The 72089-nt window shown below is 44.4% G+C and overlaps 1 protein-coding gene across 3 annotated transcripts; it reads right to left on the bottom strand.

The window, feature by feature from the left end:
- Positions 1 to 5842: 5842 nt before the first annotated feature.
- LOC129831018 (septin-7-like) lies at positions 5843 to 56664 on the bottom strand. 3 transcript variants are annotated; one of them, XM_055893995.1, is made up of 14 exons: positions 56435 to 56664; positions 54935 to 54936; positions 47812 to 47914; positions 36197 to 36303; positions 21461 to 21561; positions 21212 to 21346; positions 19783 to 19900; positions 16742 to 16834; positions 14369 to 14465; positions 11421 to 11472; positions 10954 to 11079; positions 9870 to 10005; positions 8689 to 8834; positions 5843 to 6982 (listed from the first exon to the last, which is right to left on the bottom strand). In XM_055893995.1, the coding sequence occupies exons 1-14, from the start codon at positions 56487 to 56489 to the stop codon at positions 6946 to 6948; spliced, it is 1308 nt and encodes a 435-aa protein (XP_055749970.1). In that variant the 5' UTR covers positions 56490 to 56664; the 3' UTR covers positions 5843 to 6945. The 3 variants fall into 3 exon arrangements, with proteins under 3 accessions (XP_055749970.1, XP_055749968.1, XP_055749969.1); XM_055893993.1 differs by lacking the exons at positions 47812 to 47914; positions 54935 to 54936 and adding an exon at positions 10561 to 10581; XM_055893994.1 differs by lacking the exons at positions 47812 to 47914; positions 54935 to 54936 and having other exon boundaries at positions 56435 to 56663.
- Between the last annotated feature and the right edge of the window lie 15425 nt (positions 56665 to 72089).

The following is a 72089-nucleotide window of genomic DNA, read 5'->3' on the forward strand; positions in this document are numbered from 1 at the left end:
ATTTAGATATGAACAAAAGTTATTTTGCATTAACTTTACATTGTTCAGTCAGAAAGTAACAGCAAATACACAACAGAATATACTTTACAGAACAGAGTTATAATCGTCAGGGGTATCAGTTAAATTTTTCTTTGCGGCAGACAATTTTGGGAGACAGTCCAATGCATGGCCTACATCCCTGTCTCCACAAATGGTCAGTCAATACAACGCTATGTGGACTGAAACATTGGACCTTTAGACTGGTCTGTTCAGATTGGTCAAGGCACCAATCACCTGGATGACCAGGTAAAGCCCTTGACCAATCAGCAAGTAGAAAGGTGGGCAAACATAGCCGGCTGACAGAGGGGCTATGGCGTGATTCTAGAGTGGCTGGGGCAGTGTGTGTGAGTTCCAAAGGGACCCTTTTTGTTTGAGTAACACGGAAAGAAAAAAGTACAAACAAAAAAAAGTTAACTATACTGTGTTCTTTGGACACTGTATTAACTAACCTCCAGACGAGCTTCAATGCCATACTACTCTCCTTCCGTGGCCTCCAACTGCTCTTAAATGCAAGTAAAACTAAATGCATGCTATTCAACAGATTGCTGCCCACCCGTCCAGCATCACCACTCTGGACGGTTCTGGACAATTACAAATACCTAGGTATCTGGTTAGACTGTAAACTCTCCTTCCAGACTCACAATAAGCATCTTCAATCCAAAATTAAATCTAGAATCGGCTGCCTATGTCGCAACAAAGCATCCTTCACAAAACTGACCATCCTACCGATCCTCGACTTCGGCGATGTCATTTACAAAATAGCCTCCAACACTCTACTCAGCAAATTGGATGCAGTCTATCACAGTGCCATCCGTTTTATCACCAAAGCTCCATATACTACCCACCACTGTGACCTGTATGCTCTCGTTGGCTGGCCCTCGCTTCATATTCGTCGCCAAACCCACTGGCTCCAGGTCATCTATAAGTCTTTGCTAGGTAAAGCCCTGCCTTTTCTCAGTTCACTGGCAGCACGCACTCGTAGCACGCGCTCCAGCAAGTATATTTCACTGGTCACCCCCAAAGCCAATTCCTCCTTTGGCTGCCTTTCCTTCCAGTTCTCTGCTGCCAAAGACTCGAACGAATTGCAAAAATCACTGAAGCTGGAGACATATCTCCCTCACTAACTTTAAGCATCAGCTGTCAGAGCAGCTCACAGATCATTGCACCTGTACATAACCCATCCAACTAACTACCTCATCCCCATATTGTTATTTTTTTCACCTTTGCACCCCAGTATCTCTACTTGCACATCTATCACTCCAGTGTTTAATTGCTAAATTGTAATTACTTCACCTCCCTAATCTTACCTCATTTGCACACACTGTATATAGATTTTTTCTATTGTGTTATTGACTTTACATTTGTTTATTCCATGTGTAACTCTGTTGTTGTTTATGTTATCTTGGCCATGTCACAATTGTAAATGAGAACTTGTTCTCAACTGGCCTACCTGGTTAAATAAAGGTGAAATTAAAAAAATACAAAAATAAATAGTAATCTGAACAATGAGAAAAGAAAATAGTCCAAGTCAACTTATTTCAGCTTGTTGGTCAATTTGTATTTGTGCTAACTAAGCACTATATTTCCTCAACCAAGGAATTCCTGTTTGCCACTTACATTAAACGAGAGACTATCTACTTTTACCTTTAGTCTCTTTCACCTGATGTGGGTAAAAGTCAAACATAAATCAGCGATCTCCCCAATTGACTCATGCAAAATCTGAGTGCATTTCTCTAGTGAGCAGGATTCAGGTTTGGAGTACACCATGATGAGATGATCAGGTACTCAAGTCTAAAGAGCAGAATGTTCAAGGACACAGAGAGAAAGTGTGTGATGAGTGATCAAGCATAGCCTGGAAACCCTGAGATATGACCTATGACTGTATGGCAGGGTTCCCCAACTGGACATAAAAGACTGTTGAAATCAGCTCCAAGTGATTACAACTTTGGAAATCTGTTCAGTATTCTCACGCATAATAGAGATATCACGTTTCAGGTATGACCCAGATGCAGACAGTGTCTAGGAAACAAACATTTATTTCTAATACAGGGGCAGGCAAAAGACAGGTCAAAGGCAGGCAGGGGTCAGTAATCCATAGAAGGTGCAAAGGGTCCAGAATGGCAGGCAGTCTCAGGGTCAGGGCAGGCAGGGGTCAATAATCTAATGAGGTGGGGCAAGGAGACAAAGGGCTGTGAGACATGGGTTTAACTCTGGGCACATGAAAGGTGGGATGTATACGAAGGGTACGGGGCAATAAACCGGGGGGAGAGTTTGCGGGATTCCACCCGGAAGGGCAGATCCCAGGTGGACAGCCATACCTTCTGCCCAAGATGATACCGGGGAGCCAGGGTTCGGTGGCGATCTGCTTGTCGTCGATACCTGGAGGTGGTCTTGAGGAGGGCTTACCGGGCTCTCCTCCAGGTATGACGACAGCGGCGAACAAACATCTGGGCAGAAGGTATGCCGACCTCTTCTTCCTGCTCAGGAAAGAGTAGGGGCTGATACCCCAGTAAATACTCAAAATGTGATAGGCCCGTGGCAGAGCAGGGAAGGATGTTGCTGACGTATTCAAACCACACAAGCTATTGGCTCCAGGGGGGGGGGGGGGGGGGGGGGGTGAATCCGTGACAAAGTCCAGGGAAATGTGAGACCACGGACAGTGAGGGACAGGCAGCAGTTGGAGACCAGCCAGAGCTTGCCGAGGAGTCTTGTTCTGTGCACAGACCGTGCAAGCGGAGACAAACGCGGAGACGTCAGGAACCAAGGTAGGCCACTACAAGTGTTGTCACACAAAAGCCAGGGGCCAACGGGAGCCCGGGTGCCAGGCAAGCCAGGAGGAGTGGGCCCACGGACCGCGCCAGGCACGAACATCCGGTTAGCTGGACCCCCCCCCCCCGGGTTTGGCTGGGAACCCTGTGCCTCCTGAACCTGCTTCTCTATTCCCCAGCTGAGTTCCGTCGCCAGGCATGAGGTGGGAAGGATGGTCTCAGGTTCTGGGATAGTAGTCGTGGGGCTATAGCACCATGACAGCGCATCCAGCTTCACATTCTTGGATCCCGGCCGGTAAGAGAGGGAGAAATTGAACCGGGTGAACAGTCGGGCCCACCTAGCCTGCCTGGAATTGAGGTGCTTGGCGGTGCGGAGATATTCCAGGTTCTTGTGGTTGGTCCACACAATGAATGCCAGTGCCTCCACTCCTCTAGCTTTACTGCGAGAAGCTCCCGATTCCCGACATTGTAGGTCCTCTCTGTGGCGTTGAGGCGCATCTGAAGCATCGGCCTCCACCACGAACTGGCGGGACGGTCAGGATGAAACAAGATGGGAGCTGTTTGAAGCGGTGTTTGAGATCCCTGAACACCTGGTCAGCAGCTGGGGACCACGTGAATGGAACCTTGGGAGAGGTGAAGGCAGACAGGGGGGAAAGCCAGGCGATAAAAGTTGCCGAAACCCAGGAAACGCTGCAGCTGTACTCTGGACGTAGGCTGGGGCCAATCCACTATCGCTCTCACCTTCCCGAGATCCATCTGTACGCTCCCTGCAGCGATGATGTAATCCAGAAAGGGGATGGTGGAGCAATGGAATTCGCACTTCTCTGCTTTTTCAAAAGCTGGTTCTCCAGGAAGTGTTGGAGAACCTGTGGAGATGTAGAGCACGTATTTTTGGGTAGGGCAGGAGAAGATGAGGATGTCATCGAGGTTGGCGAAGACGAATCGTTTCAACATGTCACGGAGAACATCATTAACCAGAGCTTGAAACACAGTAGGGGCGTTGGTAAGGTCAAAGGGCATGACCAGGTACTTGTAGTGGCTGCTGGCCGTGTTGAAGGCAGTCTTCCACTCGTCCACTTCCCATATCCGCACCAGGTGGTAGGCGTTCCGTAAGTCCAGCTTGGAGAACACGGTGGCCCCCTGGAGCGGCTCGAAGGCAGAGGAGATGAGGTAGCGGGTAGCGGTTCTTCACCGTGATGTCGTTGAGACCTCAGTAGTCGATAGACGAGCACTGAGTTTTGTCCTTCTCCACAAAAAAGAACCCTGCGCCGGCAGGGGAGGCAGAAGGACAGATGAACCCAGCAGCTAGGGAGTCCTCAATGTAGGTCTCCATAGCCTTGGTCTCCGGACCCGACAGAGAGTACAGTCGTCCTCGGGGTGTAGTGGTACCTGGGAGAAGATCAATCCTGCAGTCATAAGGTCGGTGTGGTGGCAGCAAAGAGGCCCGGGCCTTACTGAGCACCTCCCAGAGGTCCTGGTACTCCGCGGGAATGGTGGAGCATACGGCCGACTGTTGTTCCCATATTGCCGTAGCCCATGCGAGAGCCCTCCCGGACATCAATGTGATGAGGTAGGCTATCTTAGAGCAGTCTGCGGGGAAGAGGAGGGCTGTAGCTCGATGATGAGTGAATACTGAGCGAGAAACACCCAACAGGTGCCCGACTCTCCATCAAAGTACTCAGGTGAAGGTAAGCGGGGTTCCCGGGAAACCGGGGTGACGGCGCACTAACAGCTGGGTTACTGAGGGGCTAGGAGGTTACCGTCGTGGTAGGGTGCATAGTAGACAACCCACGGATTTGCTCCAGAAATGTGTTCAATGCTTGGTCGTGGCGTTCGGCCAAGGTCTGGAACCCCTCCATAAGACCACGAAGCAACTCCTCGTGCCTTCCAATGGAGGCTCCTTTGGAGGAGATGGCGTTACGGAGAGAGTCCAAGTCTACTGGGTCAGTCATGGCCAGTTCGTACTATCAGGTTTCAGGTATGACCCAGATGCAGACAGTGTCAAAGAAACAAAAGTGTATTTCTAATACAGGGCCAGGCAAACGACAGGTCAAAGGCGGGCAGGGGTCAGTAATCCAGAGAATGTGCAAAGAGTCCAGAACGGCAGGCAGTCTCAGGGTCAGGCAGGCAGGGGTCAATAATCAAGTGAGATGGGGCAAGGTATAGAATGGCAAGCAGGCTCAGGGTCGGGGCAGGCAGAAGGGTCAAAACCGGGAAGGACTAGGAAACAGGAGCAAGAAACAAACAGGAGCAGGGGAACAAACGCTGGTAGATTTCACGAACAAAACGAACTGGCAACAGACAAACAGAGAACACAGGTATAAATACACAGGGGATAATGGGGAAGATGGGCGACACTTGGAGTGGGGTGGAGACGAGCACAAAGACCGGTAATCATATACAAATGTAAGCAAGGTTATAAATAATTTTGTTTTAGTCAAATATATCTGATTGGGTTCTTGTGGTCAATTTACAATCCTACGAATTATTTGTAATTATGTTCTAGCCCCCAGACCATTTGCTCAATAAACAAAATCATCCCATGGCTGAATCTAGTTGATGTTTTTCTAGAGTCAGTATAAAGGCCTCTTTAGTGTCCTAAGTTTTCATAACTGTGACCTTAATTGCCTACCGTCTGTAAGCTGTTAGTCTTCACGACCGTTCCACAGGTGCATGTTAATTGTTTATGGTTCTTTGAACAAGCATGGGAAACGGTGTTTAAACCCTTTACAATGAAGATCTGTGAAGTTATTTGGATTGTTGCGAATTATCTTTGGAAGTCAGGGTCCTGAAAAAAGGACGTTGCTTTTTTTGTTGAGTTTAGTTGATGATCCCTGCTTTTTGGGATATGACGGAGTCAGTAGTTATTCACTGCCCCCTGCTGGTGAAATATAGCGTGCATCTTGGTGAGAAGGACAATACATTTCAGAAGACAGTTTATGGCTTGTAATTTGACTCAAAGGTGAGCTAAGCCACATCTTCCCACAGTAATTCCCTTCCATTTTAACAAAAACCTTCAATAAAACCACGCTGGGTTGTATCATCACAAGTTTATTACAGGACTATAAAAACAAAAGACAAATAAAAAATAGAGATGCAGGACATGAACAGAGTTAAATGTGATGTTTGGGAAGGGAACCCCACAGTTGTTTATTACAGTCAATATAGACTTGTTTATTTACAGCTATTGGAAATTGTAAGTAAACAACAATAGGGTTGTGTTAACGGTTTGAGTCAACAACCAAGCATTCCTCCCCACAGTCTTCTAAAACAGGGTTTCCTTAGCCGTGGTCAAGGGGGCCTACTACGTGTCAGCTGGAGTGAAATCCAGTGTGCACAGTAGACCTCCAAGACCAGAATGGGAAATACCCGCAAACAAACATGAAACGAATAATGAACAAATGATTACTGTAGCAGGGCCAATATAATAAAGGACCAAAAATAATAATAAATCAAATGTTCTAACATGCCGTTCATGGCTAGATCATTTAAATTACAAGAGATGGAAGAGCATATCATTTTGGGATCAGGATTATAAAAATTAAAGCGACAACTAAATAACAAAAACGTTATAAAACAAAACGCCTGAGGTGTGTAGCTTGAGGTGAGTAGCTTCCTACTCTGCCGTTTGGTCATTTGGCGTTAAATAGAACACTACAACATAGCAGTGCAGTCTGTCTCCAAGGTCATTAACTAGAAAAAGAAAAAGTGAAAGAAAAATAGTTGTGGCATTCTGGCGTATAAAATAAAAAACTTTCTGAAATCATGAAAGAGCTGATACCGGTGTGTTTTGTTTTTCTTTGTGTCACTGAACCAAAAAACATGATTGTACAACCATCTAATGTGCCCACTTCAGGAAGAAAATACATATATAAATAAAATAAAAAAGAGGGAGAGAGAGAAAAGGAGAAATAGTATAGTGATATAGCATGTTCCAGGACTGAGTCTGTCAAAGTGAGTTTGAGTTTAATGGAGGACCCTCTCTCCCCCAGTTAGAACCAACTTCCTCCAGACAGACCACGCTGCTCCGTCACACATACACACAGTAACAGGTTGTTGGTCGACAGGCAAACTGACAGTCCAGGCTGGTAAATTGGCAACTAGTACATTGTTACATGGTGGTCCTCCTGCAATACTTTTAAAATATCTTCTTTTTTTTGTTCTTTTCCAAGGTCCTGTAGGGCGAGAGAGAGAGCTATGTTGATTAACTTGTTTGGGATAGGGGGCAGCATTTTCACTTTTGGATGAATTGGTGCCTAAATTGAACCGCCTCCTACTCTGTTCCAGATGATAATATATGCATATTATTATTACTATTGGATAGAAAACACTCTGAAGTTTCTAAAACCGTTTGAATTATGTCTGAGAGTATAACAGAACTAATTTGGCAGGCAAACTTCCAAACAGGAAGTGAAAAATCTGAAATGGGTCGATGGTAAAGTCATCGCCTATTCAAATCTCTGTCATTTATGGATCTGTATACACTTCATATGCCTTCCACTAGATGTCAACAGTCAGTAGAACGTTGAATGAAGCCAATAGCATGATGTGGGGCCGGATGAGAGCTATTGGAGTGACTGGTCTGGCAGATTGCCAGTTCCTGGCTATGCACGCTAGGCATGTGATGTCCATGTTTGCCATGAGTTATATAGACATGAAGAAATGCTCCGGTTGGGACGTTATTGGATATATATGATAAAAACATCCTGAAGATTGATTCTCAACTGAGTTTGACCAGTTTATTCGACTTGTAATATCACTTTTTGAAGTTTTCGTTCGACGTTTTCGTTCAATTGCGCAAGTGTTTAGACATGTGTACTACACATGCTAGCTAAAGTTGCTAATTCGACAGAAGTAATGGACATAATAAAACAAAACAACGATTTATTGTGGAACTAGGATTCCTGGCACTGCATTCTGATGAAAGATCATCAAAGGTAAGGAAATATTTATGTAATTTCTGTTGACTCCAACATGGTGGAGAATGGCTGAGCGCCGTCTCAGATTATTGCATGGTGTGCTTTTTACTAAAGTTTTTTTTTATAAAAAAAAAAATCTGACAGCGGTTGCATTAAGAACCAGTGTATCTTTAATTATATGTAAAACATGTATCTTTCAAAGTTTTATGATGAGTATTTCTGTTATTTCACGTGGCTCTCTGTAATTACTCCGGATATTTGAGGCATTTCTGAACATGGCGCCAATGTAAACCAAGATTTGTGGCTATAAATATGCACATTATCGAACAAAACATAAATGTATTGTGTAACATGATGTCATATGACTGTCATCTGATGAAGATGTTCAAAGGTTAGTGATTCATTTTATCTCTATTTGTGGGTTTTGTGAAAGCTATCTTTGCTGTGAAAAAATGGCTGTTTTTTTGGATATGGTGGTGAGCTAACATAAATATATATGTTGTGTTTTCGCTCTAAAACATTTTAAAAAATCGGACATGTTGGCTGGATTCACAAGATGTTTATCTTTCATTTGCTGTATTGGACTTGTTTATGTGTGAAAGTTAAATATTTCAAAAAAATATGCCTTTTTCAGTGGAATGTTGGGGGGGGGGTTCCGCTAGCGGAAGAGCCCTGTGCCGTTTTCAGACTTTCAACAGGTGTGTATTGTCTCAAAGGGTGTGTGTGTGTGTTTTGATCTCTGCCCTTTCCTCCAACCTTTGAAACAAGTCTATTTCCCAACAAATGGACACTAAGTAATATTCCATCATATTCTATGAAGGTACAGGATGAGGTGAGTAGTAGAAAAAATAAATACTGTATTATACAACACAACAAAAATTGGTTGAATAATTGTTCATGGTTGACTCCATGTAATGCTGTTGTATAGAAATGTATGTATGTGTTGTAGTAGTGTGTTGTACCTGGAGGAGTCTAGTTTCTGTTGCTCCAGCACCCTCTGCTGTGCCTCCCAGTTGTTCTTCTCATCCTCCAGCTGGCGTCTCTTCTCCTCCAGCTCCTTGTGCTGGGCCTCCAGATTCTTCTTCATCTGCTCGTGGCGCCGCTGGAGCTGCAGACAGGACACCGGACAGTTTGCACCATTTGCATGGCTGGAGTCGTGTGTGTGTGTGTGTGTGTGTGTGTGTGTGTGTGTGTGTGTGTGTGTTTGACTGAGTATGATGTAATCACAGCTATGACCATATTAAAACATTTCATCATGTCTGCTGCAAAGAGTCAAGAGTTGGTGATGATTTCAAAGCATTCTGCCGTTCCCTTGGTGATTCTAAATCCTAAGAATACATTTACATTTGAATATGATGATATCACAATTAAATAGAGCAACTTCATTAGAACATTTTGAATGTAGAATGTTTGGTTGTAAGGCGCCAATGTTGATTTGGAACTCAGATGGGTGGCAACACCCCAAGACTAGAGGTGATTGTTTCTCCTATCTAAGCTTGAGTGACTTCATCCAGCATTTTGTCCAGGCTGTACCATGGATGGCATCATGGATAGCAGAGGTTGAGGGAGACAGCCCGGGTCTCTGGCAGTGTGAGCAGTACTGGACATCCCAGCTCAGACATGTGACCCTTGTCCTTGAACACAGCCAGCACCCGTCTAAGCAGGAGCAGAACCTTCTGGTTGACTGGTACACGGAGGTGAGGAGTATGTTTCTCTTTTACAGAGCGACAGTGAGATAGACCCTGGACAGAATCATGCAGCATGAGAGGAGAAAGGCTTTGGAGTGGGAGGAGTGACCAGCAGTGTCTCTTTTCTGATGAGAAACTGGAAGCCATTCTGAGGGTGTTGGAGCTGCAGTGATGGGCTTCCTGTCTGCCTCTAAATCATCCTCTGACAGCTCAAGCCCTCTATGGACTGTACCCATGTTGAATTACTAATGATGCATGTTGTAGTGTTAACTTTAGGTAAGATAAGGCCTATTATCTATATTTTTGTTAATTAAATCAATTTAACCATTCAAAACGGTGGTGCGTCTTTTTAGTGAGATTGCTCTATGGAACATACACTAATAAACATGGGAACAAACAGAGTATTTTAGTGATTTGATTGAGTGGTGTGAAGGTGTTCTGTTAGGTTCCTGTACCTCTTGCTCAGAGTCTTTGAGCTTCTGGATCTTCTCCTTGACCTTCATCTCAAACACCTGTTCCATTTCCATCTCCATCTTCATCATCTTGGCCACGTGCTCCCTCCTCTCCTCCTCCATCTGGGCTAATGGACTCCTGCAAGGTTGAGGCATGTGCACACACAACATCCATCAGTCTAAAGCCTTGCACCCAAGCCCAGACAGTCAAACTCAGACTTTGGGCCAGGGTGGAAATTCCTGTCACGATCTCTCTTGCATACACTTATGCCTGGAGAAGGATGAGGAGGAACATGAGAGAGGAAGACCCAGCGATTCAATAGCCATTTCGGTCTGTGTTAGTAAAGCCAAGCCATTGCGTCGCTGAGTTAGTGAACGCCAAGTCACCAACAAGCTCTACTGGTACGGACGCTGAGTGAAGCTCACAAAGAAAGCAAGAGCCCCTTCACAGGACAACAAATACGATTTTCCAGGAAGGCTATTGGAGACTATTCAGCCAACAAGTATTCAATGAAGACTGGGCAGTTTGCTAGAGTGCCGTAGAATGATATCCATTCCATGACCTGGTAGGGGCCTCTAGCGTCAAATAAAGAACAGCATCTCTATACAACACATATCTGTACGAGGGAAAAACAGAGGAGAGTATAGAAACATAGCCAACAAGGGGTTCTTGAAGAACTGAAATGACACTTACATGCCTTCATTTGTGTCAAATCTAAAAAAAAAACAGAAACATACACACACTTAGCATGCTGATGTTATGATGACCATGCGTTAGAGAGCTATTAGCTAGCTAATGGATGCTGGTGGTTACTGTGATATTACAGTGCATAATTTTAGTGAGGTTCTCTATACTTGGCTGTGAATTAGCAGTGGCTCAGGCTTATGAGACTGTGTTAGATCCAGCCCAGATGCTGGGTTGTGTGTGGATGACTGTTAGTCCCTGTGATCAGAGGAGTGGATTGCGTTAGTGCAGGTCCTCATCTCCTTCCCTTCATCCACACTGTTACAGAAGACCTGGAATGGAGAGAAATGGAAAACAGAACCACATACAAACACCTTTAGTCAACTGTTGGTTAGTACTCACTTGGTCATTGGTCCCTTGTTCTTGTTGTTGTCCACTCCGTTGTATGTGACGGCTGCTAGCTTCCTGCTGCGGTAGTTCTCATAGTGGACGTTGTTGGTCACGTCTTTCAAGTCCTGCATGTGAGTTCTGGATCAAAATCAAATTAAAACTTTATTTAGACGAAATGTAAGTTCTGGAACAAGAAGACAGAACCACTGAAATCAAATACAACTTTATTCCAACTAAAATTAACCACAGCAATACACTTTACAGTAAAAAACAATAGTGACATTAAAATCCATTTAAACAGTCAGAGAGAGCAGTGAGGATTGACATTGCACTGAAAACTGGCACCATAATCTCCCTACCATCTGCTGCTGCTCATGCAGCGTTTAAAGCAGGACACTCAGTGGGGCATGACCATAATGCAGAGGAGAGTGTGGGGCATGACCATAATGCAGAGGAGAGTGTGTGTGCTGTAACGGTACCTGATGAGCATGTTCCTCAGGATGGTGAAGTCACAGTGCTCTCCATTCTCCACTAGAGAGAGAGAGGAGAGAGAGAGAACGGAGAAAGCGTTAGAGAGAGTACAGTCAGTAGCCACCAGGGGGTGTGGCAGTCACAGGAGAGAGAGCGCGCTAGAGAGCTAGGCTCAGCTCCAGGGAAGACGCAATTGGGATATTTTCCTAGAGAGCTGTGGGGAGTAGACAGGGAGGAGTGTATGGGTGTAATACTGTCAGCAGCCACAGGGCGGTGCCAGACACCACATTCTCTACCACATACACTAGCTCCTCTGAGGTTTCTGTTTGACTGCTGTAGGGAGTGGATCACAAAGCTGAACAGTGGCCTTGCCCTCTCCCGCCCTCTCTATATTTACACACTTACGTGGTGCCCGAAACATTTTTTAAATTCCAAAACTCCCTCCCCATGGGCGGGTAACATGGAACCACAGAGGTATTCTCTAGTAGTAGTAACCACATTTCATCCTGTCGAGAGCACACAACTCTGTCTAATCCAGAACTACAGCCACACACATAACTCATTACAGATCAAAGACCATCATAGACAGAGATAAGGAGCTGTATCTGAATGGTATAGTTTAGGGTACAACTGATTTTACCATATACTCATGCAGCGGTAGAAAACAGTGGGGAGCAGAGGGGGGACATGAAGAAGTTATGGGGTTAGATGGTATTCATGTGTGCGTGATTTGAGCTCTGGGGTGATGATGTTAAAGTTCAGAAGCGCTAGCTAAACTTCATAAACATGTCTACTCTACTAAGAACAGTGCTGTAGATTGTAGACTAATTTACAACGGTTCTTAACATGAGGTTATATTAAAGAAAAACCAAGGATATGCACGTCCAAGTTGTACCCATCAAGTCAGTTTGAGTGAAGAAGACGAGATGCAGAGAGGCATGAACAAGAGCCGCGTGTTAAAATGGTGAACCTGTCCTCTTTCAAATCAGTGCTCTCAATTCATCTCTCCCCGTGAGCTGTTTCATTCCTGCGCGCACATATTTCTTAGTCGGATGCATTCTGGGTTTTTTAGGTAGTGGAAAAATATTTTATTTGTGCTAAGGCACTCCTGCAGCTTCCTGTCATTCTGTCTGTTTGTCTAGCATCAAAGAGAACTGAACACACATATCCTGTTGAGTAGAACACGTCTCATCTACATACAGGACTGCCTGCTCAAAACACACCTCTCCATCTAAAGGGCCTGTTCTATTGAGTGGAAGTAGAACTAAATAGTTACAAGGTGATACATAGCAACAGTCATACGATCTCAACGCTTGTCTTTTTTTGTTGTTGACATTAACAAATGTCATGTTCGCTGTATGCAATATGACATAAGTGCTACTCTATTTGTTTAGAACATTCCATGGTCATTATGTCACCAGTAGATAATGCTGAGTTTTAGCAGACAGAGTTTTATCACTCAAGACACACACAGGGCCAGAGAAAACATAACAAGTCTATGTTGATAACACAACATACCTCTAAATGTCAACTGTTAGGCAGGAGGCTACTGAACTTAACCTGGTTCTAGTAATCTAATGTTTAGTATAGGAATAGTGTTGCATTTTAATACACTTTTTGCAGCCATGTAAATACTTGTGTCACTTCAACTATGTGAGCTGAAACTAGAAACGTAGATGGGACTCTACGCCGGCTTCGGCTCGGGCTGATTTTAAGGTTTTACTGCTAACCTACAACGCGTTACATGGGCTTGCTCCTACCTATCTTTTCGATTTGGTCCTGCCATACATACCTACAAGTACGCTACGGTCACAAGACGCAGGCCTCCTTACTGCCCCTAGAATTTCTACACAAACAGCCGGAGGCAGGGCTTTCTCCTATAGAGCTAAATTTTTATGGAATTGTCTGCCTATCTATGTGAGAGTCTTTATTAAAGACTCATCTCTTCAGTAGGTCCTATGATTGAGTGTAGTCTGGCTCAGGAGTGTGAAGGTGAACGGAAAGGCACTGGAGCAACAAACCGCCCTTGCTGTCTCTGCCTGGCCGGTTCCACTCTCTCCACTGGGATTCTCTGCCTCTAACCCTATTACAGGGGCTGAGTCACTGGTTTACTGGTGCTCTTCCATGCCATCCCTAGGAGGGGTGCGTCACTTGAGTGGGTTGAGTCACTAACGTGATCTTCCTGTCCGGGTTGGCCCCCACGGGTTCATGCCGTTGGGGAGATCTTCGTGGGCTATACTCGGCCTTGTTACAGGATAGTAAGCTGGTGGTTGAAGATATCCCTCTAGTGGTGTGGGGGCTGTGCTTTGGCAAAATGGGTGGGGTTATATCCTGCCTGTTTGGCCCTGTCCAGGGGTATCGTCGGACGGGGCCACAGTGTCTCCCTCCTGTCTCAACCTCCAGTATTTATGCTGCAATAGTTTGTGTCGGGGGGCTAGAGTCAGTCTGTTATATCTGGAGAATTTCTCCTGTCTTACCCGGTGTCCTGTGTGAATTTAAATCTCTCTCACTCACAGGACCATGCCTCAGGACTACCTGGCCTGATGACTCCTTGCTGTCCCCCAGTCCACCTGGTTGTGCTGCTGCTCCAGTTTCAACTGTTCTGCCTGCAGCTATGGAGCCCTGACCTGTTCACCGGACGTGCTACCTTGTCACAGACCTGCTGTTTGCAACTCTCTAGAGACAGCAGGTGCGGTAGAGATACTCTGAAACTGACATTTCCTACTGAGGTGCTGACCTGTTGCACCCTCTACACCCACTGTGATTATTATTATCTATGAACATTTGAACATCTTGGTCATGTTCTGTTATAATCTCCACCCGGAACAGCCAGAAGAGGACTGGCCACCCCTCATAGCCTGGTTCCTCTCTAGGTTTCTTCCTGGGGTGTGTGTGTGTGTGTGTGTGTGTGTCCAGGCCAGTACCTGACTGTGACCTCTGACCCATGACTCCTCACCTTCCGCCACACCCCAGGGGTACTGCCTCCCTCGCACCCGCTTCTCGTTGACCACGATGATGGTGTTGCTACCAACAACAGCCAGGGGTAAGCGATCCTGCAGGAGGGAGGGACAAGTGTTACACAGCTGACACAACAAACAAAAATAAATGAAAACCTGTTAGACGAGGCTATCTGCACACACAGTCTGCAGAAGTCAACTTTAGTGTGACCTTCGCTGCAGTGAAGTATATTCACCAGGTTTCCCTTTTTTAAATTAGATGGAAAACTGACTGGAGATAAAGTAGTGTATTGAGATCACACAAGCTCATTGACAGTTGAGAACAGTGCTTAGTGTGTGTGTACAGTGGTTTGCAAAAGTACTCACCCACCCTTGGCATTTTTCCTATTTTGTTGCCTTACTACCTGGAAACAAAATAGATTTTTTGGGGGTTTGTATAATTTGATTTACACAACATGCCCACCACTTTGAAGATGCAAAATATTTTTTTGGGGGGAAACAAACAAGAAATAAGACGAGAAACAGAAAACTTGAGCGTGCATAACTATTCACCCCCCCCCAAAAGTCAATACTTTGTAGAGCCACCTTTTGCAGCAATTACCTCTGCAAGTCTCTTGGGGTGCCGAGCCACTGGGATTTGTGCACATTCTTCAAGGCAAAACTGCTCCAGCTCCTTCAAGTTGGATGGGTTCTGCTGGTGTACAGCAATCTAAGTCATACCACAGATTCTCAATTGGATTGAGGTCTGGGATTTGACTAGGCCATTCCAAGACATTTAAATGTATCCCCTTAAACCAGTCGAGTGTTGCTTTATCAGTATGCTTAGGGTCATTGTCCTGCTGGAAGGTGAACCTCCGTCCCAGTCCCAAATCTCTGGAAGACTGAAAAAAGGTTTCCCTCAATTAAGCACCATACATCATTCCTTCCATTCTGACCAGTTTCCCAGTCCCTGCCGATGAAAAACATGGATGGTTTTCTTGGGGTGATGAGAGGTGTTGGGTTTGCACCAGACATAGCGTTTTCCTTGATGACCAAAAAGCTACATTTTAGTCTCCTCTGACCAGAGTACCTTCTTCCATATGTTTGGGGAGTCTCCCACATGCCTTTGGCAAAAACCAAACGTGTTTACTTATTTTTTTTCTTTAAGCAATGGCTTTTTTCTGGCCACTCTTCCGTAAAGCCCAGCTCTGTGGAGTGACCGGTTTAAATATGTCCTATGGACAGATACTTCCAACTCCACTGTGGAGCTTTGCAGCTCCTTCAGGGTTATCTTTGGTCTCTTTGTTGCCTCTCTGATTAATGCCCTCCTTGCCTGGTCTGTGAGTTTTGGTGGGCGGCCCTCTCTTGGCAGGTTTGTTGTGGTGCCATATTCTTAATTTTTTAATCATGGATTTAATGGTGCTCCGTTCAAAGTTTCAGATATTTTTTTATAACCCAACCCTGATCTGTACTTCTCCACAACTTTGTCCCTGACCTGTTTGGAGAGCTCCTTGGTCTTCATGGTTCCCGCTTGCTTGGTGGTGCCCATAAAAATCCATTTAAATTACAGGATGTAATGCAACAAAATAGGAAAAACGCCAAGGGGGATGAATACTTTTGCAAGGCACTGTATGTGTGTGTATATGTTTGTGTGTATTTGCTTGTGTGTATATGATTGCGTGTGTGTGACACAATATAAGTGCAGAGTGTGCTGGACCAGTAGAGGACGTGTGATTGTGTGACCTAATCAATACTAACTCTACCTGTATGGCCCTATGGTAGCTAGTTAACTTCTCTGTATATCTCTATGATAGCTAGCTAACTACTCTGTATGGCTCTATGGTCAAAATAAATATCATTTTTAAAATGTTTTTTTTTTACGGTCGCCAACAAACCAGTCAGTCTCCACGGTCGCCAACGAACCAGTCAGTCTCCACGGTCGCCAACGAACCAGTCAGTCTCTACGGTCGCTAACAACTCAGTCAGTCTCTACGGTCGCTAACAACCCAGTCCGTCTCTACGGTAGCTAACAAACCAGTCCGTCTCTACGGTAGCTAACAAACCAGTCCGTCTCTACGGTAGCTAACAAACCAGTCCGTCTCTATGGTAGCTAACAAACCAGTCCGTCTCTATGGTAGCTAACAAACCAGTCCGTCGCTTGTCAATACTGTGGCTGTTGGGGCCAGCTCAGCCAAAACACTAGTGTTAGATTTATTGGATTTATGTTATGGGGCTGTAAACATGACATATCGCAATCGGGATAAAGATAGTGATGCGTGTTCATGTTTGTTTGTCATGTCAAGTTTTTTTCTCCTATTCAATTCCATATCTTGCGTGGAGAATAAAAGCAGTGTGTGTGTGTGTGCGCACGCACGCACTGGGAGAAACCAAACCTTGATCTTCTTGACTATCTTGTTCTCCTCCTCATCGTCAGTTTCTGGGAACTCGTAGATTTTGATTTTGTGCTCTGTGATTTCTCGCATGATCTATAAAGAGATAAGAGGAGGGAGGGAGGAGGGGAAGAAGAGGGGAGGGAGAGAGAAGGGGAGGAGAAAAATATAGAAAGGTGAGAGCAATGGGGGTGGAGAAAGAGACAGCGATGAGACAGAGAGAGCTAGAGATGAGACATAGGAGACCAAGAGAGGAGACAGAGCAAGACAGGTGAGAGAGAGGAGACAGAGCGAGGAGAAGAGACAGAGCAAGACAGGTGAGAGAGAGGAGACAGAGAGAGAGACGAGACAGAGATAGATGACAGAGAGAGAGACGAGACAGAGATAGATGACAGAGAGAGAGACGAGACAGAGATAGATGACAGAGAGAGAGACGAGACAGAGATAGATGACAGAGATGAGACCGAGATGAGAGAGAGACGACACAGCGACGAGACCGAGATGAGAGAGAGACGACACAGCGACGAGACCGAGATGAGAGAGAGACGACACAGCGACGAGACCGAGATGAGAGAGAGACGACACAGCGACGAGACCGAGATGAGAGAGAGACGACACAGCGACGAGACCGAGGTGCGAGAGACAAGACCGAGGTGCGAGAGACAAGACCGAGGTGCGAGAGACAAGACCGAGGTGCGAGAGACAAGACCGAGGTGCGAGAGACAAGACCGAGGAGCGAGAGACAAGACCGAGGTGCGAGAGACACGAGTGCGTGCGAGACCACGACGAGACTGCGTGCGAGACCGCGACGAGACTGCGTGCGAGACCGCGACGAGACAGACAGCGACGAGACAGACAGCGACGAGACAGCGTGCGAGACAGACAGCGACGAGACAGCGTGCGAGACAGACAGCGACGAGACAGCGTGCGAGACAGACAGCGACGAGACAGCGTGCGAGACAGACAGCGACGAGACAGCGTGCGAGACAGACAGCGACGAGACAGCGTGCGAGACAGACAGCGACGAGACAGCGTGCGAGACAGCGACGAGACAGCGTGCGAGACAGACAGCGACGAGACAGCGTGCGAGACAGACAGCGACGAGACAGCGTGCGAGACAGACAGCGACGAGACAGCGTGCGAGACAGACAGCGACGAGACAGCGTGCGAGACAGACAGCGACGAGACAGCGTGCGAGACAGACAGCGACGAGACAGCGTGCGAGACAGACAGCGACGAGACAGCGTGCGAGACAGACAGCGACGAGACAGCGTGCGAGACAGACAGCGACGAGACAGCGTGCGAGACAGACAGCGACGAGACAGCGTGCGAGACAGACAGCGACGAGACAGCGTGCGAGACAGACAGCGACGAGACAGCGTGCGAGACAGACAGCGACGAGACAGCGTGCGAGACAGACAGCGACGAGACAGCGTGCGAGACAGACAGCGACGAGACAGCGTGCGAGACAGACAGCGACGAGACCGCGTGCGAGACAGACAGCGACGAGACCGCGTGCGAGACAGACAGCGACGAGACCGCGTGCGAGAGACAGCGACGAGACCGCGTGCGAGAGACAGCGACGAGACAGCGACAGACAGCGAGACCACGACAGACAGCGAGACCACGACAGACAGTGGCGAGTCCGACAGCGAGACAGACAGCGTGCGAGACCGCGACGAGACCACGTGCGAGACCGCGACGAGACCACGTGCGAGACCGCAACGAGACAGCGTGCGAGACCGACAGCGACGAGACCACGACAGACGGCGAGACCACGACGGACGGCGGCGAGTCCGACAGCGAGACAGACGGCGAGACCACGACGGACGGCGGCGAGTCCGACAGCGAGACAGACGGCGAGCCCAGACGCCCGGCGGGCGGGGCGAGCCCAGACGCCCGGCGGGCGGGGCGAGCCCAGACGCCCGGCGGGCGGGGCGAGCCCAGACGGCCGGCGGGCGGGGCGAGCCCAGACGGCCGGCGGGCGGGGCGAGCCCAGACGGCCGGCGGGCGGGGCGAGCCCAGACGGCCGGCGGGCGGGGCGAGCCCAGGCGGCCGGCGGGCGGGGCGAGCCCAGGCGGCCGGCGGGCGGGGCGAGCCCAGGCGGCCGGCGGGCGGGGCGAGCCCAGGCGGCCGGCGGGCGGGGCGAGCCCAGGCGGCCGGCGGGCGGGGCGAGCCCAGGCGGCCGGCGGGCGGGGCGAGCCCAGGCGGCCGGCGGGCGGGGCGAGCCCAGGCGGCCGGCGGGCGGGGCGAGCCCAGGCGGCCGGCGGGCGGGGCGAGCCCAGGCGGCCGGCGGGCGGGGCGAGCCCAGGCGGCCGGCGGGCGGGGCGAGCCCAGGCGGCCGGCGGGCGGGGCGAGCCCAGGCGGCCGGCGGGCGGGGCGAGCCCAGGCGGCCGGCGGGCGGGGCGAGCCCAGGCGGCCGGCGGGCGGGGCGAGCCCAGGCGGCCGGCGGGCGGGGCGAGCCCAGGCGGCCGGCGGGCGGGGCGAGCCCAGGCGGCCGGCGGGCGGGGCGAGCCCAGACGGCCGGCGGGCGGGGCGAGCCCAGACGGCCGGCGGGCGGGGCGAGCCCAGACGGCCGGCGGGCGGGGCGAGCCCAGACGGCCGGCGGGCGGGGCGAGCCCAGACGGCCGGCGGGCGGGGCGAGCCCAGACGGCCGGCGGGCGGGGCGAGCCCAGACGGCCGGCGGGCGGGGCGAGCCCAGACGGCCGGCGGGCGGGGCGAGCCCAGACGGCCGGCGGGCGGGGCGAGCCCAGACGGCCGGCGGGCGGGGCGAGCCCAGACGGCCGGCGGGCGGGGCGAGCCCAGACGGCCGGCGGGCGGGGCGAGCCCAGACGGCCGGCGGGCGGGGCGAGGCCAGACGGCCGGCGGGCGGGGCGAGGCCAGACGGCCGGCGGGCGAGGCCAGACGGCCGGCGGGCGGGGCGAGGCCAGACGGCCGGCGGGCGAGGCCAGACGGCCGGCGGGCGTCTGGCCTCGCCCGTAAACACACAGGCCACCCATAGAGCACGGTATGTACACAGAGCTAACACACACACACACACACACCTGCTTCTTGAACTGTTGGCACTCCTCAGGAGTCATTGTGTCCGCTTTGGCGATGAGGGGGATGATGTTCACTTTTTCATGTAACCGCTTCATGAACTCTATATCAAGAGGCTTCAACCTGGAGAGAGAGAAGAGAAAAACTCAGATGATTGCACAGCTTGGCCGACCTAAGGACTAAAAAACAGCATTTCTTGTTTCCAGAATGAATCTCTCTCTCCATGGCAGCATTGCTGCTGAAACTGCACATCTGGCCGGCCCACAACGCACTGTAAATCCACTGAGCAGAACAGGATTCTTCTGTTCTGTCTGCCTGAAAACAGCTCTAATTTAAACAGCCATCACATTGGTATTTCATACAGAGTTACAGACTCCAGACTGTTTGTGAAAGGAGATGCTGGGATATCTAAGCAACGTTGAATCCTGGCACGCAGACAAGAAAAAGTTAAAGGGCATGCTAACAAGTACAAGTCTGACTTGGCTGGCTGTGGCTAGATTAAACTTTACGTTCACAGAGTTCGCTCAAAAGAACAGAATGAATCATTGCACTTTTGAGAAATGTTTTAGTCTGAATTTTGAAAGATCAGTTTGTACACACACACACAAGGCCTAGATACACACTTTGCTCTCTGCCCTGGTTCCAGCTGTGCTGGTAATGTGCTGTGAGAGTCCCGTGGGGACACAGAGGAGACGACAGATGTTAACTGTGAATAGAGCCATACGGTGCTAGTCCTCTTGGATGACCACAGACTGCTGCCAGCCAGCCAGGCACATGAACAGAACAGAACAAGGACTTGGTCAGAGATAGACACACTTTGGGCCAAGATGGTGAGGGGCACTGACACCCAAATGGAGAGAGTGCTGGCCTGTCAAATGACCCTTTGTTTATGGGGAGCACAGAGCAGCCCAGTGTAGGGATGTAATGTAACAGCAGGGACAGCTGTGTGTTGAGCAGAGCAGAGCACGAACTGGAGCCAAGATACAGAGGGGAAACAGCCTCAAACAAAGTGAACCCAGGAGAGGAAAGATTACATAAATGTTGTCCCAGTGTGCCTCTCAGCAGTTCCAGTAGGGGTTCAGCGTGGGGTCGAGAGTGGGGCGGGCAGCTAGGCCTAATTGAAAACTGACAGCTGTACTCCTCACCAGGGGCAGGAGTGTGGATGACCAGCTAGTAACGTGTAAACAGTCTTAGGCACACAGTAGTTGTACTACTGATTTCATCCCATGACCAATACCCCGTCTGCCCTGTTAGGGAACATTCTCAAGAGCTATAGGATCATGCTTAATCTCAAATGAGAGAAGGAAAATACTGGATTCTTAACACTTGAAGAATTATTCACATTTTGAGAAGCGACACAATATCAACTGTGATTCAACACTGAATATCAATGTTGTGTTTCAGAATGGAGACCATACCAGCTGCAGTACCTACCCATGTCCAGAGGGGGTAATGAAGTAGAGGCAGCAGTGCACTCTGTTGTCAGGCATTTGCCGTCTATTGACCCGGGACTCTGAGTTGAGGTAATCCTCAAACTTACTGTCGATGTGATCAATGACTGGCTGCCAGCTATAGGAGAGCAGAGCACAGACATTAGTCAATGTCAGGTAACAGTGACTACATTTAATGTAGAATATACACATTCAGATAGAGATATAGGGCAGGTTAGTCAGTCAGACGTACCAGTTACTGTTGTCGACAGCGTCTCCGAACCCTGGCGTGTCAACGATGGTGAGAAGAAGCTGAACTCCTCCTTCCTTTACCAGCACCTTAGATTGCTCCACCTGAGATTGTTGTATTTATTTAGTGTTCTCTACAAAGACAGCACTGAATCATGGTGAACTTCTAAAAACACCATGACATCAATATCTCCCCATTTATGGTTCATTTGAAGGGTGGGGTTTCCAAAACTCAGTCCTCGGGACGCCAAGGGGTACACATTTTGGTTTTTGCCCTAACACTACACAGCTGATACATTTTTTAAATAATAAAAACTAAATCATCAAGCTTAGGGCAAAAAAGCTAAAATATGCACCCCTTGGGGTCCGGAGGACTGAATTTGGGAAACTCTGGAATAGGGACATGTACAAACATGCATTGCATCATAGTGTGTGTATAACTTGCGCTAATCGTGACAGTTTGCAGGATCTCCACCTCAGAGCACTTCTCCTCTGAGGGGATGGGCTCAGACTCAAGGGCTTGGTTAGGAAGTCTGACATAGTCCTTTCATCTTTATCTAGAATGTGTCTGTTCGGAGAAGTTAGCTATACATCAAACTACAAAAGCCCAGTTGAATATTTTTTGAGCATTAACAAATATAAATCACAGATGGCGATACACTTGTGGAGGGTTGCCAGCCAGGCAGAATGAAGATGAATCCAGCAACATGGTCTTAGAAGATCTTCGACCTCAGACTCAGAGAGCGCTCTAGTTAGATTTGGCTGCCCACCTGGAGTGTCCAGTACAGGGTGTACAGAGCTGCTTGCAGATTGGCCTCTTAGCTGATCAGAGAGCTTTAAAATCAGCAGGCGATCCAGACCAGCCCTTGTAATTAGCAGATGAGCTTCACTTCAATGATTAAACCAGGAGGAACAGATGAGTGCATATCATGTTCCGCTCAGATTGCAATGGAAGCCATCATTGTGCGTGTTAAATGCAGCTCTCTGTACAGTAAAAGCAAGCTCAGTTTTATTAGTTGTACACAGACCACAACATAAAACACTACTATACTTCATGCTTTTACACACACGTCACAACCGGATGTACTTTGTGATATAAGCAGCCTTTTGTTTACTTGATGGCATGCTTCATTGACGTAGGAACATTTTGACAAAGCCAGCCCAGCCGGCAGCCCATGGTTTCCCAAAGAGCAGCACTTTTGAGTTTAACCACAGGCAGCTAAACTGAGCCGTCACCTTCCACTTAAACAGAACCACAGAATGCCCGTGGTCTGGGCCTGAGGCAGGGTTATGGCTGCTCTCACTCAGCACCACTAGCTGGGCCCTGGCTAAAGGCTTCCTCTCCCCCACACAGCCCCACTGTGGGCAGGCCACCCCTTGACCGGCTAACACAGAGCAACGCCCTGAGAGCTGATTTAGCTAGACCACTGAAATAAAAGAGAAAACAACTAGTGTGTTTTGGTAGGTGATAATCAAGCTGATTTAGGCAAGAGAGAAGGGAGAGCGAGAGAGAAAAAAAGGGGAAAAAAACAGATTCAAAGGCCCCCAAAAATGACCATAAAAAAAAGGAGAGACTGAGGTAATAAAATAGAAAACAAGTGTTTAGTGGGTTAGCATCTATTTCCAGTCAGGTAGTGAAAGGGATCAGTGTTGAACCTAAAGAGGTGTGTCCTGCCAGGCCGCGAGGTCAGTCTGCTTTCTGGGTGGGTGACTCATGTGTCCCAAATGGCATCCTATTCCTTATAGTGCACTACTTGGACCAGGGCCCATAGAGCTCTGGTCAAAAGTAGTGCACTATGTAGGATGCAGACATACGGCTGTTTGAACAGGCCACTGTATCCAGGCCACAACACTAATAATGAAACCATTTAGAACAGCTGGCTGGCTGGCTAGAAAGAAAGAACACTAAAAGCAGGTGTAACTTTCACAGGTATCATCTTATCAGTTCATCTACGTACATTCTCAACAATTTGATTTGAAAGACTACATTCACAAGCAGGAAATGGATACTTTAGACAACCATTCTTGACCCTGAAAAATTGCATACTTTTCAAAACCGATGGGTTCTCTTCTGAAGCAAGTTTTGAAAACAAAGATGATATGTCACATGTGTGAACTGATGTGCGTGTGTGTGTGCTCTAGCCACAGAACAGTTTAACTACTAACTGCAGGGAAAACGATGAGGGAAAAATTGCATGGTTCGATTTATATTTATTTCCAGGCAGTAAATCTACAGAGTCGTCGGTTGACGAGAGTCACTCAAATCGCCAGCCCTGGAATGCACACAGCTTTTTTTAATAGGGCACACACATCCTAATCCATTAACTCTGCTAGAACCATACATTAAAACCAGTAGATGGTGATAGCACTGACGTCATTCACGTATTCCTATGGAAAACTCCCAATGTCGCATGAAGCCAGAAGTATTTGAATTTGAAGCGCGCCATATTGCTGAATGGGTTGAATGGCACCAACAACAAAAAAATTGATAAGGATCATGGTCAATGTAGTCATTCTCATCCTGCCTGAGACAGTCACCGGGAGACTCCCGACCCGTGATTGGGCTGTGTCAGCACATGGTCCTGTGTGACAAGAACGTAGTATTCAGAATGGTTTTCTATTCAATAAAATATCTTGATTTGTAACGACATTTTTAATAATTCACAGTGGGGATCAAACTTCATAAACTAATTTGAGCCAAAAACCGCAGTCACCGACAAAAATTGTGGGGGTCGTTCTGGAGATCGTGATTTACATAGGCTTTCAAGGGCAGACCCGGCCTTTTGGCAACGCTAGGTTGCTATGCACCAGACAGGACACTGGGGGTAAAAACACGGCTGTTCATTCCAGCTCACAGTGTGTGTGTGTGTGTGTGTGTATAATGCTGCCTTTTACTGCCCTACCCTTACATTTACAGGAATCCATCAGACTGCACATTAAACTCCTCCTCTCTCTTTACTTGACCTCTAACCCCCTATTCATAGACCTCACCCTGGTCCTTTAAGCACCATCAGAGTAAGACTTTCTACCTTCTTCCACTTTTTTCCCCCTCTCCTCTCTCTCTCGGTCATACTCACTTTCCCTCCCTCATCTCTTGGCTGTCTTGTTGTAACCAAAACTCAACTGGTTACAGATACATTTGAAAGTTAGAAGTTTACATACACCTTAGCCAAATACATTTAAACTCAGTTTTTCACAATTCCTGACATTTAATCGGAGTAAAAATTCCCTGTCTTAGGCCAGTTAGGATCGCCACTTTATTTTAAGAATGTGTAATTTCAGAATAATAGTAGAGAGAATGATTTATTTTAGCTTTTATTTCTTTTATCACATTCCCAGTGGGTCAGAAGTTTACATGCACTCAATTAGTATTTGGTAGCATTGCCTTTAATTTGTTTAACTTGGGTCAAACATTTCAGGTAGCCTTCCACAAGCTTCCCACAATAAGTTGCGTGAATTTTGGCCCATTCCTCATGACAGAGCTGGTGTCACTGAGTCAGGTTTGTACCTCCTTGCTCGCACATGCTTTTCAGTTCTGGCCACAAATTTTCTATAAGATAGAGGTCAGGGCATTGTGCTGTCCACTCCAATACCTTGACTTTGTTGTCCTTAAGCTATTTTGGAACAACTTTGGAAGTATGCTTGGGGTCATTGTCCATTTGGAAGACCCATTTGCGACCAAGCTTTCACTTCCTGACTGATGTCTTGAGATGTTGCTTCAATATATCCACATAATTTTCCTACCTCATGATGCCATCTATTTTGTGAAGTGCACCAGTCCCTCCTGCAGCAAAGCACCCCCACAACATGATGCTGCCACCCCCGTTCTTCACGGTTGGGATGGTGTTCTTTGGCTGTAGGAGGAGAGGGATCTTCTTTGGCGGTAGGAGGAGAGGGATCTTCCCTGTGTGTGTGTGTGTGTGTGTGTGTGTGTGTGACCACAATGTCCTCACAGACAGACAGGGAAGAGGAACAACACTGACCGTTTCGCCACACTCCTCTCCACTACGGTTGGTTTGCTCAGCTGTGTTACACGAGGACATTGGGCTGACAGACTAAGCACGCTAAGCGCTAGCCTTATCCCATACCCTCTCCATCTGTTCTTAACTAACCGACAGACGCCTACCCTAGCCAGGACCAGATTTGTTTAGCCAACTCCTATGGTCAGTGGCAATGAGCACTGGAGTTGGCTGAACAGGACAAATACACCTGGGACCAGGCTAGTGCTGTCCCTCCAATAACATAATATAGCATAACATAACCCTTATCAGGCTCTAGTCATTCATCCCTCCTCCTCCTCTAGGATAAACAAGCATAGAGTTCCCACTAACTACTCTTTCCTTCTTGGATCCTGACCCTGCCAAGTTTATCACCAAACCTCTGGCATAACGCTCACTATTGGAGCCAAAGGAAGCAGAGAAAACACAGATACACTATAATCACGTTTAAACTTTAATAAGTGCTTAAGGGTGTGTAATGCGCAGGTAAACACATTGGCGGATGCTGGGTGAAAATAGAGCAGAGTGCTGTCTGGGCTTAGTGGAGATATAGACTAGTGTTGAGAGGGAACAATTCAAGAGAAATGCTGGAGCTTCTGTGGGTGAAAGCTAGCTACATGGAATACCACACACCCAGGCAGAGGCTGTTTCTATTGGCAGTGAATCATAGAAACGGGATCACTTTCATGCAACTTCAAAAGGGAGGTACAATACAATGTGGGCATCGTTTTTGGAGGGATATTTCTGAAGTCTGAAAATGAGAAGGCACTACTGCTGCACACCTACTGTAACCTGATGCTGAAGGCCCAGGAGAGGAAGCAGGTCCAACTAAATGGCTAACCATTGATCAGGTGATGACGTCATCATACGACGGTAAACCACACGTCTGACACCTTCAGTACTACTTCTTGTTAGTACTATGACTACTTCCTCTTCTTCAACTGGCATGGCGGCAAGTAGCGGTAGTAGTGACACTCAGACAGATTAGATCCTCCCGTTCCCTTCTCTTTCTCCCGCTCTCTCCTTGTCAGTCTCCCTCAAGCTTCAGATCCAGAACCCTTAGTAAGGACTGGGACTTTTACTGCCAGTGCTGCCCCAACAAACAAATAGACAAACAAGGAGAGATTGACTGCATCACAAATTCCAAATAGTCTATTCAATCAGCTAACACAAGGCATGCAACAAGTTTCTTCACAGTCACAAAATACAAAACTAAGTCAATGCAACGCAAAGTATTATATAGAGGCATGATTGAATGGAACTACTTGCCTTCTCAAATCACTCAAGCAAACAGCAAAATTTGCTTTCAGAAAACAAATAAACCAGCAACTCACAAAACAACGCATCTCCTTACTGACCAAAAGTATATTTTTTATGGGACTGTGTTCATGGGACTGTGTTCATTTTGTGAATGGCTCCACCCCAGTGTGACTCTGTTCAGCACCCCTAACTTACACTTCACTTCAACCCACTATATCTGGAGGTGACAAAAAATGTACGAAAAGTCAAGGCCTTCACGGTTGTTGAGGCAACATACAGTACATATGGGATTGGGTAAACGGCTCCAATATAGTGTGACTGTGTTAGTTGTTCTTTAAAGAACAACTCCACCAAGATTACTATTATACCACAAGAGAACCACTATGACCCACTGGGTGGTATTTAACATATTACGATTAACGAAAGAATATCTACGTGCCGGCTTTTGTGTAATGTTACAAAGCATGGACTGCTGAGACTTAAGTGTATGAAAGTGTGTATTGTTTTCAATTTAGGGAAAGGGGGATACCTAGTCAGTTGTACAACAATGCATTCAACTGAAAATGTTTCTTCCGCATTTAACCCAACCCTTCTGAATCAGAGATGTGCGGGGGGGCTGCCTTAATTCTTATGGCTGCAATCCGGTTTACGGGATCGATATGACAACAGCCAGTGAAAGTGCAGGGCGCCAAATTCAAAAAACAGAAATCTCATAATTAAAATTCCTCAAACATACATGTATTTTATACCATGTTAAAAGGTAATCTTGTTGTTAATCCCACCAAAGTGTCCGATTTCAAATATGCTTTACAGCGAAAGCACCACAAACGATTATGTTAGGTCACCGCAAAATCACAGAAAAACACAGCTTTCCAGCCAAAGTCAGGAGTCACAAAAAGCAGAAATAGAGATCAAATTTATCACTAACCTTTGATGATCATCAGATGAAACTCATATGACTTCATGTTACACAATACATATATGTTTTGTTCAATAATGTGCATATTTATATCCAAAAACCTCAGTTTACATTGGCGACATGTTCAGAAATGCCTCCAAAATATCTGGAGAAATTGCAGAGAGCCACGTCAAATAACATAAATACTCATCATAAACTTTGATGAAAGATACATGTTTTACATAGAATTAAAGATACACTTGTTCTTAATGCAACCGCTGTGTCAGATTTCAAAAAGCTTTACGGCAAAAGCACAATATTCAATAATCTGAGAACAGCGTTCAGCCACAAAAGGAAGCCAGTTACCTGCCAAATTGTGCAGTCAACAAAACTCATAAAAAGCATTATATATCTTCACTTACCTTTGCTGATCTTCGTCGGAATGCACTCCCAGGACTCCCACAAGAAATGTTTGTTTTATTCGGTAATGTCCATCATTTATGTCCAAATAGGTATTTTTGTTAGCGTGTTTGGTAAACAAATCCAAAGTCAGGAAGCGCGTTCACTAAAAGCAGACGAAATGTCAAAAAGTTCCGTAACAGTCAGTAGAAACATGTCAAACGATGTATTGAATATATCTTTAGGTTCCGTATTTCACTGAAAGAATAAATGTTTTGTTTGAGATGATAGGTCATTAATATGGTCGAATCCGGAAACTAAGGCTCGTATTTCTGTGTGTTATTATGTTATAATTAAGTCTATGATTTGATAGAGCAGTCTGACTGAGCGATGGTGGGCACCAGCACGCTCGTAAGCATTCATTCAAACAGCACTTTCGTGCGTTTTGCCAGCAGCTCTGCTGTTTATGAATTCAAGCCTATCAACTCCCGAGATTAGGCTGGTGTAACCGATGTGAAATGGCTAGTTAGTTAGCGGGGTGCGCGCTAATAGCGTTTCAAACGTCACTCGCTCTGAGACTTGGAGTGATTGTTTCCCTTGCTCTGCATGGGTAATGCTGCTTCGAGGGTGGCTGTTGTCGATGTGTTCCTGGTTCGAGCCCAGGTAGCGGCGAGGATAGGGATGGAAGCTATACTGTTACACTGGCAATACTAAAGTGCCTATAAGAACATCCAATAGTCAAAGGTTAATGAAATACAAATGGTATAGAGAGAAATAGTCCTATAATTCCTATAATAACTACAACCTAAAACTTCTTACCTGGGAATATTGAAGACTCGTTAAAAGGAACCACCAGCTTTCATATGTTCTCATGTTCTGAGCAAGGGACTTAAACGTCAGCTTTCTTACATGGCACATATTGCACTTTTACTTTCTTCTCCGACACTTTGTTTTTGCATTATTTAAACCAAATTGAACATGTTTCATTATTTATTTGAGGTTAAATTGATTTTATTGATGTATTATATTAAGTTAAAATAAGTGTTCATTCAGTATTGTTGTAATTATTACAAATAAATAAAAATCGGCCGATTAATCGGTATCTGCGTTGAAAAACCCTAATTCGGTCGACCTCTACTCAATACTGCCCCTGCAGCCATAGGAAGTTAATCAACATCCACGTCTTCGGCGACCGGGGAACAGTGGGTTAACTGCCTTGCTAAGGGGCAGAACGACAGATTTGTACCTTGTCAGCTTGGGGATTCGATCCAGCAACCTTGAGGTTACTGGCCCAATGCTCTAACCTGTCCATGAGTTGTCATCGTCTATAATGTTCTGTATTATTTCATGTTTTGTGTTGACCGCAGGAGGATAACGGCTTCGTTAGCAGCAGCTAATGGGGATCCTAACAAAATACTAAAAGTGACTCACCAGCAGACTGAGGATTGCACAGCTATGAAGCAACAGGCTGGCAGAAGTACAGTACATCATCCTGGCAGGCCCTAAAAACTGGCACGACTCAACCACTTTACTAACTTCGGGCCCTCTACAGGCACACCAGGACCAGCCCAATGACATCATGACCATCACTACAGCACTATTAACACATGCATCCTCACCTACCTTAGCCTAGGGGCCAGTCGGTTTCTGCTCTCTTGCCAACTCCTTATGGGATTGTTGGGATGACTGAAAGGCTGACACCCAGGTTACTGCTCCCTGGCATGTACACAACATTACAAACGGTCATCCAATGACAAATCATACTCCTATTGAGAAACCTTCAAGCCAAATAGAATATGGGACTAATAATGATCTGTCATCAGATAGGTGTGGTGTCATAATATTATGAGGAACTGTTTGTTTGTGTGTGCATGTGTATATACACACACACACACACACACACACACACACACACACACACACACACGTGTGTCTTCAGAGGCATGTAGGCCAGCTCTGATAAGAGACCCATGTTTTATCACCCGTTCAATCATCACAGGAAACAGTCTGTTTGGAGCGCCCCTCTGTGCTGTGATGCACGTGCATAGCCAATCCAATAGCGTTCACACACACTGCAGGCTGTTTATGGCTTTCAACACCAGGAATTGGCCTGGAGGCCATACTTGACATGAAATGCGATCCAACGACAGACAGAGCTTGTGTGTGTGTGAGTTAGGGAACTCATTCAGGCAGCAGCAAGACAAACAGAATAAACCAAAAGGATGGGACATTTTTGGGAATCCTCTTAACTATACATTAGGCTCATTAAAACAGATAAAGCCAGCTCTCTCAGCAAAACTGACATTTACAAATAGGTGTCTGCAGTGGTGTAGACATGTTGCAAATCAACTATGTGATGTTTCACAGACGTTTGAATATTCCATATACAGAAACATGGCAGTGTCAGTGATAAAACTGGACGGGAGAAGACAAGTATTCCTCAACGTGTGGGCAAATAGAGTAGGAGGGAATATCTATAAAATCACTAATACCATTCATATCCCACTGTCAATACCACTACCACTATACCAGTAGCAAAACACTGGTTTGGACCAGTGTAGGTGAATCAATAATCCTACACTAAAATATAAAATCTCTCAACCATTTCACTGCTTCTCAATGAAAAATGACATTGTGAGTGTGTGTGTGTGGTCTGGTTGGTTGTAAACTGATTTCCCAGATCCCTAATCAGACTAGACTAATATTTGCTAGAACACACACACACACACACACACACATACAGTTGAAGTCGGAATTTTACATACACCTTCGCCAAATACATTTAAACTCAGTTTCACAAATCCTGACATTTAATCCTCGTAAAAATGCCCCGTCTTAGGTCAGTTAGGATCACCACTTTATTTTAAGAATGTGAAATGTCAGAATAATAGTAGAGACAATGATTTATTTCAGCTTTTATTTCTTTCATCACATTCCCAGTGGGTCAGAAGTTTACATACTAATTGAGTGTATTTGGTAGCATTGCCTTTAAATTCTTTAACTTGGGTCAAACGTTTCAGGTAGCCTTCCACAAGCTTCCCACAATAAGTTGGGTGAATTTTGGCCCATTCCTCCTGACAGAGCTGGTGTCACTGAGTCAGGTTTGTAGGCCTCCTTGCTCGCACATGCTTTTTCAGTTCTGCCCACAAAGTTTCTACAGGATTGAAGTCAGTGCTTTGTGATGGCCACTTTAATACCTCGACTTTGATGTCATTCTGCCACAACTTTGGAAGTATGCTTGGGGTCATTGTCCATTTGGAAGACACATTTGCGACCAAGCTTTAACGTCCTGGCTGATGTCTTGAGATGTTGCTTCAATATATCCACAATTTATAAAATAAACCTCCAATTGACTCAAATTATGTAAATTAGCCTATCAGAAGCTGCTAAAGCCATGACATCATTTTCAGGAATGTTCCAAGCTGTTTAAAGGCACAGTCAACTTAGTGTATGTAAACTTCTGACCCACTGAAATTGTGATAGATTATTTCACTGTGTCTGTAAACAATTGTTAGAAAAATGACTTGTGTCATGCACAAAGTAGATGTGCTAACCGACTTGCCAAAACTATAGTTTGTTAACAAGAAATTTGTGGAGTGGTTGAAAAACGAGTTAAGGATTCCAACCTAAGTGTATGTAAACTTCCGACTTCAACTGTATATATAAAATTGTTTGCTTTCTTTGACATTCAGAGGCTGAGCTACAACCTAAAAAAGAGAGACTTTGCTTGGGAAGTTAACTGTCACTATCAATTGACTAAGCCATTCACTTTCTGTACAATAGAAGATGTTTAAACCCAGACAGCTTTAAGAGAAACACTTGTGACCTTCTCTCATTGGGTTAAACCACAGAAGAATAGTAGCCAGCAGTTAACCTGTTTGGGGTGCAAGCCCGACCTCGGACCGAAAATGACAACAGCTGCAGAGCGCGAAATTCAAAATCTATTTTTTAAAAATATTTAACTTTTACACATTAACAAGTCCAATACAGCATTTGAAAGATAAACATCTTGTCAATCCAGCCAACATGTCCGATTTTTTAAATGTTTTACAGAGAAAACACCACATATATTTATGTTAGCTCACCACCAAATACAAAAGTGGACAGACACGTATGAATTATGATTATGAAGTATGAATTATGATTGAAGTAGCATGCACAACCAACCGAAATAAACTAAAACCAACCTAAAGAGCCCAGAAAAAACGACCTCAGATGACAGTCATATAACATGTTACACAATAAATCTATGTTTTGTTCATAAAAAGTGCATATTTTAGCTATAAATCTGTTTTACATTGATGCTACCCAAAAATGCTAATACATAGCTACAGTCTGAATCCAGCCGGGAGTAGCCAGAGAAAATACATACACCAACGTCGGCTACTAATTACACCTCATAAAACATTTCAGAAAAACATATGGTGGATAACTAATGAAAGACAGATATCTTGTGAATACAGACAACATTTCCGATTTTTGAAGTGTTTTACAGCGAAAACACAATATATCGTTATATTAGCTAACATCATAAGCTAGCATAAGGCAGCATTGATTCTAGTCAAGCGCTAGCCTAGCATAGTTAGCAGCGTTAGCATTCAACAGTTCGACATATATATGAAAAAGCATCCCAAATTGGGTCTTATCTTTCTTGGTACTCCATCAGAATGTTGTAACGGGGTCCAATGTCCAGTAGAGTCTTTAGTTGGGTTCCAGAACGAATTATTTCCCTCTTTGGTTAGCTAGCACGGTAGCATTGCTGCGCCAGAAAGCGTTTCTTCAAAAAATTCTTCCGTCGTTTCACATCTAAAGTCCAGAATAAATTGCAATAATATAATTAAAGTATATTGAAAAAACCTACTTTAGGATGATTTTGTGACATGTAGCAAATAATATCGTAGTCAGGCATCATATTCAACGTTACCTACCTTGTTCCAGAAGCCGAGATCAAATTATCCTTCGCGCCCGGATTTTTATTTTAACTGCGCAGCTCTCACAATAAGTTCTGTTATTCAGTCCAGGGACGAGATATTCGACTCCTTTCAATTCTCACTTCCGCATTACAGTCTGACGTACGCCTCTGACGTGTTAATATGGTCCCAAGTCAAATGGCCTTTTATAGAGAAGGTCTTAAAGAGACACATCGCATTTTGGGAAACTCAATTCGGCTGGGAAAATGGCTGTAAAAATATTTCTGTTCGACTTAGAGAAACAATTCAAACCTTTTTAGAAACTACAGACTGTTATCTATCCAACAGTAGTAAATATATGCATATTGGAAAATAAAAAGTTTCTTAGGAGGCCGTTTGAAAATGTGCACACATTTTCCAGTTTTTTCAATATTCAGCGTGCAGCCCAAACAGGTTAAATCTTACATTTTTTCTGCATTGGTAGGCCTACTCTGTCTGGGGTGGAAAGGTAGGGGACAGTTTCGTTGCAAACAAGGCACACTAATTTGGCATTGGAGAAATATGGTCAGTCCCTGGATGGGAGACCAGATAATGCTGGAAGTGGTGTTGGGGGTCCAGGAGGAGGCACCCTTTCCTCCTCATGTCCCAATGTAGTGATCCCCACTACATGTCCCAATGTAGTGATTGGGGACATTGCCCTGTGTAGGGTGCTGTCTTTCGGATGGGACGTTAAACGGGTGTCCTGACTCTCTGTGGTCACTAAAGATCCCATGGCAATTGACGTAAGAGTAGGGGTGTTAACCCCGTTGTCTTGGCTAAATTCCCAATCTGGCCTTGATACCATCATGGTCACCTAATAATCCCCAGTTTATAATTGGCTCATTCATCCCCCCTCTCCCCTGTAACTATTCCCCAGGTCATTGCTGTAAATGAAAATGGTGTTCCCAGTCAACTTACCGGGTGAAATAAGACAGACCCATCTTTGTTAATTCTTGGCCTGTAATTCCAGTAATGTGTGTGGTATTAAAAAAGATTCTGCTAATATGTAAAATGACAGAATTGCATGAAATGTTTTTAAAAAGGCAATTTCTCAGACCTGCAAATACAATGATAGCGCAAAGGGCTGAATCTATCAAAATTCCTGCGTTGCCATGTAATGCTTAGAGAATGAAAAACTGTTTCTAAAACAGCATATCTAAGGCTCTGATCTGTCCAATAAGTGATGGGAAACGGTAGACATATTCTCTGCTATCCACTTTGTTTAATTATTATTTTGTGTATAGGGGATGGTTTTTATTTATTATTTAACCTTTAATAAACTAGGCAAGTCAGTTAAGAACAAATTCTTATTCACAATGACGACCTACTCCGGCCAAACCCCGATGACGCTGGGCCAACTGGGAGTCCCATAGGGCAGCGCGCAATCATGGTCGGATGTGACATAGCCTGGATTCTAACCAGGTACTATAGTGACGCCTCTTGCACTGAGATGCAGTGTCTTAAACCGCTGTGCCGCTCGGGAGCAGGCAGGGTCAATGGTATTGTTTTTTATTTAAAAAAAATGTAAGCTTTTACGGAGGGTTTAGGTAAAATATATTTTGTTGGGCCTCCCGGGTGGCGCAGTGGTCTAGGGCACTGCATCGCAGCGCTAGCTGTGCCACCAGAGTCTCTGGGTTCGCGCCCAGGCTCTGTCGCAGCCGGCCGCGACCGGGAGATCCGTGGGGCGACGCACAATTGGCCTAGCGTCGTCCGGGTTAGGGAGGGTTTGGCCGGTAGGGATATCCTTGTCTCATCGCGCTCCAGCGACCCCTCTGGCGGGCTGGGCGCTGTGCGCGCTAACCAAGGGGGGCGGGTGCACGGTGTTTCCTCCGACACATTGGTGCGGCTGGCTTCCGGGTTGGAGGCGCGCTGTGTTAATTAAGAAGCAGTGCGGCTTGGTTGGGTTGTGCTTCGGAGGACGCATGGCTTTCGACCTTCGTCTCTCCCAAGCCCGTACGGGAGTTGTAGCGATGAGACAAGATAGTAATTACTAGCGATTGGATACCACGAAAATTGGGGAGAAAAGGGGGTAAAAATGTATTTAAAATATATATATATATTTTATATATATATATTTTGTTGAAGGGAAGGCCATCCATTTCAGAGATGTCCGATTGTCTCCATGTAACCCTTATTATAAATAATGTTCACTCCCTTAGCGAGCTCAACTAATTTCCCCTAACCTGAGCATCATCTTCTGTCTCAGTAGTCAGTACTATTCCACCAACAGAGAGGAGGAACATGACTCCAGTTATAATGAAATGTACTAGTTCTTTCCAGCAAAAACTCCATTGCTATTTGTTATGCACACCATTCGTTTTCCCAGTCGATGAGTCAGTCGCCACCCCCTGATATTCTGTATGGTTACAGAGCCCCATCTCTTTCCAGTCAGTCATTCCTCCTAGTCTAAGTAGATGAACTGGTTGTAGGCCTTGTTATTCAGACAGATGACAGGGCAGCGGTGGTACCAAGTTATGAGTAGATACCACCCTGTCGGAGTGTAACAGGTTATGAGTGGCCTAGCCTGAAGCATGTCAGAGAGCAGGTATGAAGTGGAGGGAGGGACAGGACTGTGACATCAACGACCCAAAACAACACAGAAAGGGCTGGGTGGGAGCTGGCTGGGGCACATCAGATAATTTACCAGAGAAGAGCAGGCCGTTTATGGCCAAAAGAGGAACTTATGGGTAAGTCAGACAGGATGGATACACGTTACCTAGTTACTACCCTGCACTTAAAGCAACAGAAAGGGGATACAGCTTTTTTAATGTAGCGAGTGAGCTGAAATATTTATCTTCTTTGGGAAAAGAACAGTCATTTCCTTTTAGAGGGAGAGACGGTATCTACTAATCTGTTACAGAAGTATGTTTTCTCCTAGAGACAAACACAAGTACCCGGCACAGCCAGAAGAGGACTGGCCACCCCTCATAGCCTGGTTCCTCTCTAGGTGTCTTCCTAAGTTTTGGCCTTTCTAGGGAGTTTTTCCTAGCCACCGTGCTTCTACACCTGCATTGCTTGCTGTTTGGGGTTTTAGGCTGGGTTTCTGTACAGCACTTCGAGATATTAGCTGATGTACGAAGGGCTATATAAAATAAACTTGATTTGAATTAGGGTGTTGAAAACGAGATGAAGCTATGATGCAACATAAAATGAATAGTTTATTTGTTGTGTTTCTATCTGTTCCCATTCAAATATACCATGAATAAATCAAATAGATAGGGCATCTTAGTGTTTACCTGTACAGTCTTCTTGATTCTGTGGGAGGGACCAGGGTATTCAGGGGAATACAAGTCTGTCAGGAAGAGGGAATTGATCAGTGTAGACTTCCCCAAACCAGATTCACCTAGAGAAGGGGGAGGGGGGAGAAAGAAAAGAGAGGGGTAGAAAGATTACATTTCAAGAGGTGTATTTCACACTGTTTTTCTAATCCTTGTTTACACCAGACCGAGTGGCAACATGACACCAATCTCCAGATGCCCTCCCAATGTTTAGAATTCTTTAAATGTTTCACATTAAAAAAAAAAATCAACAGGAAATAAATCAATTTGAGCTGCCTCAAGTGATGTAACAAGCATTAAGTCAAGTCAAGTTTTATTATTAGTCATATCTGAAGGATACACATGGTATACACCATCCAACGAAATGCTTACTTGCAGGTTCCTTCTTGATGCAACAATAAGAAATAAAAGATAATACAAACAAAGTAAATGGCTCAGTAGAATAGAATAAACATTTTATCATAAGTATTATACAGGAAGGCACGATTTATAGTCCAATATTTACACTTGTAAATTGTGCAGTGTTTAAATGTAATATGCGATGGAGAGAAGGAGAGAGACAGGCGAGGGAGGGAGGGAGGGCTGAATATCTTTTCTCCCAGTCAAATTATTTTCCTGTCTGCATTTCAGGAATCTAATCAGGGATTCTTCTGATGAGGGAAGCCTGGGGACGGCAAAGTCATCATACTGTTACAGTGACTAAGTCTAACCACAAAAAATGTAGGGAATTTGTCTTGGATACAATAACGGTTCAACTTCATTTTGTGTCTCCCTTTCCAAGATGCTGTATATTGAGACTATATCCAACCTTTTTCCATGATTTTAATTGACAGTGTATTTCAATGAACATTCACAAATATTCGTTCCATAGTACTCTCATTTAATAACATGCTCTGGAATTTGTATATGGGCTACATTTTCCTTCAACGTCTTTGTCAGATTTTCAGAGAACAATCCCAGGTCCCTCCTTATGTCTGGGTAACCCAACGCCATCAACAGTATACATAGCAACGGTTGGCATGGGGACGGGGGCAATGAGAGCGGCTGAACAATGGGAGCTGTGTGATGAAGGGGGCGGGTCTGGAGTCACATGCTGGGCTGGCACAGGACCGCATCACACTGCTGCTGCGTGCACCAACCGTGCTGCCCCTGCCCTGCGTTTTTCCTGACCTTTAGTAGAGTGGTTAGGCCCAGCCTCCAACAACAACTCACTACTGCCAATTAACCAGCTACTTAACACTTGTGTGCAGGGAAAGAGAGTGAGAGCAAGAAAGAGGCAGAGATGGAGAGAGCAAGAGAGACACCACACAAAGGAGAGCACTCTTTCGCTCTCCATCCCTCAAAGAAGCTCGCTCAATGCACTCTTTCACATGGTAAATGTTTTCTGCAAGGGCTACAGCCACACTGACCTCACAATAACATAACTGTTTTAGCGGTTGGGCTGTTGAGGAACAACGTGGATATGATCATCTATGTGGATATTTCTTCAGGACGGAAGTCAGGATTTAGGGCTTACTCCCCTCACAGAGCTGGCTGGAGAATGATGGAAGGTGGGGAGGGGACGTGTTGCGGTCTTGTGAAAACAGCGGGCTGAAATATGCCTGTCTTGAAAATGTCAGCTTGCATTAGGGAAACCATAAGCTGACAGAATGGCAGACCCAAGCGGATTCACCCTTCAGTGTCTGTGAAGCTGGTCCAATACAAATTCAGATCCAGCAGCATTGATGGGCAGAGAGAATGGAAGCTTAGCTCTATGGCCACATAGAAGACAGGAGCCAGAACACGACACATCTCTCTGGGTGGGAGGATGGAGTGAGGGATAGAGAGAAGGAAGGGGACGGATGGAGCAAAGAGGGGGATGGCGGGATACCAGAGAGCAAGTTGTCTATTCAGACTTCAGAGCTGGGTCTGCTTGTTTTCTGAGGAGAGAGAGGGAGGGAGTGATACATGAAGAAAGGATGGGAAAGAGGGTGGGGGGGGGGTCAAAGCTGATATAAGCTATTCAGAGCTTGAGTTGCAGAATTTGTTTGCGGAGTAGGCCTCAGAGAAAGGCCTCTTAAATCCCTATGGCCATGGACATGAATTGGGATTTCCCTACACTGGGCTATAGCTGGGGCCTGGGAAGGGATCTCCCTGCACTGGGATGGGATCATCTGAAGTGGTCTGATGACAGGGAAAACCGGAGAGCAGTTAGCATGGATGCTACTGTTGTAGCCTAACCCCCAACTCAAAATGTGTCATCGTTTGAAAACCAGTCAATTTATTATCTATCTACAAAGGGCAATGGAATAGACTTAGCCTTGAAGCACTGCAGTGTGTGTAACGATGTGACAGAGATGACACATTAACAGCATTAGGTGAAGCCTCTGATTGTACAGCTAGAACTGGATGCTATGCTGGTTTATGTGACCTGGACCTAGAAATTAGCATTCAAGTGCCACCAGACCAGAGCATGACCATGGCCCTGGCCCCCCTCTCAGTGCAGCCCTGCCTGGCCCATCCCCGCCAGTGGCACTCCTTGGTCAGCAACCAACCCAGCCAGCAGCACACTTCCTTTAAAGGAAATTTCCAGCAGCTGTGTCAACCATGGAGGCTTATTCAGAGGAACTTCACCCTGCTCTGCATGCATGGAGAGAGGAGCTTCCTGGGGCGGGGGAAGCAGGAAAACGTTTGGATTGCAGAGAGGGAGAGGAGACAGTTTGTTAGTTCATTTGACGGCGCTGCCTTCTACTGCAGTGACACGGGACAGAAAATACACTGACTGCTGAAATGAAAAGTGCTTCTGTTCAGAAACTGGCTGAGGTAACCCTGCTTTCACTGTATTTAACGTTCAGGTAAAGTATGTCTCAGATGATCGCGCGTGAGTGTGTGTGTGTTGAAAAAGGGGATTTCCCCTTCAAATAAGGAACAGGAAAAAAGACGATAAAACTTTATAAGTCTGGCTAGCACGTGACAATACTCTTTAAATATCTTCTGGCAAACCCATCAATTTCCTCTAACGAGTCAGCGTGCAAGTCAAATCCTACTTGTTTGTCGGGGACATAGTTTCCAGAGAAGATAAATACTAAAATGAATTAAAAAGTGTGTCAGCGAAGGGCAACCACAATGAGCTGAACTACGGCTGCCTGCGGTGCAGTAGCCATTCTGGCCAAGATCAAGGTCAAACATTGTAAATCATTAGCAAATATTGACTTTTACCGATGGATGCAAACATCTGACTGCTGTGGCCCACTTTCACTGACTTGGGCTGCTGACAATCAGTTCTGCCCAAGAGAGCCTAAAGCATGCTTGCTTTCCAGTCAAAACAGTTCACACATATATTATGACAATTTCGTGACGTTTTTGTTCATTTTAGTGTTCGGCAGTTTTTTGGGGGGCTGTTCGTGCACACAACTTTTTCACTTGAGGCAAGTCGAAGTTCGGTAGCCGAAATCTATGCCTCTTCGTTGGTGATTGGTCAATAGTACTACTCCTAGGAGTAGGAACTATGGACGGGACTCTTCAATTAAATGCTTGTTGTCATTCAACGAGAGACTGGTTTTCATGCGCTTTTTTTCCACTTGAGAAATACTGCAACAAACATCTGATGTAAAATTGCTCAACTAAGACCTCCCCTAAAAAAGTCCAAATTTAATTACAGATTCTCTTCTTTTACCCCCCTTTCTCCCAAATTTCGTGATGTCCAATTGGTAGTTACAGTCTTGTCTCATCGCTGCAACTCCCATATGGACTTGGGAGAGGCGAAGGTCAAGAGCCATGCATCCTCAGAAACACGACCCTGCCAAGCCGCACTGCTTCTTGACACACTGCTCGCTTAACCCGGAAGCCAGCCGCACCAATGTGTGGGCGGAAACACTGTCCAGCTGGCGACCGAAGTCAGCTTGCAGGCACCACAAGGAGTCGCTAGAGTGTAATGGGACGAGGAAATCCCGGCCGGCCAAACCCTCCCCTAAACCTAGACGACGCAGGGCCAATTGTGCACCACCACACAGGTCTCCCGGTCATGGCCAGCTGTGACACAGCCTTGGATTCAACCCTGGGCTGTAGTGCCTTAGACCGCTGCGCCACTTGGGAGGCCTAATTATAGATGTCTTGATTTATCTTTGATTCATTTTGAATATTTTGAGGAAGTGTATACTGGCCGTTGTTAATACGGCATCTCAAGAGGGACAAAAAGTACGATTGCCGCTTTTCTAATTTTTCAAGCAAGAGGTCTTTTAAAGAAGTATGCGAGACGTTCGCGTCATCTTGCAGAGTTCTGCTAGGAGCAAATTAAACCTAGTATACGGGCACCTTTAAAATACTTTGGCACACTTCACATTGCAACCAGGGCCATTACATGAGTTCTCTGGTAATTAAGAAACACACCCCACATAGCAGCAGAGAGTAAACAACATTCACTACTATCAGACGATGCATCTCCTACAGCATGACATGAGCTCAGCTTCAATTACCCTGCCATTCTAATTACATGCTCCAGACAAAATTGAACCTATAACTGCCTTTTTCCTGCGAGCGCAGCAGAGGGGAAATTCCAGGGAGAGACCACTTGAATGCTTCTCAACTCTACTCAGACTGACAGCAGTGGGTCTGGAATAACAGGCAGGCATTCCCCCTCTTCTCCTCCTCCCTCGTTATTTCTCTTGCTCCCACTCTCCTGGCCCTGGGGCAGGTGGGCATGGGTTGACTCGACAGCCCGCGGCCAACCACAGGGCCAGAATATGACCTCACTAGGGTGTTCACAGCCATTTCCTGTACAACCAAGTTTGGTACAGTGCCTTCAGAAAGTATTCATACCCCTTGACTTATTCCACATTTTGTGGTGTTACAGCCCAAATTCAAAATGGATGACATTGCTTTTCTTTTTTTCCACTCACCTACACACAATACCCCATAATGACAACATGAAAACATGTTTTTAGAAATGTGTGCAAATTTATTGAAAATGAAATGGAGAAATCTTATTCAAACCCCTCAGTGAATAAATGTTAGTCACCTTTGGCAACAATTACAGCTGTGAGTCTTACAGGGTAAGTCTAAGAGCTTTACACACCTGGATTGTAGAATATTTGCACATTATTCAATTTTCAAGTTCTGTCAAGTTGATTGTTGATCATTGCTAGACAGCCATTTTCAAGTCTGGCCATTGATTGTCAAGCCGATTTCAGTCAAAACTGTACAACGTTCACTGTCGTCTTGCTAAGCAACTCCAGCGTATATTTGGCCTTGTGTTTTATGTTATTGTCCAGCTGAAAGGTGAATTTGTCTCCCAGTGTCGGTTGGAAAGCAGACAACCAGGTTTTCCTCGGATTTTGCCTGTGTTTAGCTCTATTGTTTCATTTTATCCTAAAAAAACTCCCTAGTCCTTGCCGATGACAAACACACCCATAACATGATGCAGTCACCACTATGCTTGAAAATATGAAGTGTTACTCAGTGATGTGTTGTGTTTGCCCTAAACATAACGCTATCTATTCAGGACATAAGGTTCAGGCATCCTTCTTTTTACTCTGTCATTTAGTTTTCTTTTCCAAATTTTTTGCAGTTTTATTTCAGTGCCTTATTGCAAACAGGCATCCTTTTATGGACTGTCAATTAGGAGGTTAGTATTGTGGAGTAACTACAATGTTTTTGATTCATCATCAGTTTTATCCCATCACAGCAACTCTGTTTTAAAGTCACCATTGGCCTAATGGTGAAATCCCTGAGCGGTTTCCTTCGTTTGGAAGGACGCCTGTATCTTTGTAGTGACTGGGTGTATTGATACACAATCCAAAGTGTAATTAATAACTGCATCATTTCCAAAGGGATATTTAATGTCTTTTTTTTGTCTTTCTTTTTTCCCCTCTTCCAAATAGGTACCATTCTTTGCGAGGCATTGGAAAACCTCCCTGGTCTTTGTGGTAAAATGTGTTTGAAATTCACTGCTCTATTGACAGACCTTACAGACAATTGAATATGTGGGGTACAGAGATGAGGTAGTCATTCATACAGTTGAAATCGGAAGTTTACATACACTTAGGTTGGAGTCATTAAAACTCGTTTTTCAACCATTCCACAAATTTCTTGTTAACAAACTATAATTTTGGCAAGTCGGTTAGGACATCTACTTTGTGCATTACACAAGTCATCTTTCCAACAATTGTTTACAGACAGATTATTTCACTTAAAATGCAGGGGCAGAAGTTTACATAAACTAAATTCACTGTGCCTTTAAAAAGCTTGGAAAATTCCAGAAAATGATGTCATGGCTTTAGAAGCTTCAGATAAATGATGTCAATTAGCTTGAGTCAATAGGAGGTGTACCTGTGGATGTAATTCAAGGCCTACCTTCAAACTCAGTGCCTCTTCGCTTGACATCATGGGAAAATCTAAAGAAATCAGCCAAGATCTCAGAAAAACAATTGTAGACCTCCACAAGATGCTGGAGGAAACAGGTACAAAAGTATCTATATCCACAGTAAAACAAGTCCTATATCGACATAACCTGAAAGGCCACTCAGCAAAAACTGCCATAAAAAAGCCAGACTACGGTTTGCAACTGCACATGGGGACAAAGATTGTACTTTTGGAGAAATGTCCTCTGGTCTGATGAAAGAAAAATAGAACTGTTTGTCCATAATGACAAGAGGTCGACCGATTAATCGGAATGGCCGATTAATCAGGGTCGATTTCAAGTTTTCATAACAATCGGAAATCAGTATTTTTGGGCGCCGATTTGCCAATTTTTTTGTATTTTTTTACACCTTTATTTAATCTTTATTTAACTAAGTCAGTTAAGAACACATTCTTATTTTCAATGACGGCCTAGGAACGTTCTGCCTCATTCAGGAGCAGAACAATAGATTTTTAACCTTGTCAGCTCGGGGGATCCAATCTTGCAACCTTACAGTTAACTAGTCCAATGCTCTAACACTGATTACATTGCACTCCACGAGGAGCCTGCCTGTGCCGCGAATGCAGTAAGCTAAGGTAAATTGCTAGCTAGCATTAAACTTATCTTATAAAAAACAATCAATCAATGACTGTCATTGCTCCAATGTGTACTTAACCATAAACATCAATTTCATTCTTAAAATCAATACACAAGTATATATTTTTAAACCTGCATATTTAGCTAAAAGAAATCCAGGTTAGCAGGCAATATTAAACAGGTGAAATTGTCATTTCTCTTGCGTTCATTGCACGCATAGTCATGGTATATGCAACAGTTTGGGCCGCCTGGCTCTTTGCGAACTAATTTGCCCGAATTTTACGTAATTATGACATAACATTGAAGGTTGTGCAATGTAACAGGAATATTTAGACTCATGGATGCCACCCGTTAGATAAAATACGCAACGGAATAAAAGTTTTGTTTGAGGTGATAGTTTCCGGATTAGTCAAAGGTATATGGTTTAGAGAGAAATAGTCGACGCGTTATAATTCCTGTAATAACTTGCGGCTGAACTTGAAAGGGTTTCCTTCGTTATTTTACCGTTCATGTCTTCCATAGAGAATGTCTTGATCTACTTCAAATAAGGTCTGTGTTTCGTGCAGGCTTAAACCGCCTCGACGTTTTGATACCCGTGTAAATCTCACTAGGATAAGGTAACGTTTGTCAACATATTTTCATAAATCCACTCTACAAAAAAAATGATCTTCGCTTATATTTAGCCAATATTGATCAGAGTTACCTTGTCCTATGGATATCTACACAGTTAAAAAATTGGCAAGGTGGTGTAAGCCTACACGAAACACAGACCTTATTTTAAGTGAATCTAAAAATATCCTATGGAATAAATTAAGGAACCGCTTTTCAGATTTTGCTAGAAGGTGTCATGGGATGCACTTTGGTCGTCAATTCTTACCATGCCCATTATTAAAATAGGATTTCCTGCATATAGAAATTACAGTTTTTGTTTTCAACATTCATCACAGGTAACTTAAACTCTATTTTTATTCAAACAGTTGAGTATGTCTCCTAAGCAGACTCTTCAGTATCATTGTCACTTCAGAGCTGTGTGTGTGTGTATTTATGTATTATATTAAGTATTTAAAAAAGTGTTCATTGTTCATTCGGTATTGTTGCAATTGTCATTATTACAAAATGTGTGTGTGTGTGTGTATGATATATACACTGCTCAAAAAAATAAAGGGAACACTTAAACAACACAATGTAACTCCAAGTCAATCACACTTCTATGAAATCAAACCGTCCACTTAGGAAGCAACACTGATTGACAATACATTTCACATGCTGTTGTGCAAATGGAATAGACAAAAGGTGGAAATTATAGGCAATTAGCAAGACACCCCCAAAAAAGGATTGAATCTACAGGTGGTGACCACAGACAACTTCTCAGTTCCTATGCTTCTTGGCTGATGTTTTGGTCACTTTTGAATGCTGGCGTTGCTCTCACTCTAGTGGTAGCATGAGACGGAGTCTACAACCCACACAAGTGGCTCAGGTAGTGCAGTTCATCCAGGATGGCACATCAATGCGAGCTGTGGCAATAAGGTTTGCTGTGTCTGTCAGCGTAGTGTCCAGAGCATGGAGGCGCTACCAGGAGACAGGCCAGTACATCAGGAGACGTGGAGGAGGCCGTAGGAGGGCAACAACCCAGCAGTAGGACCGCTACCTCCGCCTTTGTGCAAGGAGGTGCACTGCCAGAGCCCTGCAAAATGACCTCCAGCAGGCCACAAATGTGCATGTGTCAGCATATGGTCTCACAAGGGGTCTGAGGATCTCATCTCGGTACCTAATGGCAGTCAGGCTACCTCTGGCGAGCACATGGAGGGCTGTGCGGCCCCACAAAGAAATGCTACCCCACACCATGACTGACCCACCGCCAAACCGGTCATGCTGGAGGATGTTGCAGGCAGCAGAACGTTCTCCACGGCGTCTCCAGACTCTGTCACATGTGCTCAGTGTGAACCTGCTTTCATCTGTGAAGAGCACAGGGCACCAGTGGCGAATTTGCCAATCTTGGTGGTCTCTGGCAAATGCCAAACGTCCTGCACGGTGCTGGGCTGTAAGCACAAACCCCACCTGGGGACATCGGACCCTCATACCACCCTCATGGAGTCTGTTTCTGACTGTTTGAGCAGACACATGCACATTTGTGGCCTGCTGGAGGTCATTTTGCAGGGCGCTGGCAGTGCACCTCCTTGCACAAAGGCGGAGGTAGCGGTCCTGCTGCTGGGTTGTTGCCCTCGTACGGCCTACCTCCACGTCTCCTGATGTACTGGCCTGTCTCCTGGTAGCGCCTCCATGCTCTGGACACTACGCTGACAGACACAGCAAACCTTTTTGCCACAGCTCGCATTGATGTGCCATCCTGGATGAACTGCACTACCTGAGCCACTTGTGTGGGTTGTAGACTCCGTCTCATGCTACCACTAGAGTGAGAGCGCCGCCAGCATTCAAAAGTGACCAAAACATCAGCCAGGAAGCATAGGAACTGAGAAGTTGTCTGTGGTCACCACCTGCAGAATCCCTCCTTTTTGGGGGTGTCTTGCTAATTGCCTATAATTTCCACCTTTTGTCTATTCCATTTGCACAACAGCACGTTAAATTTATTGTCAATCAGTGTTGCTTCCTAATTGGACAGTTTGATTTCACAGAAGTGTGATTGACTTGGAGTTACGTTGTGTTGTTTAAGTGTTCCCTTTATTTTTTTGAGCAGTGTATATATATATCTATAAAAACAAAACAAAAAAAATGTATGTATAAAATCGGCCGATTAATTGGTATCGGCTTTTTTTGTCCACCAATAATCGGTATCGGTGTTGAAAAATCATAATCGGTTGACCTCTAATAATGACCATTGTTATGTTTGGAGGAAAAAGGGGGAGGCTTGCAGGAAAAAGGGGGAGGCCTGCCACCCCCTGTAGGGGAGGGATTGGAGGGACTGGTGCACTTCACAAAAGATGGAATCATATGGGAGGGAAATTATATGGATATATTGAAGCAACATCAATCAGGAAGTTAAAGCTTGGTCGCAAATGGGTCTTCCAAATGGACAATGACCCCAAGCATAATTCCAAAGTTGTGGCAGAATGGCTTAAGAACAACAAAGTCAAGGTATTGGAGTGGCCATCATAAAGCACTGACCTCAATCCTATAGAAATAGCGTGTGCGAGCAAGGATGCCTACAAACCTGACTCAGTTACACCAGCTCTGGCAAGAGGAATGGGCCATAATTCACCCAACTGATTGTGGGAAGCTTGTGAAAGGCTACTCGAAACGTTTGACCCAAGTTCAAATTGTTTAAGGCAATGCTACCAAATACTAATTGAGTGTATGTAAACTTCTGACCCACTGGGAATGTGATGAAAGAAATAAAAGCTGAAATGAATCATTTTCTGCACTATTATTCTGACATTTCACATTCTTAAAATAAAAGTGGTGAGCCTAACTGCCCTAAGACAGGGAATATTTACTAGGACTAAATGTCAGGAATTGTGAAAATCTGAGTTTAAATGTATTTGGCTAAGGTGTATGTAAACTTCCGACTTCAACTGTACATGCAACTTATGTGAGTTGTTCAGCAACTTTTTGCTATAACAACAGGGTTGAATACGTATTGAGAAGACATTTCAGAATTATTCATTACATTTGTAAACATTACTAAAAGCATAATTCCAGTGACACAATCTCAATTTAATCCATTTAAAATTCAGGCTGTAGCAACAAAACGTGGGGGAAAAAAATCAGTGGTGTGAATACTTTCTGAAGGCACTGTACCTCTGGGCAGGACTTATGGAACAGAGAGGACGGAGTGGAGAATGGCAGGGATGTAGCGGTGCCTACACCCTGTGTCTCTTTCCCTCCATCCCTCTCTCTCTTCAGATGTTCAGGCTCCAACTCTGGCTGCATGAATGGAATTACAAGAAACCTTCCACCCACAATCCAAAAGGCACATTATACACACACACACACACACACACACACCTCGCACACCACACCTCAAACACTTCGCACACACAGACACAAATGTTCAAACACATTCCACAGTATGGGGAAAATAAACTCTGCCTATCCTCCGTTGCTCAAGCACATTTGTTTTAAATATGGTTTCTTCAAGTCCCGCTTTACATGCAAGACAAGTTATCCCAACGCAACAGAAAGCATCGCTAATGCATTTTAACAGCCAGCTGCCAGCACTATGGCATGACAACATTCCTGACTGTAAAATTGAACACTGCTGGACTGAACACCTGAACGTCTATGGCCATGTGTAGGCTATATTACATATCCACATACATTTCTTACACAGATGTGTACGCGTCTTTCGAACAGAGATGGCACCCTATTCCCCATACTAAACTACTTTTGATCAGCGCTCTATGGACCCCATACTAAACTACATAGGGATTACGGTGCCACTTGGGACACAGACGGAGCCTCTAACAGTCATTTTCATGCATACTTCACTGATCCATACAATAATATGCAAACAGCTTTTTACGCAGCAGTAAAATCTCCATCTGTTTTCCCAGATGAACACCGGGTTCTTTTTTCTGTTCTTTTGGGGTCTTACTTGGAAAAGAGGGGAGACGTAAAATAGGATGCAAAGATCTCTACTCACCCACAACCATGAGAGTGAACTCGAAGCCTCTCTTGACAGACTTTCTGTACACTTGGTTTGGGAGATTGGCAAAGCCCACATAACCTTCCAGAAGCTTCTGTTGCTGTAGACCAAAACATCAGTTAATGCTTTTCCCCAACTGTCCGGGCAGGTAACAAGGCTAAACAAAAGTCTGGTTACCAACACTGTTGACTTATTGCTTCAGTAGCTGGGATATCACTTGTCTATAAAAACTGATGACTTGACAGGTTCAGGAAATACATTTTTTTTTTTTAAACAGCAACATGGACAATTTGTTGAGTTGAATTCAATCATTCATCAGATAATTTAATTAATACGCCCAATCTAACATTCTTAAACTATACATACACAAAAGTACACCTTCAAATTAGTGGATTTGGCTAACTCAGCCACACCCATTGCTGACAGGTGTATAAAATCGAGCACACAGCCATGCAACCTCCATAGACAAACATTGGCAGTAGAATGGCCTTACTGAAGAGCTCAGAGACTTTCAACATGGCACCGTCATAGGATGACGCCTTTCCAACAAGGCAGTTCGTCAAATTTCTACCCTGCTAGGGCAGCCCTGGTCAACTATAAGTGCTGTTATTGTGAAGTGGAAACGTCTAGAAGCAACAACAGCTCAGCAACGAAGTGGTAGCCCACACAAGCTCACAGAACGGGACCGCCGAGTGCTGAAGGGAGTAGTGCGTAAAAATCGTCTGTCCTCTACAGAGTTCCAAACTGCGTCTGGAAGAAACATCAAACCGTTCTTGTGCTGTCGGGAGCTTCATAAAATGGGTTTTCATGGCCGAGCAACCGTACACAAGCCTAAGATAACCATTCACAAAGCTAAGAGTCAGCTGGAGTGGTGTAAAGCTCGCCGCCATTAGACTGGAGCAGTGAAAACACATTCTCTGGAATGATGTATCACGCGTCACCATCTGGCAGTCCGACAGACTAATCTGGGTTTGGCGGATGCCAGGAGAACACCACCTACCCCAATACCTAGTGCCAACTGTAAAGTTTGGTGGAGGAGGAATAATGGTCTGGGACTGTTTTTCACTGTTCGGGCTAGGCCCCTTCGTTCCAGTGAAGGGACATTTTTACATTTAAGTTATTTTGCAGACACTCTTTTCCAGAGTGACTTACAGTAGGGAGTGAGTGAAAATCTTAACGCTGCAGCATACAATGACAATCTAGACGATTCTGTGCTTCCAACTTTGTGGCAACAGTCTGGGGAAGGCCATTTCCTGTTTCAGTATGACAATGCCCCTCGTGCAGAAAGCGAGGTCCATACAGAAACGGTTTGTTGAGATCGGTGTGGAAGAACTTGACTGGCCTGCACAGAGCCCTGACCTCACTAATGTGCTTGTGGCTGATTGAAAGCAAGTCCCAGCAGCAATCTTCCAACATCTGGTGGAAAGCCTTCCCAGAAGAGAGGAGGCTGTTAAAAGCAGCAAGTGGGGACCAACTCCATATTAATGCCCATCATTTTGGAAAGAGATGTTCGACAAGCAGGTGTCCACATATACTTTTGTTCATGTTGTGTCTCTTAACATTTTTAAATAAGTAAATGTTATAGCCTAAAAGGTACAGTGGAGTGGCGTTAGGTAATCAGTCACAATAATACTTACAGCTGGTTTGGAGAGTGTGCAGGTCAAGATGGTTGACAATGAGGTGGTGGTGGATGAGAGGAGATGCAGAATGATTCACAGACCACGGTAGACAGGTGGAGCACCAACCATAAAGAAAAAAAATAAGTGAAATACAGTATATCAGTTAAGACCGACAAATGAGTCCACCATCCATCTTGTGTCAGAATAACACATTCATGCCTGCGGATAAAAGCCCAGACGCACTCTCAGGTGTCAATCTCACTTTGACGCCATTTCAATGTGCAAGTGCAATCATGAATAAGAGATATGCCTACTCATATAGTAGTCAGAAAGGCATAGCTTGAGGTATAGTTAACCTTGGTAACTTCTAGCCTATACAATATGCCTGATAGGTCTTGCTACTCTATTTTGCCTATAGCACTCAATCAGATCAGCAGATGTGTGGTGGTGGTACACATCATTTTGGTTTGCTTGGTTAATGCTAGTTCCTGTATCTCTTTCACCAAAAAATGTAATTTTTGACAAATAACTAAGGGTATAACCATTCTTTCCCCACTCAGTTTCTTCATTCTATTTGAAGGGATGTTACCAATGTTTTATAGGGCTAGGTTATTTGTAGTCAAACCCAGGCATAAAAGTCTCAGACAAACAGACAAGCACACATACACACTACCATTCAGAAGTTTGGGGTCACTTAGAAAATGTCCTTGTCTTTGAAAGAAAAGCATATTTTTGTCCATTAAAATAACATCATATTGATCAGAAATAGAGTGTAGACATTGTTAATGTTGTAAATTACTATTGTAGCTAGAAACAGCTGATTTTTTATGGAGTATTTACATAGGCGTACAGAGTCTCAACGTCAAAGGTGAAAAGGCGACTCCGGGATGCTGGCCTTCTAGGCAGAGTTCTTCTCTCCAGTGTCTGTTCTTATACCCATCTTAAATATATTTTATTTTTATTGGCCAGTCTGAGATATGGCTTTTTCTTTGCAACTCTGCCTAGAAGGTCAGCATCCCGGAGTCGCCTCTTCACTGTTGACGTTGAGACTGGTGTTTTGCGGGTACAATTTAATGAAGCTGCCAGTTGAGGACTTGTGAGGTATCTGACTAGTTTGAGAAACAATCTAATGTACTTGTACTCTTGCTCAGTTGTGCACCGAGGCATCCCACTCTTTCTATTCTGGTTAGAGCCAGTTTGCGCTGTTCTGTGAAGGGAGTAAGACACATTGTTGTACGAAATCTTCAGTTTCTTGGCAATTTCTCGCATGAAATAGCATTCATTTCTCAGAACAAGATTAGACTGACGAGTTTCAGAAGAAAATTCTTTGTTTCTGGCCATTTTGAGCCTGTAATCGAACCCACAAATCCTGATGCTCCAAATACTCAACTAGTCTAAAGAAGGTCAGTTTTATTGCTTATTTAATCAGGACAACAGTTTTCAGTTCTGCTAACATAATTGCAAAAGGTTTTTCTAATGATTAATTAGCCTTTTAAAATGATAAACTTGGATTAGCTAACAATGTGCCATTGGAACACAAGAGTGATGGTTGTTGATAATGGGCCTCTAAACGCTTATGTAGATATTCCATATATATTTCTTTTTACATCAACCCTTTCCAGCTACAATAGACATTTACAACATTAACAATGTCTACACTGTATTTCTGATCAATTTCATGTTATTTTAATGGACAAATTAATGTACTTTTCTTTCAGAAACAAGGACATTTAAGTGACCCCAAACTTTTGAACGGCTGTGGATGGATGGATGGATGGATGGATAGATATAGATAGGAGAGTAAAACACGGAGATGAATCACAATTCATGATAGCAGCCATTACTGAAGAGAAGTGTGGGCTCGGAGCCAAAAAATAACCTATTTACCAACTGTACTGACACAGACAAGTTCAGGCTAAAGCAGTAGGACAGACAATGATGCTTGTTATTCAGCACATCAGACAGGAAAGCACGGTCAACCTACCTAGCATTCAAATAGCCTAATCCTGCACTCCTACAGCTCACTTCAGAGGGTCAGTTTTGTTGGAGTTACAACTAACTCAAACTTCCTACAGTATTTTAGGTCCGTTTATGGGAGCTGTCATTGGTTAATCCCAGAGTTGAGGTGATGATGCATCCTTCAGTCATTTCACCGGCTGATGTGAAATGAGATCCAATTGGCTACCAGCCCACAGCCGTGAAATCCCATTGGCCGACAGCCCACAGGCGTCTTCACACGGCTTCCAGTGTTGGAGAGACTGACGAATAGCAGATCATCCTGAGTCAGTAGCTAGACTCCATGTTTCAGTCCTCACACTAACAAAAAGCAATTTCCTACATGTTTCATCTCTCAAACATCGATGTGTAAAGCCATCAACATCAGGATGGCAAGATTGAGCATTCACTCAGGCTATCCCAGACCCAGACAGTTGGGCAAAAATATTGAGATTATTAAGCAGAGGAGTTGTTTTTGCCAGTAAAGCACTGCTCAGAGCAGGAGGCTGTTCATTCCTCTACCGTTTTCAGCTCATTGGCTATCAAACGAACCACTTCCACAGGAGAGGATCTGCCCCACCTGGCCTTCACTCAAGCTCATCGTATTTGAGGGTTATAAGTTGACAGATGTAGCCTACTGTAGCATGCCTCACCGCCCAAGCCACTTCCTCCTGTTGTCTGTCTGTCTGCTCTGGAGCAGAAGCGTCTGTCACGTACACAGTACAACTGTCAGTGGTGCCTGTCGCTGATCAGACAAATGGCAACCACTTCAGCACATAGCTGAGACAGCAGCATCATCATCATCATCATCATCATAATGTTGATCTCTTTGCTAGCTTGCGCTGAGAAGAGACATGTTTGATGTGCAAGTCAGAGCCAATAACAATGAGCCATCCATACTTTTTCGTGAGTCCAAGGGGAGGGTCATAAAAGTTAGCCTCATCTTATGAAAAAAGGAGTGAAATATAGGCTACATGTACCGCAGCTTCCTGACTCATATAGCAGGCATAAGAGGCTTGTCGACATGTACTAAAGGAAGTCAGGTCTTCTTCAAGGCAACACCCATGATACATTTCCAATACCACTGTCAAGGTTGGAGAGAGAGCTTCCACCTAGGCCAGGGTCACAGAGGGACATGTGGTGTGGTGGACATCTGTGTCTTGGCTGTTCACCTCAACCTTTCATAACAATTGCTTTAACAAAGGCCACTACATACCTCCAGGAAAGCAGCACTGCCTTCTCCTTTAGGCCTCCCCTTCCACCACTCTTCCCCATGCTTTTCAATGCACTGATAGCCTGATATATTATGTTCCCACTCACATTGCTACATGGTCCCTTCAAGCAGAGTAGATTTGTTATTCTTCTTTGCTGGTGGTGGGTAAACTGCCGGAAGAGATGTGGTGGGATTAAGGCCAGTCTGCCTCAGAGAGCCCAAGGTTAGAAAGAGGTGTGTTAATCTAACCCTTAAGCAAGGCCTAGCAGGTTAGCCTAGCACAGAAAACTGACTTTGGCTTGCAAATACTAGAGGATACACAGTTGTTGTTCTGTGCTGCTTCAGAAAGTCTGACCCCTCCCATGACCTTTCTGCATCATCCCAAACACTGGACTTACCGGTGTGTGTGTTTGTGTGTACAGTTTTTCCTTCCTCCCCATAAGAGTCTGTCTTGCATGCTATAGAGTGTCTTCATAACAGTCCATTTTATTTCTATACTGTAACTTAGGAATAATGTTAAGTCTGTAGGAGTAAGACAGTCCTGATTGGTCTACATGGACGGTTGATCCATTCTCCCTACACTAGTAGAGGGATGGGGGGGATATATACAGTTACATATCAGGATATTGTCTTTGACGATATATCGTATTGTTGACAATATGACAATATTACTTTTGTGCTAGTTGTCTGTAACTGCACCAACTACAGTATTTTTCCTTCCTAGCTTGTTCTCAATCTTCTTTTTAAATTGGAGGATCCAATTTGTTTTCAGTACTTTCATTTCTATGACTGATCAAAACTCGTTTTCTCATGGCTCTCTTTTGTCCCTCTACAGCAGACATATGGGGAGCAATATGTTTGGAACATCGAATCGCAATATAGAATGGTGAGGATTGTACTACATATAGTATCGGCACCTAAGTATTATGACAATATTGTGAGGTCCCTCGCAATTCCCAGCCCTACAACCTACAATTTAGCCTCGGTTCATCTGAGGCTAAATTTCAATTCTCACCCATGAGTGGATACCATATTTCTCACACCAAAACAATGCTTTTACAATCTTTGAGGGGGACTGAACGAATAGGATAGAGGAAGAATACAAAAATGTAGCTTTTATGGGAACCTAAACAAACTGATGTCTGTGTCATCACAGACATCCTGGCATTCCCAGGCCTCGCCATGTGACACACTGACTCACAGACTGGACTCCTATTGTGTCACTGGGGACAATAGGTCATCACACTGAGGAAGGCCTACAACCCAGAAATTCTCAGTTTCCAACCAATTAACATGACAAAAATAAATTTTCCATACTCCTCGTTTAGAAGAGCCTGAGGATTTTTCAGAAAAGGACAAATCCGATGGAATTTATCCTATGAATAACAAAACACAGGTGTCACTGACACCCCTAGCCCTGACTGACACAAAACTTGTTAGGGAAAGGGGGATACCTAGACAGTTGTACAACTGAATGCCTTGAACTGAAATGTGTCTTCCGCATTTAACCCAACCCCTCTGAATCAGAGAGGTGCAGGGGGCTGACTTAATCGACATCTACGTCTTCGGCGCCTGGGGAACAGTGGGTTAACTGCCTTGCTCAGGGGCAGAATGAAAGATTTGTACCTTGTCAGCTCGGGACTCGATCCAGCAACCTTTCGGTTACTGGCCAAAAGCTCTAACCACTCGGCTACCTTAGCCACAATAATGGAGAGATGACAATTGTTCAATAACAACAGAGAGATATGGTGGGAAACTGCATTTATTTACTCAAGCTAAAGTAATAACATTGCATGCATTCCATAGCGACTAGAGAAAACATTTGAATGGCTAGAGTGACGATCTATGACGGCCTCTACACTCACTGCAAGCCATTCCATGACAGATGCTACAGGTCACATAGAGGAATAACAGAGGCACAGTCACTCAGTCAGAGCATCCACCATGTGAGTACAGTACCACAGTATGAATCCAGTCTCATGTAAAGGACTAGGTTTTCTAAAAAGTAGATACTGCAGTCATCCTACCCCACTCTGAGTAAAACATTTTGTTGATGCTCAATAGAAAGTTTTTGTTTGACATTTTGATAGACACTCAAATGATGTAGGTATCCAACTAGATGTTTGAGGAAGTTTGTAGATTCATAACTTTGCTCAAGGTTTCCCCACACTGACTTTAGCATTGATTAAACCTATTTGAATTCATTCATGATTATTTGACCAACGCTGGCATTTTACATCTGAAACCAAGCTAACATTAGCTACGTCGACTTTTCAGAATAGCAGCCATTCACAGCTAACGTAAACTCACCCCATTCCGTACAAATGTGCGCAACCGCAACATTCAAACGAGGCTACAAAGAAAACTAATGGGACTGTAGCGACTGTGTTGACTTAAAAATCGGTGGTGTGAACTAGGTTTCTATTCAAGCGTTGATCGACTTGGTAATGGCTCTATAGTATTGGAGAAAAGTTGAAAAAAACGGACCCTCCGTTACATCGTGACGTGTCATGTCGTAACGTACAGCACGCATAAAGCAACTATTTCTGTCTTACAATCTCTCTCCACCAGGTGTAGCACTTCTCATCATTTAAAAACAAGAAATGGACAGTGACGGGGGTAAGGGGGGGATACCTAGTCATTTTTTGCTACATCATTGCATGCGATCATCATTCTCAAAGCCGCTGTTTACTTCTAAGATAACTTTAGCACCGCCCTAAAAACCCGATTCAAATTCGACACAAACCTTCAAATAGGTATGTAATGATACATTATATAAACTCTTTATAGTGTTTTATTTACATTTTAGAGGCGATAAGGTGATAAGTTGGACAGATCTAGTGAAAAAAAGCAATTTTCCCACACGACCTCTCACCTTCTCACTATCACGCATTAGTTTCGCTTCCCCACCCGCCATTTTTAAAAAGACCCATTGCCTGCTTGAATTATGCAGAAACGGGCAGCGTTTAGGTCATGTAATTGATCATGTTGGAAAGGGGAGAAATTGTGCTTTACAATGGTATTGACATTACAGTTATTATGGAAGTATTACGTTTTTGTGGCGCTAAAATTGGGGCAATTGTACGGACCAAGGCGTTGTACGAGTTTACGTTAGCAAGCAAACTGCGACGTCAACTATCCAGGCATCACAACCTACTGACTAGCCAGTTAGTGGCAAACGTATTTAAAACTAATCTCGTTCTATCTGTACTAGTAGCTAGTAAGCTAACTTAGCTATGTAACGTTAGTTTTGTTAGCTACTGTAGGTAAGTTACTGTAGTTAGCTAGAAACGTAACGTTAGTTATGATGAGCCTTTGTTGGGGTTGCCAACTTCTCACAAGTACCACAACTGGCATCTGAAGTTTCTCAGTTGACATTCTTCACACAGCATATCCTTTGGCCAGTAACGTTAGTAGTCAATTTATCTGGTTGAAGCAGATAAGTTGACTAACTACTGGCCAAAGGATATGCTGTGTGAAGAATGTCAACTGAGCAACTTTACTGGTTGTATCTCAAAATGCTAGTTAGCTAATGATACAGTAGGTAATAAGTTAGTTATCGTTTGCTAGTACTAGCCGACTCTGTGCCAGGGACCAAACACACTTCACAGTCGAACATATACAGTTAATGCCACAGAGTATTCAGTCATTTTCGAGCTATCGTTGTTTTTCTATTTAAGCAAGTTAACTTAGCTAACTAATTCTGGCAAGATTTTTAGTAGCTAACGTTAGCCGACTAACGTTACCCCGAGGACACAAACGATAACAAAAGTATCAGTATGAATTAACTTACCCATAATGTTGCCGTTCCCAGGCGCTTCACTAACGGACGTTTCACCGTTCGGCATTCCCTTTCACGAATTCACCGGAGACCACAGAACTGTAAAAGTCGTACGCAACTTAATTCGCGTAAGACCAAAAATGTCCACTGTCTGCTTGATGTGAAGGAGACATAGAGATAGATAGAGGACTAGTACCGCAACAAAAAAAAGCCTTATTCTTCTTCTTCGGTGAGGTCTTATGGCGAACTACATACAAAAGGAGTATTGTCGCCGCCAACTGGGCGAGGGTAAAAAGAAAAATGCACAAGAGAAACATCAATTCCACACAGGCAGTGCTATTTACCACCATTGCTAAAAATGACAGAACAGTCCACTTTCTTTACATTAAAATGTCTTGGTACTGCTGGTGATACTCAGCCTGCGGTGTAGGCCTACCTACCCGGTTCATCTGAGGCTAAATTCCAAGTCTCTCCCATGAGTGGATACCATATTTCTCACACCAATCCAATGCTTTTAAAATCTTTCAGGGGGAGTGAGCGAATACGCTACAGGATGAATACAAAAATGTGGCTTTTATGGGCACCTAAACAAACTCCTTCAGTGATATTTGATCTTTCTGCCCTTTTGACAACTTTCGCATAGGAGACTCTCTCAACCGCCCTGATTTTGCCAACCTCAGTCTCTTTCACCCAAATCGGGCATTCCAAGCGATTTCGCTTTAGGTGCTCCACCCCAGTTACAAGGCTTTGCTCCTTGGCCATTCTCTTCTACTAAACATTCAACATCTCCTTCATAGTGATCTATCCCACACGTCCCACATCTCGACTTCTCCTGTCCAAACATTTTACAGCAAGAACATTGTAAAGGGTGGGGATACGAGAGCTTTGATAGGATAGTACACATATCCCAGCTACACTACCCAAAAGCCTGGGCAGCACCATTGAGGACTTTCACCAGAGGTGGGAAAAGAAGCGAGACATCTCACTCACTGCTTTTTCCTGGTTCATATACAGTCAATGAACGAAGCAGACCAAATCAAATGTATTTATATAGCCCTTCTTACTTCAGCTGATATCTCAAAGTGCTGTACAGAAACCCAGCCTAAAACCCCAAACAGCAAACAATGCAGGTGTAGAAGCACGACCAGACCTAGTTGCTAATGCATTGGTGCCTATGGGAGAGCCACTCCTTAAGCAGATTTTTTCAATGGTAAATGGCCCGAGTGGGACATCTTCATTTATCCACAATCTTTGCTTACCACTGCATCCCACTGCTGGCTTACCTTTTAAGGTAAGCAAGGTTGGTCCTGGATTTTTTCTTTACATTTTTTTTATTTCACCTTTATTGAACCAGGTAGGCTAGTTGAGAACAAGTTCTCATTTACAACTGCGACCTGGCCAAGATAAAGCATAGCAGTGTGAACAGACAACAACACAGAGTTACACATGGAGTAAACAATAAACAAGTCAATAACACAGTAGGAAAACAAAAAAAATGAGTCTATATACATTGTGTGCAAAAGGCATGAGGAAGTAGGCAATAAATAGGCCATAGGAGGATGGGAGACCAGATGCTGCTGGAAGTGGTGTTGGAGGGCCAGTAGGAGGCACTCTTTCCTCTGGTCTAAAAAAATACATTCCAATGCCCCAGGGCAGTGATTTGGGACATTGCACTGTGTAGATAAATAAATTAGATGTTCTAAGTCCATAACAATGCTTAAACCACACCAGGAGCCCACTTTTGAGGTCTGGGAAAAATCTACCAAAAAAATTATTTTTTTAAGTGTAGATACCTTTATTTCATGTGCACAGGCACTGTTGTTTGGTTACCAGTGTTTCTGTAGCACGAGATGGAGTTTGCAAAATAAATGGCCACTGCATTGATGCAAATAATCTTGATATCATTCTGCCATTTAGGCATAAGCTACTTTGTAACTAGTTAATATTTAATTGAGACAGTTTTTGGGAAAGCCTTTCCATCTACAAGAAGATGGTTAGGCCTATCATTACCTTTGATATATTTTTCTTGTTCCTTAATATATTTACTTCCTACAGATGTAGGATCTTAATTGTATCACTCTTTTGTTGCTGAGAATGTTCCTCTACAGCAGAAAATGCAAACTTGTAGTGTATTCAAGGTTTCAAAAGGCTTCTAAAGTTTGCAATTGACACTTTAAATGTCAAACAAAAAATGTATCAACCCCTACAAAAAAAATGTCTTCAATTATAATCCCCATTATAATTCACATTTCCTGTTGCTGCAGGATATTTTCCTGCGGAATGAAATGTCTCAAATTAAGATCCTGCTTCTGTACTATGAAGCATATCTTACCTTGCTTCAAAGTAGCCTATAAACAAAATCCCATCATAGAAGCGTGGAGGCAATTATTTTATAAAGACTTCCTCATATGCGTCCTCCTGTTCTATTGGTTTTTTTCAACTTTATTTTATTGTCTAGCAGCCATATTAGCAATCCATGACAGTTGTTGCATCTTTAGATCTCTACATTTCTTATGGATATTTCCATTTCTGTTCATAAAACCACTTGCATGTGCAGTGCACCTTTTAGAAAGGTGTTTTCCGCAAATTGCATTTTGGAACATTAGCACGTAGGCCTACCGCCGTGTGCACATTGCTGCGCCTAAATTTGTAAGAAATAGCATCATAGTTTATCAACATTTTAAGCTAAACATTCTCATCTGTTCCATCAGCCTCATTAATTGATACAGTGTATACCGCCACTACACTACTTTGATACACATCGTGGGGATTAACAAGTGACTATGTGCAATGCTCACTGAAAAATAAGTGGGTATATGGTGTATAACTGTGTACACCCTCCACTACTCCACTGGCTGGGACATCCTATTGGTTAAGGAAGGATCACATAATTCCATCCAGGTCACCAGGCGGGATCAGCCAATTAATTATACTTCTGAGCAAACATTACATAACCGCAGATGGCAGTAACCTTGGCTTTATACCTAATCAAACAACACACTCCAGGTGGTAGTATTCACCCTTTCAGTTTGTTTACCAACTCATAGATGTAGTAGAAAAATAAAATGGACTACTCCAATGGAGCAGCCCATGCTGCACAGACGCTATAATAGGACAGATACAGATCTAACTATCTCTATGGGAGGAGATTAGAAATGCGTATGGTACCCTTGGTGAAGAACAATGGAGCGAAATGAGAGGAATGTATCGCGAGATTTTAGGACCACACCAGAAAGATTACTGAGCAGGGGTCCCAGATCATCACTCTTTTCTTAAACCCCTGATTTACTAACAGCATTATAACTGACTCACATCAGCTATAAGGTATGTATATTGCCGTAGGCCTATAGTAAAGTAGGTTATAAATAATTTCTGCCCGTATGCCATGGTTGGTTTATGAAACCCTATACCATGATATATATGATTGAATGATTCATTCATGGATTGATAATATGACTTATGCTGCCACCTAGTGGTTATTGTATGAAAGATATACCATAATCAACAGGCAAACAGGCCATCTTTATTTAAAGAACTTCACAATATACACAATGGGATCTTCATCCAAGAGGTCTTGACATCTATGGCACAGGAGATAGCATGCCTTCCCTATCGCCATAGTGTCACTGGATCAAGCATCTTGATAGCTCCCTTCTAAGTCCAACACATTATCTACATTTAAAATGTAAGAAAGAAAAAAAATCTACTGTATTATTGACTGAATGTTTGTTTATTCCATGTGCAACTCTGTGTTGTTGTATGTGTTGAACTGCTGTGCTTTATGTTGGCCAGGTCGCAGTTGTAAATGAGAACTTGTTCTCAACTAGCCTACCTGGTTAAATAAAGGTGAAATAAAAAAATTAATTGGTGGCAGCGTTGGGATTAGGCCACAGTACCTCAGGCCTTTCTTAAAATCATCACCAACACAGAAGAGGAAAATTAGACTGTAACATTGAGCACTAAACAGCCTTGAAACTCTGAATACACCATCTAACCACATGACAGCCTCTGTGTTGAGATGAAATGGGATGTGGCACTGTAGAGGAATGAGAATGTCGCTTTACATATCTGATATGCGAGAGATCATCAGCTGAATGACTGACTTTGTGCCACCTGTGTGTGTGTGTGTTATTACTGTGGCATGGATTCAGCCCATATAATGAACAAATACTCTAACCAGTTATAGGGAAGTCTGAAAATATTACTGTGAGAAAATTGACAAATTACAGGGCTGCTCGATGATGTAATTGAGGAGTGATTGGTTAAAGGTTACACACGACAAGTGTATTGGGGTAGTTACAGTGTATTTGTCTTTTGCTTTATCACACACTATAATTTGCCTTCTGAGACACACCCTCTCATTTACATATTCAATATTCTAAATGAATAAAGCACGCAATTAGACAATATTAGTTATAGCATGAAACGTCCACAAGATGTCAGTGTTGGTGATATCAAATGCAACTATATGGCATGCAGTTCAGTATTTCTTCTCATAGGAGTGAACAGCGGCGGGATTGGCTGTACAATCAAATCTAGGCCCTGGGAATGGGCTCTCCTGTAGAGGACTGTTTATGTCTGAGTCATAAAGAGAATCGGCATTCATTCACAGTCGATCTATGTGTCGATCTGTGTGTGTGTGTGTGTGTGTGTGTGTGTGTGTGTGTGTGTGTGTGTGTGTGTGTGTGTGTGTGTGTGTGTGTGTGTGTGTGTGTGTGTGTGTGTGTGTGTGTGTGCGTGCGTGCGTGCGTGCGTGCGTGCGTGCGTGCGTGCGTGCGTGCGTGCGTGCGTGCGTGCGTGTGTGTGTGTGGTATGTTTTATATGGATATAATTTCCATAAACTTTATATTCCCTCATTCAAAGAAAGAGAACTGAGAGGCAATTGCTCATTCATTCATTATTTCACATGGATCCTGGAGTGCTTGGGAAGAAACCATGCTGTGAAGTAGCGTGCCTTGGCACAGGGGGACCTTTTCCTGCTACAATGATAAGAGACAATTATAGTAAATGGTATATACATTTTTCATAGATTATCCCAAAATAGTCTCAGATATATAGGTATCATTTATTTAGTTTCAAGTCTATTGCAATTTCTAAATGTAGGCTACATTCCTATGAGATTTAAGACAATGAAGTACAGAATGTTTGTAGTCAGTGAAATAATGATATTCAGAACATGCATGTCCTTTATGTCATGTGTGTCCTTGCCCGTGTAAAACTGTGTTCGTCTATAATTATTCTATACCCACCTTTGTCACAAACCAATGTCACTGTTGTCAGTGTAGTGATCTTTTTTTGTGTAATTTAAAATGTAAAATCAAATCATGAAACATGCATCCACTTCTCAGAATGGATTTATTGGGTGAGCGTTAGTGTGGGCGTGTATATGGGGGTAATGCATGCATGAACATGTGGTGTGTGTGCGAGTGTGTACGTGCGTATGTGTGTTATAATACAAGCCATTAGAGACACTGCTTGTCATCTTCAGCCATAGCTCATTATGGAGGCTAAAGAAAGAAAGCTCACAGCTCAAGAGAAAGGAAAGAGAAATATGCTGGGAAAAGTGTAGCTATGATATGTGTGTGTGTGTGTGTGTGTGTGTGTGTGTGTGTGTGTGTGTGTGTGTGTGTGTGTGTGTGTGTGTGTGTGTGTGTGTGTGTGTGTGTGCGCGTGTGTGCGCGTGTGTTTGCGTGCACAGGCGTGAATATGTGTGTGTGTGTGTGTGTCACGTTCGTCATAATGATGAGACCAAGGCGCAGCGTGAGTAGAGTTCCACATAATTTTAATCAACTGAAACTCACTTAACAAAACAACAAACAACCAAACGAAACGTGAAGCTACAGGTGTGCACTCAGGCAACTCAATGTAGACAAGATCCCACAACACAAATGAGGGAAATGGCTACCTAAATATGATCCCCAATCAGAGATAACGATAAACAGCTGTCTCTGATTGGGAACCATATCAGACCAACATAGACATACAAAAACCCCTAGACATACAAAAACCTAGACATACAAAAACTACAGTACCCACCCTAGTCACACCTTGACCTAACCAAAATATATAGAAAAACAGAGATATCTAAGGTCAGGGCGTGACAGTGTGTGTGTGTTCAACCCCTACCCATCCTACAGGGTGTCTTAATCAGTGGTGGAAAAAGTACCCAATTGTCATACTTGAGTAAAAGTAAAAATATCTAAATAGAAAATGACTCAAGTAAAAGTGAAGGTCACCCAGTAAAATACTACTTGAGTAAAAGTCTAAAAGTATTTGGTTTTAAATATACTTAGTATCAAAAGTAAATCCAAATGCAAAAATGTACTAAGTATCAAAAGTAAAAGTGAAAATATAAATAATTTCAAATTCTAAATGTTAAGCAAACTAGATGGCACAATTGTTCATGTTTTTTTTAAATTTACTGATAGCCAGGGGCACACTCCAAATCTCAGGGGGCACACTCCAAATCTCAGACATCATTCAGATGTCTGGTGTTCAACCTTCCCAAGTTCTCTCACGTCACCCCGCTCCTCCGCTCTCTCCACTGGCTTCCAGTTGAAGCTCGCATCCGCTACAAGACCATGGTGCTTGCCTACGGAGCTGTGAGGGGAACGGCACCTCAGTACCTTCAGGCTCTGATCAGGCCCTACACCCAAACAAGGGCACTGCGTTCATCCACCTCTGGCCTGCTCGCCTCCCTACCACTGAGGAAGTACAGTTCCCGCTCAGCCCAGTCAAAACTGTTCGCTGCTCTGGCACCCCAATGGTGGAACAAACTCCCTCACGACGCCAGGTCAGCGGAGTCAATCACCACCTTCCGGAGACACCTGAAACCCCACCTCTTTAAGGAATACCTAGGATAGGATAAAGCAATCCTTCTGACCCCCCCCCCCCCCCCCTTAAAAGATTTAGATGCACTATTGTAAAGTGGCTGTTCCACTGGATGTCATAAGGTGAATGCATCAATTTGTAAGTCGCTCTGGATAAGAGCGTCTGCTAAATGACTTAAATGTAAATGTAAAGCATTTGTGTTTAGTGAGTCCGCCAGGTCAGAGGCAGTAGAGATGACCAGGGATGTTTTCTTGATACTCGAAGTGCATGAATTGGACCATTTCTGTCCTGCTAAGCATTCAAAGTGTAACGAGTACTTTTAGGTGTCAGGAATGAGGTGAAGTAAAAGTTGTCAAAAATATAAATAGTAAAGTAAAGTACAGATACCCAATAAACGACTTAAGTAGTACTTTAAAGTATTTTTACTTAAGTACTTTACACCATTGGTTTTTAATGTACGGAAACACTACAGACGGACCATGACGCCTTCTCCTTCACGCCACGACCCTGCTTATGATGCCAGCAGAAAGGGCTGTATGGGACTCAAACCCCACTATGCCTTCTGAGAGGCTTAATTCCAATAAGCTTCGGTCCGAGGGCTGGGCACTGGGAGTGATGGGCCTACAGTACACTGTTAATTCTAACACGTGTGTGTCCGTGTGTATGTCTGTGTGTCTGTCTTCGTGGGGTCCTTCATAATAACAAAGAAAGATCCTCCTGGACCTCTCAAAAGTGACAACTTGAAAGCTACATGAGAAAATCAGTCAAGTTTTTTAAAACAAGAGGCTTCCTCGATAGAGAACAAACATTGTTTTGTGGCCTGCAGATGTATTTCTACATAGGCACTCTGTTTTGTTCCCATCACATGCGACACCTCTTTGTCTATATGTGAATACATTTGTCTCTGCCACTGCAGCAGCTTGTTGGCTTCTGTGTACCTGGTTCCAGCAGCCTCGCTGGCTTTGAAGTTTCCATGAGTTGGACATAAAACAGTCCTGTTGTCATTATTGATTTTCATCGGTGGGAGTTTTTGTGTTTCATACACTGTTAAGACATTTCTCCCGCTTGATCCCCTCGAGGCTGAGGCTTCTTTTATGTGCCGTCTTCCAGGCGACAGTAGGCTGGCACACGTGAGCAGTACGATGAGACAAGGACTCAGGAGAATTCAATGACAACAGTAATATGCAGTTATCTTCCATGGACTTCAAATAACATACAGTTACAGCAAAAACACAGGTCTCAGGTCAACATGGTCTCATTAGACTACTGTATGTCGTAATAGTGCCATTTAACCATTGTACTTACATGTTACCTACAGTAAGCTGAGATATGTCTGACTCTGTACTCCAATACTTTCCATGGACTAACTTAACTATGGGAGTTACGAATCCCGGGCAGTGTTCACATGGAAAGATATGGATCCTAGATGTCCGGGGGTGTTCCACATTTTTCAGTATGATTAAAGACCCAGGGGTGTCCTGTGAAAACCATTAGCATATTCAGGGTTTCTTTAAAGAATAATTGCATATAACCATTCATCTGAATTAAATACCCTTTTTAGACGCTTTGGAATACAGGGGAGGGGGTGCAGCGGGTAGGGAGAGAGTGCCTGTAAGGCCATCGGCAGGCATGGATCCTGGGAAGTTAAGGTTATTGGCCAGCATTTTCCAAACTAGGGGTCGTGACTTGAATATGAGGTTGAGAGAGAAACTGAAATAAAATAAAATAATTTGCACTTGGTTCATAGAACTGGCGTTACGTCAGTAACCTCAGGTAGCCGCTAGATGTGGTTGTAATAAACAGAGTGGTTTCTGTTTTCTTCCTACAAATGTGGCTCTGTCTTTTGAACGTTAGCTACAAAATATTATGACCCCATCACTGAAAGATAAGACTCTCAGGAACACGTATGCGTCTTCTGTTTCCCTCTACAATGCCCACAAGCCTAATTAGAACAAGTGGACAAGACCAGACACTAAAGCAGACTGGGGGGAAAGACAACCAAGGATGAGGTTCTTTTCTACACAGAAGATCATACAAAATAATTGCCTGATGATCTTCTGAACTTCCCAGTACCTTTCTGCTGCATTTCAGTCACTTCAAACCAAACTTCCTTCATATTGAAACACTGTCAAAAGTACTGTCATACTGATTTGTAATAGACTGTCATTGCCCCGAATTAAAAAAATAAATGATTACATCACCTTTTTTTAAATGGTGGGGTTGCTAAAAAATGTTGATGTCAAAAAGGGTCACGGGCCAAAAAAGTTTGGGAACCCTGTATAGACCATCCAAGTGAAAGAGTTCCTATTTTTTCAGATGCGCTGTTGCTATGGCCATCCTCACTTCCAACACTAGATTAGTTGTGATTCCCTGGCACCAATAGCTACACATATTTAAGACAACTTAACATATATACAGAAACATTTTGCCATCTCTCCACAAAGAGTAAGTAAACATAGCATGTGTTTTTAAGTCTTATTTACTTAAGTTTGTCTTTATCCCTTGCATGCGCAAACCATGACATTGGTTTAGTGTCTCTCTTTCTCTCTCTGGAGTACTGACTATCATGGTACATGGTAGGATAGCATGAGGGCATAAGTGCCATGCTGAAACAGGGATAAACACAGTTTACCATGATCCTGTTTATAGGCAACACATGCCTTGTTTGGCCCTATGAGAGGAAATCATGTGAGTATGGTAATGAAGAGTGTAATTACTCACAAGCTGAATGTGAGGTTTTTATAACCCTTATTATATACTATATACTTCTATACATCCTTAAAAAGGACAATACAGTGCCACTGACACAGCCCGCTACCAAAACCTGCGGACTCTCCTTCACTGTAGCCGACGTGAGTAAAACATTTAAACGTGTTAACCCTCGCAAGGCTGCAGGCCCAGACGGCATCCCCGGCCGCGTCCTCAGAGCATGCACAGACCAGCTGGCTGGTGTGTTTACGGACATATTCAATCAATCCTTATCCCAGTCTGCTGTTCCCACATGCTTCAAGAGGGCCACCATTGTTCCTGTTCCCAAGAAAGCTAAGGTAACTGAGCTAAACGACTACCGCCCCATAGCACTCACTTCCGTCATCATGAAGTGCTTTGAGAGACTAGTCAAGGACCATATCACCTCCACCCTACCTGACACCCTAGACCCAATCCAATTCGCTTACCTCTCCAATAGGTCCACAGTCGACGCAATCGCAACCACACTGCACACTGCCCTAACCCATCTGGACAAGAGGAATACCTATGTGAGAATGCTGTTCATCGACTACAGCTCAGCATTTAACACCATAGTACCCTCCAAACTCGTCATCAAGCTCGAGACCCTGGGTCTCGACCCCGCCCTGTGCAACTGGGTACTGGGCTTCCTAACGGGCCGCCCCCAGGTGGTGAGGGTAGGTAACAACATCTCCACCCCGCTGATCCTCACTGGGGCCCCACAAGGGTGCGTTCTGAGCCCTCTCCTGTACTCCCTGTTCACCCACAACTGCGTGGCAATGCACGCCTCCAACTCAATCATCAAGTTTGCAGACGACACTACAGTGGTAGGCTTGATTACCAGCAACAACGAGATGGCCTACAGGGAGGAGGTGAGGGCCCTCGGAGTGTGGTGTCAGGAAAATAACCTCACACTCAACGTCAACAAAACAAAGGAGATGATTGTGGACTTCAGGAAACAGCAGAGGGAACACCTCCCTATCCACATTGACGGGACAGTAGTGGAGAGGGTAGTACGTTTTAAGTTCCTTGGCGTACACATCACGGACAAACTGAATTGGTCCACCAACACAGACAGCGTTGTGAAGAAGGCGCAGCAGCGCCTCTTCAACCTCAGGAGGCTGAGAAATTAGGCTTGTCACCAAAAGCACTCACAAACTTCTACAGATGCACAATCGAGAGCATCCTGTCGGGCTGTATCACCGCCTAGTACAGCAACTGCTCCGCCCACAACCGTAAGGCTCTCCAGAGGGTAGTGAGGTCTGCACAACGCATCACTGGGAGCAAACTACCTGCCCTCCAGGACACCTACACCACCCGATGTCACAGGAAGGCCATAAAGATCATCAAGGACAACAACCACCCGAGCCACTGCCTGTTCACCCCGTTATCATCCAGAAGGCGAGGTCAGTACAGGTGCATCAAAGCAGGGACCGAGAGACTGAAAAACAGCTTCTATTTCAAGGCCATCAGACTGTTAAACAGCCACCACTAACATCGAGTGGCTGCTGCCAACATACTGACTCAACTCCAGCTCACTTTAATAATGGAATTGATGGAAATTGATCAAAAATGTATCACTAGCCACTTTAAACAATGCCACTTAATATAATGTATATGTATATACTGTACTCTATATCATCTACTGCATCTTGCCATCTTTATGTAATACATGTATCACTAGCCACTTTAAACTATGCACTTTTGTTTACACACCCTACATTACTCATCTCATATGTATATACTGTACTCGATACCATCTACTGCATCTTGCCTATGCCATTCTGTACCATCACTCATTCATATATCTTTATATACATATTCTTTATCCCTTTACACTTGTGTGTATAAGGTAGTAGTTGTGGGATTGTTCGGTTAGATTACTCGTTGGTTATTACTGCATTGTCGGAACTAGAAGCACAAGCATTTCGCTACACTCGCATTAACATCTGCTAACCATGTGTATGTGACAAATACAATTTGATTTGATTTGATTTAAATCGTGTGATTAGATACATCAAATGATGAGAAAACACAGAGAAATTCAATTGGCAACGTGTCAGTAGGCAGTATGTTAATATCACTATCGGCAGTGTCACACATGCAAAGTGTGCCCATATGGTGGTACACAGCTAATTTAATTTAATTAACGCCTTCACATCTAACATTGTTGTACCCTTGTGGTCTGCTCCCTTGTCATCCTGGTGTAGTGTTGTACCTGAGAAACTCTCATATGTTTTACATTTACCCTCCTAATGAGGCTGATATCTACGAGGCTGATATCTACTTGTCATTGAGAAATAATTAACCGTGGACTCCCTTCCCTTCCAAAAAATATAACTCAACTCAATAAACCCAGTTTGGGGAAAATAAGCAGAATGAAAATTCAGTTCCTAAGCAAAAAGCCTTGTATTGTCAAAGAGACCTCTTTGCCAACTGGCTGCCAAAGCCTTCTGCTGGGTGAGTTGTGATGTGTAAGCTGTACTCCGCTAACAAGCTGCCCAAATCCCACATAAAAGCAAACAGACAGACAGTGGCACGAGCTAGCTGGCTGCATTTACATATTCCATCCTCTCTGGAAGAGAAGAGACCCTAAAGTCTGTCGAGAAACTGATGATCAACACACTGAAACGAGACCACAAAAACTAGAAAGAAAATACAAATATCTGAGTCTTGTCCACATGTTGAGGAGGACAACATTCAGCTGTCAGAAACACTGTCAGAGCCAGTAAAGGGACATAGAGAAAAATACTTCTTATGTGTTGCTTTCGAATAGGAGCAGAATTGACATTTTTCACATGACTATAATATTGTAAGAAGTTGAACCTTGTTAATGTTATTCAGGGAAAGAAAGACTGAGATTGAGGCTTCTACTGTCTTTGACGCCACCGGTGTCACACTTTAAAATAGCACTATCTTGTATACATTTCTTCACAGGGAAGTAATGATGTTTGGTAGATTGGTGTTTTGCTTGAAAATGTGAAACAAAATTAACTTCAAAGATGATGGTTTGAGGCATCCATTAGCAGTAGAAACCTGAAGTCGGTAGATCAAGTCTAATTACCCCGTAAAGGTTTAGCTGAGGAGTTTCCCAAAGGATACAAGTTCCAAGTAGTCAGTGAGAAAGAGGTAGCACCATATATCATCAGAACAATGTTCCTAAAACAGAGCCTTGAGGAACTCCATACACATCTTATTTCAACATAAATATGTTATGTTATAGTTCTCAGTATCCCTACATACAGCAAGGACCATCATCTGACTATGAATGGTCTTGCTCCTTCTCGTGTTTGCTTTCTCCTATAGCACAGCACCACCATGAGAGTGGCATCTCCATCACGCTAAATCGAGCTGATTATTGCAATGAGGTTTCACACCTTTGATTTCCTCCAGAGCCTTGGGGAGACGTTGTGAAGATGAACATGAGATGGTGAAAGAAACCAGGCGAGATGGTGGGAGGGACAGAAGGAAGGAACATGGTGTGAGTGAAGACTAAAAACAGCATCCCTCCACAGGCGTGCCATGCTTCTTCCAGGTCAACTGCGATACAGTAATGTACAGTTGATGAAAGATGTACTCCCTGAGGCAATGCATTCATCTCACAAGTAGCGTGCAAGAGATTTATGCAATTTGCAACATTTGTGGAGAGCTGAGGACTTGATAGAGTTACAATAATTCCAATACGAATTTCTGAGTATCCAGACAGAATGTCTTCAAAAGCAGTCTGGTATTTAAGCAGAAAAGGGAGCCTGGATCTTTGAGGTATTTCTGTAGCGGTGGACAAAGAAACATATACTATTGTGTATAATCAGTCCTGTGGAGAGGGAATATGTTGCTACGCATACATGACTGTCACTTTAATTGCTGATTTTCAACATGTAATTTCTCCTATAATGTTTTTTTCTGTGGATAGGGGTGTCAGACCCTGTAACGTGGATCGTGTTATGCATTTTTAGTTTCAGGGGTCTGGCTTGGTATGATTAAAGTTATCAAGAATCCCAGGAACTCCCAGCAATATGTTTGATTCCTGATTAATATAAAACTCACTCACATACTGTACTATCTAGGATTGGGTAGGTTTGTCTGACCATCCCAGGAAAATCATTGTTAAGAGGCTACATTTGCAATGTGAATGAGGCTTAGTGTAAAAAACCCAGGTTTCAGAGCTAGGTACAGTAATACCTGGTTCCAACTAGTTTGATAGGGCTACCTACAGCCGGTTTGTAATCACTTGCACTACACACATCTTCAAATGCATGCAGGTTCATGTGACATCTCTGCTAGGCTGGCTTAGTCACACAGCCCTGGCTGCTTAACTCCGATAAGGTGGAGGAGAGCCGTTCTGACTACACACACACACACACACACACACACACACACACACACACACACACACACACACACACACACAGACAGACAGACAGACAGACAGACAGACAGACAGACAGACAGACAGACAGACAGACAGACAGACAGACAGACAGACAGACAGACAGACAGACAGACAGACAGACAGACAGACAGACAGACAGAGACACGGAGCGGCCCTGTGGCCATATTACACTGTGGCTTTCATTTCTTCGCCATTTGAAGGGATTATTCACGCCAATTAATAGTCTGTTGCTTTCTCCTCATAATTCCACCCACCAACTTCCCCTACGGTTTTATTTACACTCACACTTCATGTGTTATCATCACCTTAATGGCTGTGTTGGTTCATACCTAATACCTAATACACCTTGCATGGTTACATTAGTAAAATAGAGAGAGAGAAATTGCAAATGGCCAGGAAACATAACTTGTGTTGTCATTGAGTAGATTATTCCAGTGTTTGGGGGGGAAAAAATATAGGGTGTTCATTGAATACATTTGTGCCATTCATTGCGACCTTTGGCCTTGGATAATCACTGGGCCAGGTCACTGGTATCACAGAGGATGACACAGAAAATGCAATAATTAGGCCTACTGCCTGTTCTATAGTCTCATCAATGTGTTACTGGCTTTGCTATCAAAGGTGTAATAAATTCAGAGTTGATCATTTATGAGCATGTTTTTTTCCCATAATAACGGTCTGAGTAATTTAATGTGTGACATTTTCACATGGACAGCCGTCGTTTAAAAGTCTCACTCTTTAGCAAGATACATGATGTTGTTAATTTCTTAAATAAAATGTATGATATGTGAATGACTTTCATTATTTGTTAACCATTTATAAACCCTCTGCATACCCTTTATAGATGGGACCTCCATCTTATGTGATGGTGTTATGGGTGTTATTTTAACATGCTGGACTTACAGTCGTCATACATAAACTCAGTAAAAAAATAACCGTCCTCTCACTGTCAACTGTGATTATTTTCAGCAAACTTAACATGTGTAAATATTTGTATGAACATAACAAGATTCAACAACTTACACATGAAGTTCCACAGACAAATGACTAACAGAAATTGAATAATGTGTCCCTGAACAAAGGGGGGGTCAAAATCAAAAGTAACACTCAGTATCTGGTGTAGCCACCAGCTGCATTAAGTACTGTAGTGCATCTCCTCCTCATGGACTGCACCAGATTTGCCAGTTCTTGCTGTGAGATGTTACCCCACTCTTCCACCAAGGCACCTGCAAGTTCCTGGACATTTCTGGGGGGAATGGCCCCAGCCCTCACCCTCCGGTCCAACAGGTCCCAGACGTGCTCAATGGGATTGAGATCTGGGCTCTTCGCTGACCATGGCAGAACACTGACATTCCTGTCTTGCAGGAAATCACGCACAGAATGAGCAGTATGGCTGGTGGTATTGTCATGCTGGAGGGTCATGTCAGGATGAGCCTGTAGGAAGGGTACCACATGAGGGAGGAGGATGTCTTCCCTGTAACGCACAGCATTGAGATTGCCGGAAATGACAACAAGCTCAGTCCGATGATGCTGTGACACACCGCCCCAGACCACGACGGACCCTCCACCTCCAAATCGATCCCGCTCCAGAGTACAGACCTCGGTGTAATGCTCATTCCGTCAACGATAAACGCGAATCCGATCATCACCCCTGGTGAGACAAAACCGCGACTCGTCAGTGAAGAGCACTTTTTGCCAGTCCTGTCTGGTCCAGCG

This window comes from Salvelinus fontinalis, chromosome 32 (genome assembly GCF_029448725.1).
Source record: "Salvelinus fontinalis isolate EN_2023a chromosome 32, ASM2944872v1, whole genome shotgun sequence".
Classification (NCBI taxonomy): Eukaryota; Metazoa; Chordata; class Actinopteri; order Salmoniformes; family Salmonidae; genus Salvelinus; species Salvelinus fontinalis.

Bases quoted from the DNA above. Each gene is read 5' to 3' on its own strand.
- LOC129831018 (XM_055893995.1), bottom strand. From the start codon at position 56,489: ATGCCGAACGGTGAAACGTCCGTTAGTGAAGCGCCTGGGAACGGCAAC. The intron at 14,466-16,741 runs GTTTGGTTTCTC...TCCCTCCTGCAG, and splicing joins AGATAGTCAAGAAGATCAAG to GATCGCTTACCCCTGGCTGT. The intron at 10,006-10,953 runs GTGAGTACTAAC...TCAACCTTGCAG, and splicing joins AACAAGGGACCAATGACCAA to GAGTCCATTAGCCCAGATGG.